This window comes from Drosophila ananassae (genome assembly GCF_017639315.1).
Source record: "Drosophila ananassae strain 14024-0371.13 chromosome 4 unlocalized genomic scaffold, ASM1763931v2 tig00000066, whole genome shotgun sequence".
NCBI lineage: Eukaryota > Metazoa > Arthropoda > Insecta > Diptera > Drosophilidae > Drosophila > Drosophila ananassae.
In genome coordinates, this window is record NW_025319039.1 from 195370 (window position 1) to 267458 (window position 72089).

Sequence of the window (72089 nt, forward strand, 5' to 3'; positions counted from 1 at the left end):
ACTGCCATAGCTATAAACCTCAATCAGGAAGTTACGTAAATTGCTGTATGAACTTTTACAAGAGTTCAAATAGTTCTCTACTAACTCATTCAACTCGTCATTTAGTGCATTCTTATTAGGTGTATTTAAAACAGAAGCCGTTATTTCATCATCATCAATATTTTCAATTTTTTTATTATCAAGGTATGCTACTGCAAATTGTGTAAAATTATCATCGTTAAGGGACCTAATTCCCTTGCAAAAAGCACTTTTGATCTTATTGATCTCATCGAGAATATTACTTACCTTTTCCCCTAATTTTCTACAAGCCCAACCTACATGCGTTTCCAGTATTTGCCCTACATTCATTCGTGAAGGAACACCAAGAGGGTTAAGAATAATATCAACAGGAGTACCATCTTCCAAATAAGGCATATCTTCCACTGGCACAACTCGAGAAATCACACCTTTATTTCCATGTCTACCAGCCATTTTATCCCCTGGTTGCAGACTATGTTTCACAGCAATGAAAACTTTTACTGACATCGACACACCTTGAGGCAGGTCATAACCTTCATGTAATTTTTCTACTTTTCGCTTAAACTGTGCTATTGCATGTGATACTTTTTCATCAAAATCTTTTTTTAAGCTCTTAACTTGCTCAGAAATGGATTGGTTTTTTAATCCTATACCCCACCATTGCTCACGTTCAATAGAGTCAAATTTTTCTCGATCTTGAGAACCAGAATTAATAAGAAGTTTCTTCAGTTCATCATAGAAATATTCACTAGTAACATTGATTATATAATCTCGCTCTTCCTCAAAGTCATTTATCTCTTTTTGTTTGATGAGTAATGCCCTTTCATTTTCTTCAACCCCCCTGCGTGTAAAGACTTGTACATCAATTACTGTCCCTTCAACATCTGGAGATGTATATAAAGAGGAATCCGCACAATCGAATGACTTTTCACCAAAAATTGTCATTAATAACTTCGTTTCAGGAGGCAATGAAAGAGAAGGTTTAGGTGTAACTTTACCTACCAGAATATAGCCTGGACCAACTCTTGTACCAATTTTCACTATACCACTATCATCCAAGTGATATAGATTTTCTTCATTAACACCAGGTATAGCACGAGTTATTTTTTCTGATCCTAAAGGGGTATCATGTACAACACAGTCAAATTCTTCTATATGAATAGAAGTAAAGAGATCTTTTTTAACAACTTCACTAGAAATAATAATAGAGTCTTCAAAATTATAACCTTGCCAAGACATAAAAGCAACTAGCAAATTTTTACCAAGCGCCAACTCACCACTGTTAATTGCAGGACCATCAGCTATTACATCACCCTTTTTAACATAATCACCTACGCACACTAGCGGTCTTTGATTAATACAAGTATTATGGTTAGAACGCTGAAATTTCCTTAGATGATAAATATCTACGTCCAAGTAGTTAACCCTTTCTTTATCAAAAGCACGTATAACTATAGAGTTACTATCAGAACTATCAACTATGCCATCGCGTTTTGCTAAAACTACAGCACCAGAGCCAGAAGCTACAAAAGACTCCATACCAGTAGCAACCAGAGGAGCGGTAGGCTTCAATAAAGGTACGGCCTGACGTTGCATATTTGAGCCCATTAATGCTCTATTAGCATCATCATTTTCTAAAAATGGAATCAAGGAAGCTGCAACTGATATTACCTGCTTAGGAGATACGTCAATGTAACTAACTTGGTCGCTACTTACCATGACGAAGCTACCAGCATATCTACAGTATAGCATGTCATCAACAAAGCAATTATTTTCATCAAGCTTTACGCTAGTGTCAGCTATATGATGTGAGCCTTCGTCTATAGCAGAAAGATACTCAATTTGATCAGTAACAACCCTATTGACTACTTTTCTATAAGGGCTTTCAATGAAACCATATTTATTAATACGCGCGTATATAGCTAAGCTGTTGATTAACCCTATATTTTGCCCTTCAGGAGTCTCAATAGGGCAAATTCTTCCATAATGAGTTGGATGAACATCACGCACCTCAAATCCTGCCCGTTCTCTTGTTAAACCGCCAGGACCTAACGCGGATAACCTTCTTTTATGTGTTATTTCAGATAACGGATTAGTCTGATCCATAAATTGAGATAATTGAGAAGAATTGAAGAAATCTCTTAAGACATTAGTTAACACTTTTGGATTAATAAAATCAGATGGAGAAACTTTATCTAAACTAGAAGTGGACATAGAATCAACTATTGCGCGTTCCAATTTCAACAACCCAGTTCTAAATTGATTTTCTATAAACTCTCCAACTGATCTTACTCTTCTGTTTCCTAAATGATCAATATCATCTACAGATCCTTGACCGTCACGTAACAATACTATTTTTTTCACAATTTCAATAATATCTTCATGCGTTAAAACAGTTAAATCCTCATCATAATTTAATCCAAGGTAAGAGTTAAGCTTCAACCTACCAATGTTAGACAAATCATAATATTCCGGACTGAAGAAAAGATTACGGAAAAACTCTTCTACTATCTCTAAAACAGGAACTTCACCAGGACGCAAAACTCTATATATTTCATATAGTGCATCCTGATAAGACATGTTTTCATCTAAGAAAAGCGTATTTAATATATAAGGTCCAACAAACAAATTATCTATGTTCAACACTGATATTTCATCTACAGATAATAACTCAAGCTTCTTTATGTCTTCCAGCTTTATAGATTCACCAGCAGATAAAATTTTCGTAGAGCTAGCACTATCCATTAAATCTTCTGCGAGGAATAAACCACATATAGAATTAAAAGGAACCAGATACTCTTTCAATTCATTATCATATAGCTTTTTAGCTAGTCTTGAGGTAATACGAACGTTAGCTTTAAGCAGCACATTACCTTCAATATCCATTAAGTCGAAAGGCAGCCTCACTCCTTTAAATTTATCAGGAACAAAAGGCACTTTCCAACCATCTTTATGTTTTACATACTTTATTTTCTCATAAAATCTATCGAGTATATCATTATTTGATAGACCCAACGCCTTTAATAAAACTGAAATTGGCAATTTTCTTTTTCTATCAACACGAAAATACAAATGGTCTTTAACATCAAATTCAATATCAAGCCAAGAACCCCTATAAGGAATAATTCTAGCAGAATAGATCAATTTACCAGAATTGTAAGTTTTTCCCTTATCGCTATCAAAAAATACACCAGGAGACCTATGCATTTGTGAGACGATAACTTTTTCCACACCATTAATGATGAAAGTGCCCTTATCAGTCATCATAGGCAACCCACAAAAGTGGACTTTCTGCTCTTCTATAGATTTTACAACGGTTGCAAGTTTAGAATGATCTCCACTCTCTTTAATCGATTTATATTCATCAAGAGAAATACCATCCTGCATAACAACAAGACGTATAGAAGCAATAACCTGAGCAGAAAAAGTTACACCACGCTTTATACACTCAGATTCATCATACTTAGGATCATCTACCCTACAACTTATAAACTCAATAGTAGCCCTACGCAAAGGATCATTTATTGGAAAGATTGTATGAAAGATAACTTCAAGTCTTTCATTACCCTTATTCTTAGGAGTAAAAGAATCATATGATTCTTTTTGAACCTTAACCAAATCCAATAAAGAATCTTTTAAATCAATCGACCTAGAATAAGAAACTCTAGGAACAAAAGCACCAGAAGCGTACATATAAGAAGAATCAACCATTAAAATACCCCAAACTAATTAAAAGAGCTATATCAATATAAAATTAATACATTAAATATTATTCAAGCTCCACTTTAGTTGCTCCTGCTTCAATAAGTTTTTGCTTGATTTTTTCTGCTTCGTCTTTAGGAACATTAGCAGTCAAATCTTTAGGTAAAGATTCAACCAACTCTTTTGCTTCTTTTAAACCCAATGTAGAATTAACCTCTCTCACAGCTTTAATAACTCCTATTTTTTTACTCGCATCAATTTCTTTAATCACAACTTTATACTCAGCTTTTTCTTGAGCAGCAGGAGCAGCAGCATTATCACCAATAGGCGCCCCAGCACCAACAGCTCCACCAAGAAAAGAACCAGCAGGCAACCCTATTTTCTCTTCTAAAACTTTTACAAGTTCAGAAGCCTCTAATAGGTTTAAAGATAATATTTTATCAACCAAATCACTTGTTACATTACTCATAATTACCACCTTACTTAACAACAAATTTATTTTTTAGAACTATAATAATCCAAAACTCTCATAAGCCTCATAGAAGATGAATTAATAGACAACGCTAACCGAGCAGGAATATCATAAGATATTAAACGCATAATTTTAACACGCAATTCATCCAGAGAAGGCAACTTAGCCAGTTTATTAACATCTTCCACTGTTAACAATTCATTTAAATGAGCTGCGCAAATCACAGACATTTTTTCTTTGTTAGCATTAGTAAAATCAACTATTAATTTTGCAGCTTCTACTATGCCACTAGAGTATATAATAGCAACAGGACCGGAAAATTTGCCTGATAAATAAGAGAATTTACCAGTCCTTCCCAAAGCCAAGCGCGCTAGAGTGTTTTTAACTACTAATACCCCACCTGCTATAGACTTCAGACTATTCCTCAGAGTTAATGAATCATTAGCATTTATAGATTTAAAATTTACTAATATCAAGAAATCATTATTTACAAATACGTTTATTGTGCTCTGTATAAATTCATCCTTATCTTTACGCTTCACGGTATCACTCCCTTAAATTATATCTTCCACTTTGCCTATCTTATAAGCTTTACCCATAGTTGAATTTAAAAAAACACCCTTAAAGTAAATTCCTTTCGCAGAAATAGGTTTATTATCTTTAATTACTTTAAGAAAGGCTTTTAAATTTTCTAGCAAGTCATCAATATCAAATTTAATATTTCCTAATTTACCATGAATAACACCATTTTTATCTGTTCTAAATTTTACCTGACCAGACTTAATGGTTTTAATAGCTTCTGCAATGTTAGAAGTCACAGTACCAAATTTAGGGTTAGGCATCAGCCCTTTAGCACCCAATACTTTTGCAATAGGAGTGATTTTTGCCATAAAATCAGGAGTAGTAATGCACCAATCAACATCTAACTTTCTACCTTTTTTTATTTCTTCAACTAAATCCTCTCCTCCTGCAATATCAGCACCAGCTTTTTCAGCTTCTAATAAATGTTTATCTTGAGCGAAAACAGCTACTTTAATATTCTTCCCGATACCTTTAGGCAAAACTACTGTACCACGCACCTGCTCTTCAGATTTACGTGAATCTACGCCTAAATTGACCACAATATCAACTGATTCATTAAATTTTGCTGAAGCAGACTCAACAATCTTCTTCAAACACTGCTTAGGATTATCATTATATGTATTCATTTACCTAACCTTCCACAACTTCTATACCCATAGATTTTGCAGTGCCTACAACCATTTTCACTGCTGAATCTTCATTATCCACTTTCATATCAACCATCTTGCACTTTGCTACTTTAATTATAGCAGACATAGGTAATTTAGCCACTAATTCTTTACCAGGATTACCAGAACTTTTACTTAATTTAGCCTCCTGCTTAAGTAAATAAGCCACAGGCGGACCGCTGACAGTAAAATCATGAGAGCGATCATCCTTTATGGAAATTCGCACTGTTACTAAATCGCCTACTTTATAATTAGCGTTAGCAGCACTAGTAACTTTATTAAAAGCTTCACAAAACTTAGGAACAGGTATACCACGTGGACCAAGTACTGAAGCAATTTTCGGTCCTGGAACTGCTTTCCCAGCTTCCATAAGTAAGTTAATCTTAGCAACTATAACACTCATAATTAATCCTCTATTTTCTCTACTTGAGCCAGATCAAGCTCTATTATTGTCGGCTTACCTAAAATCGATACTTCCACATTAATAATTTTTTTCTCATCGTTTACCATATTTACCTTACCAGTAAAATTTTGAAAAAGACCATCATTAATTTTCACTTTTTCACCTTTTTCATAACCATAACCTAACTTCTTTGTCTCTTGAGCATTATAAAGTGCATTACACATTGAGTGAATCTCATCATCCAAAATCACCTTTGGAATATTACCGTTTTTCAAAAATCCATAAACCTTAAGAGATTTTGGTATACTATTGATAAAATTCAATACTTCATCGCATAAATTCACGTATAAAAAGACATAACCAGGAAAGCATTTCCTTCGTGTAGCAATTTTCTTAGATTTCAACTCTACTTCACTTAGCTCTTCATATGGAATAAAAACTTCCTTAAAGTAATCATTAACACCCAATCTCATAGAATTTTCCAATATATGTTGGCGCACTTTCTCTTCACAATTAGAAGCAACTCTCAAGATATACCATTTATACCTATTAAATTCTTTACACTTTAAACTTATCTCATCATCTAAAATCATCTCAAAATTACCAGATTCGCCACTGCAGAATCCAGGCGTTTGATTCAAAATATTTTTGCTTTCATCACACAGATGCATATATACATACACTTCACATAATTCTTTTATATCAGACTTTGAATTACATACCGTTTGATAAGGAATAAACACTTCCTTAAAATAAACAGCATTACTTACCAATTCGCGTATACCTTGCTCATATCCATAATCAACTTTAATGATATACCATTTATATTCACATTCCATAAATAATTCCAAATAAAGCCTTAATTACGTAAAGAGACATAAAATCCACAAAACAGAAGAAAATCGAAAAGCATAATATAACAATCATTACAACAAATAGAGATGACAACACCTCCTGTTTCTTTACCCAAGCAATTCTTCGTATTTCTTGCTTTATATCACAGAAAAAACCACACAAACTTTTTAACATTTCCACCACAACATTAATGCAGGAGCGATAGGAATTGAACCTACAACCTCTGGTTTTGGAGACCAGCGCTCTACCAATTGAGCTACACTCCTATAACTCAAACTCTCACTCCAAAATTTCAGAAACAACACCAGAACCAACAGTTCTACCGCCTTCTCTTATCGCAAAACGCAATCCCTTATCCATTGCTATCGGTACTTGCAATTCTACTTCTACACTCACATTATCTCCTGGCATTACCATCTCCTTCCCATCTAGCAATTTTATGCTCCCAGTTACATCCGTTGTCCTTAAATAAAACTGTGGCTGGTAATTCGCAAAAAATGGTGTATGCCTTCCTCCTTCCTCTTTCTTTAATATATAAACCTCCGCCTTAAACTTTCTATGCGGCGTTATCGTCCCCGGTTTTGCCAATACTTGCCCTCTCTCTACTTCTTCTCTTTTTGTTCCTCTTAACAATATTCCTACATTGAGTCCTGCACTTCCCTTATCCAGCAACTTCTTAAACATTTCTACACCTGTGCATATCGTCTTTTGCGTTCCCTTCAGACCTATTATCTCTATCTCTTCTCCCGTCTTTATCTCTCCCTTCTCTATCCTTCCTGTTACCACCGTTCCTCGCCCCGATATCGAAAACACATCTTCGATTGGCAATAAAAATGGTAAATCCACAGGCCTTGGTGGAACCGCTACATATTCATCTAACTTTTCCATCAATTTGTCTATTGATTTCTTTCCATATTCGCTGCTGTCATCCTCCAGCGCCTTGAGCGCTGAACCAACCACCACAGGCACTTCATCCCCTGGAAATCCGTATTTACTCAGTAATTCCCTCACTTCCATTTCTACTAAATCTATCATATCAGCATCAGCAACATCAGCTTTATTTATATACACCACGATATATCCAACACCTACCTGCTTCGCCAGCAATATATGCTCTCTCGTTTGTGGCATTGGCCCATCAACCCCTGACACTACCAATATCGCCGCATCCATCTGTGCTGCACCTACTATCATGTTCTTTACATAGTCAGCGTGCCCAGGACAATCAACGTGTGCATAATGCCTTTTCTCTGTCTGATACTCAACATGCGCTGTTGCTATCGTTATCCCCCTCTTCCTTTCTTCTGGCGCTTTATCTATCTGATCGTACGCTACAAAATTTCCATAATGCTTTGTTATTGCCGCTGTTAACGTTGTCTTCCCATGATCCACATGTCCTATTGTTCCCACATTTACATGCGGCTTTCCAAATGCTTCCACTACTGCTGTCATAATTATTACCCTTAATTATACTCTAACTTTAACTCATCAACCACATATTGTGGCACTTGCTCATAACAAGAAAAATGCATACTATACTGCGCCCTTCCCTGAGACATAGAACGCAAAACGTTGATATAACCAAACATATTTGCAAGAGGTACCGAAGCAGTAATTATTTTACTATTATTACCTAAATCGAGCATATCAGCAACATTTCCTCTTCTACTATTTATATCACCCATAACATCACCCATATATTCTTCAGGAGTAATGATTTCAACTTTCATTATAGGCTCCAGCATTTTTGGACCAGCTTTATTTGCCATCTCTTTAAAAGCACCTTTAGCAGCAAGTTCAAAAGCTAAAGGACTAGAATCAACCTCATGAAAAGCACCATCAAGAAGGGTAGCCTTAAAATCAATCAACGGAAATCCCGAAATTATACCACCTTCTTTTATCAACTCCAAGCCATTTTCTACCCCAGGAATATACTCTTTTGGAATAGCACCACCTACAATTTTACTTTCAAATTGAAACCCAGAACCAGGCTCAAGAGGTTCAAATTTTATTTTAACCTTAGCAAACTGACCAGCTCCACCAGATTGTTTTTTATGAGTGTAATCAATTTCAACAGATTTAGTGATAGTTTCACGATATGCAACCTGAGGAGCACCGACGTTAGCCTCAACGTTAAATTCGCGCTTCATTCTATCAACAATAATCTCAAGATGGAGCTCACCCATGCCTTTCAATATAGTCTGGCCACTTTCCGCATTTACTGACATTCTTAAAGAAGGATCTTCTGCAACCAACCTATTTAGAGCAATACCTAATTTTTCCTGATCTGAAGTGGTTTTAGGTTCCACAGCAATTTCAATAACAGGCTCAGGAAATTCCATACGCTCCAATAATATAGGAAAATCAACAGAACATAAAGTATCTCCGGTGGTTGTTTTCTTTAGCCCAACTAAAGCAACTATATCTCCAGCCCTAGCCTCAGTTATATCTTCTCGGTTATTTGCATGCATAAGTAACATTCTGCCAATCCCTTCAGTTTCGTTTTTTAACGCATTTGAAACGGTAGATTTAGACTTTAATTTACCAGAATAAATACGGATAAACGTCAAGCTGCCTACAAATTTATCCGTCATCACTTTAAATGCAAGAGCAACAAATTTCTCTTTTTCTGAAGGTTTGACCTCAATTTTCTTTTCTGAATCTTTAGGATCAATTCCAACAATTACATCAACATCAATAGGAGAAGGTAAAAAGTCAACCACACCATCTAAAAGTGGTTGTACGCCTTTATTTTTAAAAGCTGATCCACATAACACAGGAACAAATTTTCCTTTAATGGTCCCATTTCTCACGCATTTTTTCAGTAAATCTACTGGCAGATCATTAGACTCAAAGTAAGTATTCATCGCTTCGTCATCCATCTCAGCTGCAGCATCTAATAAAAGATTTCGATATTCTTGAGCCTTATCAAGCAAATCAGAAGGAATATCTTCATAAGAAAATTTAGCGCCCAACGTTTCTTCTTGCCATATAATGGCTTTCATAGAAATAAGGTCAATTATACCTTTGAAATCTTTCTCACTCCCTATTGGTAAATGAATAACTAAAGGTGCTGCACCAAGCTTCGTCTTTATCATATCAACACATCGATAAAAATTTGCCCCTATTCTATCCATCTTATTAACAAAGCAGATACGAGGAACGCTATATTTATCAGCTTGACGCCACACTGTCTCAGATTGAGGTTCAACTCCAGCAACTCCATCAAATACAGCAACTGCACCATCCAAAACCCTTAAAGATCTCTCAACTTCAATAGTGAAATCAACGTGACCAGGAGTGTCTATTATATTGACCCTATGATCATTCCAAAAACATGTTGTTGCAGCAGATGTGATTGTAATACCACGCTCTTTTTCCTGCTCCATCCAATCCATAGAAGCTGCACCATCGTGCACTTCACCAATTCTATTTTGCTTACCAGTATAAAATAAAATACGCTCTGTTGTGGTAGTCTTACCAGCATCTATGTGAGCCATTATCCCTATATTTCTGTATTTAGATATTCCAATTTCCATATCACAATTAATTAGCTAACATTAAAAACGAAGATGAGAAAATGCCTTATTAGCTTCAGCCATTTTATATTTTTCTTCGCACATCTTAAACGCACCACCGCGTTTATTATAAGCATCCAGTATTTCAGATTGCAAACAATCAACAGTGGTTTTTCCACTCTTTTTTCGAGCAGCAGAAGTTGCTTTAGCAATCCACCTTAACGCTAAAGAAACCGCTCTATCTTGTCGAACTTCAACAGGTACTTGATAAGTTGCACCACCAATGCGTCGAGAACGCACTTCTATAGAAGGAGTAACATTTCCTACTGCTGTCTCAAAAATTGATAACCCACCTTCGCCTATTTTCTTTTCAGCTAAAGACAAAGCGTCATAGATAATCTTTTCTGCAGTAGATTTTTTACCACATTTCATGATTGTATTAATGAAACGCATCAGCAAAACACTGCCGTAACGCGAATCAGGACTTATTTCTCTTTTTTTTGCTTTATTCCGACGAGCCATAAACTTTAACCAGATTTCTTTACACCATATTTTGAACGAGCTTTCTTTCGATTTTGCACACCACGCAGATCAAGGGCACCTCTTATTATGTGATAACGCACACCTGGCAAATCTTTAACCCGCCCACCACGTATCAAAACAACAGAGTGTTCTTGTAAATTATGACCTTCACCAGGTATATAAGCCGTCACTTCACCATACCCACTAATTTTTACTCTGGCTACTTTACGGAGTGCTGAGTTAGGCTTTCTAGGAGTTGTAGTATACACCTTAGTGCAAACACCTCTCCTTTGAGGGTTGCTTTTTCCCAAAGCTGGTACCTTTTTCTTATGGGTCAATCCTAATCTACCCTTACGTATTAATTGATTTATCGTAGGCATATGTTATAAACTCAAGCTCATTAAAATAACTAAGTTTTTAGTTATAAAATAATAAACCTCAATAGTCAATATAAAAATAAACATTACTACTCTAATAATTAAGCTCAACTGCCTTGAAAGCCATCAGTAGACTTCTTGCACTACCTCCCAAGCTACAACTGTCATTCAGTAGAAACGAAAAAACTTACTTGACACCCTTCGCCAGCCCCATTATCATGGTACTGAAGGTATTCATTTATCTTCAATCTGTGCAGATTAAATGACAACAGTATTACGTAATTGGCGTCTTATTTTTAATTTTTTGCACTATGCACACTTTACGTCTTCACAACATTTCTGGGTTTTTACCTATATAAGCTGAAACGCGCTTATAAAGCGTTTAAGACAGTATAGTACGCCAATTTGCAGGATTAGAGAGTGACAACTAGCTAATACGGGATATCTTTTGCCTTTTTTTCTGCTTAGTAAATTTCTTAAACATTTAAACTAAGGTGAGTTGCATTTAAAAGCAGCTAAATTGCAGTGTTTAAGACTTAAAAAACGCCAATACTGAAAATAGACAATGACTAGGGCTTCTTTTGCCTTTTTTTTGCTTGGTAAATTTCTTAATATTTATGGCAACATGAACTGGGCAGGAAGGTGTCATTCCAGTGCTTGACACTGGAATCCAGTTTTCCATATAATCTCATCGAAAATGTTGTAACCACTTTCTGTGCTAGTTTGCTTGCTTACAAGCAAACTTTTCTGGATCCCAGTGTCTGGGCACTGGGATGACAGGGGAGGAAGGCTACTTGGATGACACCATTCTTTTTCCTGGATCCAAGTAGTCAGGGCACTGGGATGACAGGAGAAGGTACTAGGATGACACCCTGACCTCGTCGTCCCGCTACGTGTTAGCGGAATCTAGAGATACCGTGACGGTATGACGTAAAGCTCGCATTAGCTATACTTTTATGCTCACCAACTTAGCTGGATCCAAGTAGTCAAGCTACTTGGATCTGCAAATTGCAATGTTCGTACAGCTGCGTGCTTGACACTGGGATTTAGTGCAGCTACCCTAAACTGGAAGCTCATCTTGCTATTTTTGGCTGAAAGAAACATATTTTTAGAATAATGAAAACAATCAGCACTTTAATTCAAGAAGGATCGGAGTTATTATCGTCACATAAAGTTGAATCACCACATTTAGATTGTGAAATCATCATGCAGCACGTACTTGGAGTGGAAAGATCATTTATAATTGTGAACCATGCTGATCAAGTGCCGATGGAGAAAGAACTTTTATTTTGGAAATTAACAAAAAAAAGAGCGGAAAGATATCCAATATCGCAAATAATAGGTAATCGTGAATTCTGGAGTAAAAATTTTATAGTTAATCAGCATGTTTTGGATCCAAGACCAGATAGTGAAACATTAATCTCAACAGTGTTAAAATATTACCCAAATAAAAAGCAGAGACTAAAAATTGCAGATTTTGGCACAGGCACAGGTTGTTTATTGATATCCGTACTTAGTGAGTATAAATATGCTGTTGGCGTCGGTTTTGAAAAAAGCTTGGAAGCATACAAAGTTGCCTATCAGAACACAAAAAAACATGATCTTCTCAGCAGAGCCAAAATATTTCCAAGTTCGTGGATAGAGTGCAGCGATTTATTTGATCTGATAATTAGCAATCCTCCATATATTAAAAGAAGTAAATTGAAAGACTTGCAAGCCGAAGTACAAAAGGAACCAAAAACTGCCCTTGATGGTGGTATTGATGGTTTGAACTGTTACTTGAGCATTTTTCCAATATTAAGGAGGTGTCTTAAAAAAAATGGGTTTGCGATATTGGAGATAGGTGAAGATCAAAGCAATATTGATAAAATAATCCCCTCATACGAATTAGCTTTTCAGGAATATGTATATGATTTGGCAGGAATGAAGAGATGCATTGTTGTGAAGCAATGTATAGCTCCGCTTCTGTAATCCTATGATAGGATCCAGTCTTATAGCTAAGACGATTTGAAAAATCGTCATTCTGCTACGTGTTAGCGGAATCTATACCGCGAATGAATCGCGGTATGACGTAGGAAAACCTGGCCTGCGCTGGAATGATGCCAAGAGATCTATTGTTTTTCTAAAGGGCAGTTAAGCTTTACTAGCAAAGTGGAAAGTAAGACCAGCCTCTATGCCGTGTGTGTGAAAAAAGTCGTTCTGTATGGTAGTAGATACTTGATTATCACCTGTTTGTTCAGCCATTCCACCTTTTGGCTTATCTTTGCCATTATCATGGTTGGGATCCCATTTTAAGGTGTCTAGTTTATACTCACTGCTACCAATAGCACCAAAACCTCTATATCCGATATGCATATTTACATCTTCGTTTATGCGATAATCAAGGCCAGCTTTTAATTGACCTGCGGGTCTTATTGACGATTTTTCAAACATTGTCATTCTTGTTGCACCGACTCCAACCCCAACATAAGGAGAAAAAGAGAAACGGTCACTTTTCCAATGATGATAAACATTTGCCATTACAGATATGTTCTCAATTTGGTCATGATTGACTATTGCTCCATAGCTCTCTTCTGGTCTAGTTTTATCCTTTGTGTAGGATATTGTCATCTGGCCGCTTGTTAAACCAATATTATCCACTTTTACAGAAGAATACATTCCTTCCAATTCAGCTCTGTAGCTATTGCCATTCAATTCCCCTGTATAACCCAATGCTACATTTGCAGCAAAAGGCGGATTATAATCTCCTTTATACTTACTTAGTGACTGACCTTCTGTGTTCTGAGCACTCCTGTCATTTACAGATACATTATTGGTAGCTGTAGCAGCAGTATCTCCAATTTTTGCTTTCAACTCACCCGTGTAATTTAAATATTGACCGTAATACCCACTACCAAAGTAAAACCCTTCTGTTTCACTCGCAAAAGATTGTTGTGACAACAGCAAAGCAAGCGCTGTAACCGCTAATGTTTTTTTACTAATCATTACTACTCCCCTAGTTAAAATAGCTAATCTAATACTAATTAATTAAAAATGGCTTAATATGAAAAACCTAATTATTTGCATAACTTGCACTTTCCTAAGCTAAAAAATAGGCGAAGTTAACCTTACTTCTCGTCATTTTTGAATTTATCATCAATATCCTCATCTTCAAATTCATCCTCCTCTTCTTCGTCATCAAACCCATCATCGCTCTTTTCCTCATCATCAAACCCGTCATCATCATCTTCAAACTTATCGTCGATATCTTCATCATCAATATCTTCGTCTGCAAATTCATTTGATTCATCATATACTGCATCTTCTGTTTTAGTTTCAGCAGGATAATCAACTGAATTAGGTCCCTCAAGAGCATTATTCCCCTCATTATTAACCTTATCTTTGCTCGCAGCGGCAGAAAGAACTTTGTTTGGGTCATATGGTTCTTGTGTAGGCACACGAGTTTGCTTGAGCAGTCTTTTTGTGAAGGTGCTATCACTATAGTACAAAATTTTCTTTGATTTAATTGGGTAAGTCGACTCTATTAAAATTATCTGATCGTCGCGTGGCAACATAATAACTTCTTGAGGCAATAGCAATGCTCTCTGTATTTCAGAGATATGTAACGACCTTGAAGCAGGATTCAAGTCTAAAAACTTAGGTTTGTTTAACGATTCTTGTTGTACAGTTTTATTTCCTATAAGTTGCGATATTAAATTAGCTGTTTCAATATTATTGGCTGCAAAAGTTATTCTGTAAGTCGAGTTTGACAAAAAGGAGTTCATCCCTGCTTCTTCGTATATTCCTTTGAGCTGCTCAGTATCTTGAACAATTAAGAATAACCTAACTCGATAACCACGAAAATATGCAATACCTGTTTGAAATTGCTCCATTTTTCCAAGTGTAGGAAACTCATCCATTAAAAACAATACGCCATAAGGCTCGTCATCTGATGGCAATTTTCTACATAAAAACTCAGTTGCCTGTTGGTAAAAAACCTGCATTAAAGGCCTGAGCCTAGTCAAGTTGTCAGGAGTTAAACCAACATAAACTGTAGTTTTCTTCTTTTTAAAATCTAAAATATTAAAATCACTTGACGCAGTTGCAGTATCAATCAATGGGTTTGCCCACAATTCAAGTGATGAGTTCATGGTTGATACAACACCCGACCTTTCTTTATCAGCTTTTTGTAAAAAAGCTGCAATGTTCATATATGCTACAGGGTGTAGTATTTTACCCATTGTATCAAGAGCAACAGCAAGATTATAGACTACATCATCACTACGCATCGTACGCACAACTTCACCAAAAGATTTGACTTTCTCTGGTGCAGCAAGTAAGTATAATACCACTCCAACAAATAAACTTCTTGCTTCATTTTGCCAAAAGTCTTGTTCAGGCATAATTAGGTTGGCTATTTTCTGCACATCGTCAACCATCTGTCCAGGTTTTTCACTAATCCATTGTAATGGATTGTAACAGTGACTTATTCCATCTGGCTGCGCTGGATTCCATACGTATACTTTTTGTCCTTGTCGTTCTCGCCAACCACTTGTTATTTCATAGTTTTCTAATTTTATGTCGTGTACAATTACCGAGTCAGTCCAAAATAATAAATTAGGAATTACAAAGCCAACACCCTTACCAGAACCTGTAGGTGCAAATAACAATGCATGCTGAAACCCATCAGAAATGAAGTATCCTCTTTTATCTTTACCAAGCAATAATCCCTTTTTGCTTCTTAATCCTGCTTTTCGTATGTCTTTCTCTGATGCCCACTGCGAATCTCCATGAAGTGATTCCTTCTTTTTAAATGGTCGCCACTCAATTATCCTTTCTCTTAAATTCCATAAGATAATCATTAAAACAATGATAGGCAGTGCAGAAGATATAATTAATGTGATTTTGAGCTCAAGGCTATATAACTCTGGATGATGCCAACAATATTGTATATGATCAAAAATCGTTGGCCAAAGAGCTTGAGGGAAAGGCGTCAAACTAGGATTAATTGCCTTAAAATCCACAGCATCCGGACCATCAGCAAACAGAACAAACAATATACCAGATAGATAGAAGCAAAACTCAAGTACGCTAAAAGCTACTACACCTCCTATGAGAATATTACGTAGGTGATTTCCATTACTCATAAACTACTCTTCCTTAACTTATGTATAAATTTAAGCATTTTCGCTCGCAGATCTAGTAAATAATATCTCAGAAATGCTTCTTTTGCCCCCACCGGTTCTTTTTAGCTGAATAACAATATCAATCACATTTTTAATGTATGGTATAATTTGGTCTGGAGGAATGCCAAGATTTGCCTGCATAACCATCAATTTTATTTGCTCAAGGGCCATTGTTGGACTATCTGCATGAAGGGTTGATATTGATCCAGGGTGACCAGTATTTATCGCCCTGAGAAAACTAAAAGCTTCCGCTCCACGGAGCTCACCAACTATTATTCTGTCTGGCCTTAAACGTAAGCACGCTTCTATCAAATCTTGAGTGGTTACTTTTGCTCTGCCCTGCCCTCCTTTAGAGGCAATTAGATGGACTTTATTGGGATGATCGTTCAAAACGATTTCCCTTGCATCCTCAACAGTAATAATTCTTTCCTCAGCTGGAATAGCACGCAAAGTAGCATTAGTAAAAGTAGTCTTACCAGTGGAAGTTCCACCACTAATTATAATATTTTTCTTACTTATTACAGCGTATTCTAAAAACTCTTTTATTTTTTTTTGCCTTAACAATAAATCCAAATGACGGTCAACTGGATTATCAGTTGCTTCTGTAACAGTTTCAGAAAAAGCCCCCATTTTTTCGTAATCATCGAGTGCTAACTGCATGCTAGAAGGCTTACGAATCGACATGACTACTTTATCAGGCTCACATGCTGGCGGAAATACTATCTGTATACGATAACCATTTGGTAATGTTGCCGAAAGTAAAGGTGCTTCTTCGCTAAGTTTTTGTTCTGTAGCTTGAGCAATCAGTCTGCCAAGAGATTTCAAATGGTTAAGATCGAATATTTCTAATTTTTCACACCTTATTTCACCACGATTTTCAATCCATACTTCCTTTGGCTTATTTATTGATATTTCATTTACGCCTTCTTCTTGAAATATGCCTTGTAATGGCTCCAAATATGTATCAAGTGCAGCATAGTTCATTTCATTGATTTAATATTGCCTGTGGAGGAAATACTATATCTTGGTTAACAAATACTTTCAATGCAGTGCCTTGATCGACATAAATAGTTGGTTTTTTATCTGTATATCTGCCCACTATATCTCGCATGTCTTTAGAAAAATCATTGATTGATTTCCCGATTGCTTCATCATAAACAGATTTGCTTCTTTTCTGAGTTTGCCTCAACAGTTGACGTACATCGTCTAAAGTTATACCGATATTGTCACTAGTAATTGCATCAACTCCACTAGCTCCAGAACTTTTTATCACACTTACTATTTCTTCCTTTATTATTCTCAGTAAATCCTGATCACTTTTAGCATTTCGAATTTTTTCAATAGCCCTAAGACCCAATTTCCATTTTTCGTCTCCTACCTTCCCAACTTCAGTTTTTATAGCATCCTCCAATCTCTCAACAATAGCCCCTTTGAGAGAAGAAATATCTATTTCAGTTGCAGTAATAGACTTCACTACATCCATTGCAGTTAGCACATCGATAAGATTAGAAGCCTTTTGCCCTATAACAGCCGAACTAATTGAAACACCAGCAAGTGCCACTGAAGAGAATAACGCACTTACTATTTTATTATCAACTATTCCCGCTATCCCTGCTCTACCAAGCTCGTCAGTACTAAGTGATGAGATTGCAATATCTATTCCATGTGGCAGAATCACTCTGTTCCAGTTTATATTTACACGAGATTTAGCAACATTCGAATCAAATGAATAACTGCCTATCAATCTTGAGCCTTTAGGTATTAAAACTGTATCACCAGTTTCTGCATAAACATCTCTACTCACCATAGCACGCAGCATTCCTTGCAGATCAGAGTTTATTGCAGTTTCAAGAACAGCATCAATAATTTTACCTTGAGTAATCATTAAACCAAGCTTTCCTACTCTGGTAGCTTTGCTCGACTGTACTGAAGTGTCGGATAAAATAGCATCAGCAGCCTTGTTCTCTCCACTACCACCTGAAATTGTTAACATTTGTGCACTACGTCTTTCTCTAGGGTAACCACCATCCCCTATTGTAGGAAACGAGGTAGGTAGATTACTAATAACATTGTTAGAAGGAAAATTTTGCTTTGGCAAAATAGGTATATTTGACACAGGGGTTTCTTTTGGTTTCTCTTCTTCTTTTTTAATTTGTTTTATTTCTGGTACGATTTGTGGTGTAGGAAGAGGAGGTAAGGGTGGTAAGGGATCGGTTATTATTCTTTCTGGAACTATTACATTATCTGGAACTTGTTCCAACTTTCCTTTAAATTCTTGAACGTTTTGCTTTGTTTCCTCTTTTTTAATAACTTCTGAATCCTCTTTATGAGAAGGACTAAAATAGAAATAATACACTCCACCAACCAGAAGCACTAAAATCATGACCATCAATGCCCTATGACCTTGATTAGAGCCAACTGTTACTACCTTATTCTCTATTTCTGATTCATCTTCTGAATTGTTACGCCTTTCTTTATTCATATTGCATGTACCACAGCTAAAGTGACCTATTTATAATTTCAACTTCACCATCTTCATAACGCATAAATAGCTTTTTATGTACTCCCTTTATTATAACATAATCATCAAATAACAGCCTTTTACAAGGTTTATCCTCCTCTTCTACAAAAATCTGAGGTATTTTATTATTATTTCTAAATTTTAAATAGGTTAAATAACCATCATCAAATAGCTCAATCGGAACTATATCCGCATTACCACCTTCATCAATATATGTATAATTGTACTTCGTATCATTTTCTTGTATTATTTTTTCTAGCTTGTCTGTAGTATATTGCATTTGAGTAGGTAAAGAAACCTCATCTAAATCAACATCAAATTCACCTTCTTCTTGAGGATAATAAAAACGTACTACGTAAGATATATCCTTTTCAGCAGAATAATCGTGATCTACTTTCTTAGCATCAGTATCCGGGTATTTATCGTAGTTTGGCCTTGAGATTAAATCAAAAATGTAATTTCTTTTTTTAGTTGTCGTAATAATCATGTTAGTGCGGCTACTAACTTCAAATGGCATGATAAGCAATTTATTGTCATAAGGATTAATTTTCCAACTTGATGCATCACCAACAGCGATATTTTTAACTTTTTCTCCTTCCGCAAATTCAATATAAGAATAGTAACCCTGACTAAAAACCACCGTAAATACTTCATTAGGGCTATACACAAAAGTCTTTATTCTACTATCTACAGAAATAGGTTCATTATAATTAATGGATGCGTTTAAATTGCTACTTACAAGTAAAACTAAAACTAATAATATCCTATACATATTCATCATCTACTCTATATGAAATAACTTGAAACCCTAATGGGTTAATATATCTTTGCTGATCATTCATTTCAAGCGATGCATATCTATATGACATAATAACTATCTTATTTTTTCTTGTGGAACTTCCATCTTTCCGTATAAATTCCACAAAAAACCTCACCTGAAGAGCATCGTTACCCAATTTTTGAATCGAGCGAATTTTAAATTCATTTTTGGTATCTGAATATAAATTAAAAAGATCATCCATATTCTGCGATCCTATATAATTTCTAAATTCATTATACACATTAGGTGAGGAAAACAACCTCACCTTTGTATAATAGTTATAATTATAATGATATGGATCAAAAACCTCCCTTGCTTTTATATACTCTGAAATAAAATAATCGTTCAGCGCTTCATCTGCAGAATACTGCTTTACTGTGACAGGATCAACCAATTGCACTATTCCCGATTTCTTGTCAATTTCTATAACAAATGGCTCAATAGTGCTACTTGTGCTAATTTTAAATATGACTAATATGCTGATAGAGATCGTTGCTAATAATATTAACGCAAATAAAAGTAGAATATTCCTTTGAGCAATAACTGTGCTGTAGCGGTTTGAATTCCAATTTATATCCTTATCTAACGATTCAGTACTTTTCTCTCGCTTAAAAAATCTTAGCATTTTAATATTCTTAAAAATCTTAACTTGTGTTAATAAACATAGCAAATTAACAAAGTAGTTACAACAAAAAAGCTAAAAAACTCTTAACTTATGGCCTAGCTTACCAAACTTTGTCTCCATATATGAATCGTTATATTTATTACGTTCCACAATAAGTGGTAGACACTTTGTAACCTCTATACCACTACTTTCCAATTCTGACAATTTCCTATCATTGTTTGTAAGTAATTGGATTTTGTTAATGTTCAATTTCTTAAGCATTTTAGCTGCAACAACAAAACTCCTTTCATCATCTTCAAAACCCAATATTCTATTTGCATCAACAGTATCAAGGTTATGTTCTCTTTGCACACTGTATGCTCTTAACTTATTAGTTAAACCAATACCTCTTCCATCCTGCATCAAATACAATATAATACCACTTCCAAAGTCAGCTATCATTTGAATTGCTTGATGTAACTGACTTCTGCAATCGCATGATAAGCTATCTAACAAGTCACCCGTATAGCACGAAGAATGAATTCTTACTAATGGTTCGTCATCTTTATCTGGATTGCCAATGATAATTGCATGATGTTCTCTTCCGCCACTTTCGGTTCTATAAGATATGATATCTACTTCTTGAGTCTGTTTTAAAAATAATGATGTTTTGCACACTTCATACACACTCTGATTTTGTTGAAAATCATTTACGAGTAACGTATCTAGTGCAATAATGTCATTTTCTTCACACCAATTTCGCATTTCATACTTATTCTCAAAAGTCATATCAGCTACTAACGCGTATGGCAATAATTCTGAGAACTTAAGCAAGGCAATAGCACATTCATCTATTGTCTTTGAGCATTGCAACTCTTTTATGCAATCTTCCTTTGAACAGTTTATTAAATGGAGCAGTTCATCAAAATTATTCACCAACAGACGTTTGCTGTTATGTTCTTTATTCTGAGATATGTATTTTACCTTACTTGAAGTTAAAGTAACATATACATTACTTGATATAAGCTTGTATTGATTAAATAAATCTCTTTCTAAAGCCTCAGCAGCAGCGAACAATAGGTAATTACTTTCATCATATATTACAATTGGCCGACCGCGCCTGATTTCGCTGATAGCTCTTTCTACCTTATTGCTACTCTGATTTCCTATAAACATTTTTACCCATATTAAACAGCGATAAAAACTGGTGCGGCCGAGAAGACTTGAACTTCCAAGGCCTTATGAGCCACAGCGACCTCAACGCTGCGTGTCTACCAATTCCACCACGGCCGCACTATATTCTAGTTTTTATATAATTATTTTAAATTACTTAATCATTTTAGAATTTTTCATCTAGAGTGTCAATCTGATACTAGAATAATTTAGAAATTGTTTGTATAATTTGATTATGAATTTTGTGATTATAAATTTTAATCATTTAAGATAACCTTACTACTAATTTTTAACTTAGGTTTTTATACAAATGAATATAGCTAATATCTTTATTTTTTTAGCTCTCTCTCTTATAACTAGCTTTCATTTCGTCCATGCACAAATATTATACACATGGTCTCAAGTTATCCCAGAAAATAAACTAAGCATACGCGCAATTACGGACAATGACATGTGTCCCATTGTTTATGTTGATGGCGAGGAAACAGAAATGCTGAATCGCAGCTCAATTAACAATGGTGATCATAACGAAACAGTTTGTGAACTGACAGTACAAACAAGTGCCAAAAACATTAGTATTGAGGATCTACGGGTTCCTATATTACCAAAAAAGGTTAATAAAATTGCTTTCATTGGTGACACAGGCTGTAGAATAAATATGTTATTTCAGCAGGAATGTAATTCGGTAGATAGCTGGCCTTTAAAAAAAAATTTAGATTCAATCGCCCTTCATAAACCAGATTTAATTATCCATGTTGGTGATTATCATTATAGACAAACAAAATGTAGAAATACAAAAAAGTGTGGCGATATTTATGGATATAATAAAGAAGTTTGGTACGCTGATTGGTTTGAGCCTGCAAAGGATATTTTATCACAATCCCCTTTCCTTTTTGTTCGTGGAAACCATGAGAGTTGTGATAGAGCTTATGAAGGATGGTTCAGGTATCTAGATTCATACCCCTTTTCGTCTGAAAAATGTGGAAACTTCGTTTCTAGTTGGTCCTTAGATGCTGGACCGATGAAATTTTTTATCTTCGACTCTTCATCCGGTGAGGATATTTTTACAACCCAAAGCACAATTGATGCTTTTGAGAGGCAATTTGATAAATTGATACAAAATAGTTCTGACAAGCCCATGTGGTTTTTAACTCATAAACCGCTTTGGAGATCTCCAAAAAAAGAATTTTTGACATTAAAAAGCCATGGTAATCTTACACAAATCGAAGCTTTTGGAGATAAATTTCCAAGCAATGTTACTACCATAGTTTCTGGCCACATTCATATAGCCCAGATTTTATTAATGGATAATGTTCCAGACCAAATTATAGTTGGAAACGGTGGTGCATCATTACACGCTCAAGATCAAGAATCTGTTTATCAAAATGTAGAATTTGACTATTTAAATGGTAAAAACTACTTAGCACACGAGGTTAGAAACTTTTTTGGCTTTGGCTTTGCAATACTAAATTTAGATGATCACGAATTTACCTTCTATAATCAACACAATAAGGAAATGTATTCTGCGAAGCTAACAGAAGATTTTAAACTTAAACGGATTAAAACTATAGTCGATTCATTTTAGGATTTGTTATTAGCTATTTTAAAAACGCTACTTAAACATTTTTTTTAATCGATTGATTTCATCAGCAAATTTTGAGTCGGTCTTTATAAAATTTTCTACTTGTTTTACTGCATGTATAACAGTAGCATGGTCTCTGCCACCAAAGTTTCTCCCAATATCTGGTAGGCTTTTTTGCGTAAACTTTTTGGCAAAATACATAGCTATTTGTCTTGGCCTTGCAAGACTGCGAAGCCTTCTATTGGATTGCATATCTGCAACCTTTATATTGAAAAATTCAGCTACTTTCTTTTGTATTTCTTCTATTGTGACTGACCTATGATTTGACCTAAGAAGATCGATTAGGGTTTCACTAGCTGATTCTACCGTCATACTTCTTCCAATTAATGAGGTATGGGTAACCTTATTTAATGCTCCTTCTAATTCTCTTATATTAGATTTTATGTTCCTTGCTAAAAACTCTAGGACATCTTTCGGAACATACATATTCATCTGCTCCACTTTTGCCTGCAATATACCAAGCCTTAATTCAAAAGTTGTTTCATTAATATCTGCCACCAACCCCCAACCGAGTCGTGATTTTATTCTTTCTTCCACTCCATCAAGATCACTAGGAGACCTATCAGCTGATATAACCAATTGTTTATTTTGGTCTATCAATGCATTGAAAGTGTGAAAAAATTCTTCTTGTGTACTATCTTTACCACTGATAAATTGCACATCATCTACCATCAATACATCTACTGATCTAAATTGCTCTTTAAATAACATAATATCTTTGCTTCGCAGCGCTGTAATATATTGGTACATGAATTTCTCTGCTGATAAATACACCACTTTTCTTTTTGCTGATGGGGAATTGACTATGTGCCAAGCTATAGCATGCATTAGATGTGTTTTACCAAGTCCCACTCCACCATATAGAAACAAAGGATTGCTGCCTAATATTGGATCTATAGATTCTGCCACACGCTTTGCCGCCGTAAATGCTAATTCATTTGGCTTTCCCACTACAAAATTATCAAAGGTGAACCTTGGATCCAGCGGCGAACCAAGATTATGATTACTTTCCTCTCTGTTTTTTAGTATAACATTAAAATTTGAATTCCTCTCCTCAATTACTTGAATATCAATAGAACGTATACTTTTATCTTCGCTTTGCCATAATGATAATATTTTTTTCATGTAATGAACTGTAATCCACTCTTTTATAAACCTTGTTGACACGGATAAAAGAACTTCCCCATTTCTGCTACTGACAAATTTTAGTGAACTCAGCCAGCTATTATATGTTGCTTCTCCATAAAGATTATAAAGACAATTTTGGATTTTTTCCCAAGTAACATTGTGATCCGTTACTGTAATAATCTGATCAAAAAACATAGTAGAAACCTTAGGGCTAGTTAAGTTCATATACCACACCAAGAAAAAAGCAATAATTAGAAAAATATAAGATAATCAATAGCTTACTGCAAAATGAAAAGCTAATACTACTTAATACATACTAAAAATTATGGTGATTTTTTGATGGGTTGTAAAGGGTATAAAAACATTAAAATTGATCATTTTTATTTCAAAAAAATGAAAAATTTGTAAATGTCGCTTGTATCGAGGATTAGAAGCATGCTATTAAAAACAGTAATACATTATGTATAAATAAGATGTTAAATTTACTGGCAAATAAGTAAAGTATTCATATAAATATAGCTAACCTAATATAGATTTACTGAAGCAAATTTATGATTATATTAAGTAATTTGAGTTGTTATGCTGTATTCGGTATTGAACTAGAGTTTTACATTGAAGGAATAGAAAAAGAATACTTATTTCTGAATAGCATCAAAAATAAAATAGCATCTCTTGAATTTTCTTGCGAGAAGGAGAATTCTACACATCAGTATGAGATAAAAAGTGGTTGTTATACGAACTCCTACAATTTAATTAAGCATTTTGAGTTAGCAAAACAATCACTTACTGAAACAGCACAAAAACTAGGTGGGAATGTTTCTTTTAAAGCAAAGCCTTATTTGGATAGAGCAGGCAGTGCATTAAATGTGCATGTTAATCTCGTGAATTCAAATAACGGTAACTTATTTTATATCAATGAGCAAAAGTACAGTGACTATCTGATTCATAGTATTGGTGGATTATGTGCAATGATGAAAAAACATATGTTGTTTTTTGCTCCAAATGATGATTCATATTTAAGATTTCAGTATCCGGATATTCACACTCCAACTACGATTAGTTGGGGAGTAAATAACAGAACTGCTGCGATAAGAATTCCCTATTTTGGCAACGATTTCAAAAGATGCCGCCTAGAGCACCGCGTTCCCGGAGCAGATTGTGACCTTGAAAAAGTACTCACAGCAATAATTGAAGGTATGGTTTTTGGTATAGAGAACAAAATTGCTCCGCCAAATAGGGTCTACGGCATTGCATCTGATCCTCAATATGAGATGGAGAGGTTAATATAACAACTATCTATCAAATCCTAATCCGTTAAACCCCTTTTGGGTAATTGGCTGTTTTAGCATTTTTTTTACATCATTATCTACATTTTTGCACTGTAATAGCAAGTCTAAAGCAGATAGTTTCTGCGTGCTTTTAGATTCAAGCTCTAGATTGCTTAACACTTGCCCAGGAAGTGGATTACCAGGCACATCCATGTGCTCAGGAAGAGGTTTCATCTGATCCTTTATAGAGCTAGAGTTATTTTGTGTAAGAGTTTTATCATTTAGCATGCTAAGAATAATTTCCTCAGGCACTACCATAGTTTTTGTATAATCAACAGGATTACTATTTTCAGCATCTATAGTCACATGAATTGGTTCGCCAAACGCATTTATAGGACCACCAAGTGATCCTTTCTCCATGCGTTCTTGTGCTCTTTTCCTTATTATTTCTTCTTCTAACTCAGTTTCAGTTCTTTCTGGTTCTTTTGCGGTATCTTTTTCTTCACCTTCATCAACACTGCTATACCCTTCATCTTCTGAAACTTTCTCTCCTGAAACACCAGTAATTTCAGGCTGTTCTTTTTTAGTTCTTATTTTATGAATCAGCGAAAGTAATAAGTAAGTAACTGCAGCAGCAGAAACGATAATGGCTATCTTTGCGGCAATGTGGATTGCTGTTAAAAATATTAAAGCTGATAAAGCTCCAGCTAATCCAGACACAATAACTTTATTTTTGCCTTTTGTTATATTTAGAATTGCCACCATAATAACCTCTCAAATACTGTTCTAGAATTATTATACAGGAATTTTCTTATACTTGCAATTTTGCGAAAATTTTAATTATTTGCATAAAGTTTTAAAGCTACACAAGGATTAATTAATATGCAATGTATCTCGACTATAATATTGTACAAACACACATATTCAGCTAACATTCAACATGCAGAGCTTACTCATAGAGCGAAACAGGGCGGTGGTATTATTACTTATAGTAATTTTTATCTTCGGTTCATACGTTTATGTAAAAATGCCAAGGGAAAGCAATCCTGATATACAGATTCCTATAATCAGCGTGTTTGTTGGACTTCCTGGGATTTCTGCTCAAGATAGTGAAAAGCTATTAGTGCTTCCTATAGAAAATGAACTAAGATCCATCGAAGGTGTAAGAGAATTGAGAGCTTTTGCAACTAATGATGGTGCTCACATGATACTCGAATTTGGAACAGAGTATGATAATAAAGAAGTGCTCGATAATGTTCGTTCAAAGCTTTCAAACATAAAATCGAAGTTACCTGTTGAAGCGGAATCTCCGATAATCAATGAAATAAACTTGAGCTTATTTCCGATACTCAATGTCGGCTTAATTGGTAATTTGCCAGAAAGAGCCTTAACTGAAATAGCACGCAAGCTAAAGAAAGAAATAGAATCTCTGCCAAATGTTCTCAAAGTTGAAGTGGCAGGTATGCGTAAAGAAACAGTGGAAGTGATAGTTGAGCCCACAGTTCTAACAAAATATAACATTCAATCAAACGAAATATTCCAAGCTATATCAAGCAATAACAGACTAGTGGGAGCTGGGTCACTGGAAAATGATACCGGTAAATATTCGATTAAAATATCAGGGTTATTAAAAGATATAGAAGATATTATGAATATTCCTATTAGATCTCAAGGCGATGCAGTTTTGAGAATCAAAGATATAGCAAAAGTATACCCTAGGTTTGAGGATCACCAAGGATTTGCTCGCATTAATGGATTACCTAGTGTCATGCTAGAAATTTCAAAACGTAACGGAAAAAACATAATAGACACAGTAAATCAAGTAAAATACTTAATGGATAAGGCAAAAGATCAATTACCTGAAAATTTAAAAGTGGTGTACTTAAACGACCAGTCAAAAAACGTCCGCGATGTGCTTGATGACTTGGAAAACGGCATAATATTTGCTGTGTTGTTAATATTGATCATAATGATGCTTTCTATGGGAACAAGGATTGCTATTCTTGTGGCACTCTCGATACCCGGTTCCTTTCTCATTGGGATAATAGCTCTTTACTTTATGGGTATAACCTTAAATATCGTTGTGCTCTTCAGTTTAATTATGGCTGTTGGCATGCTGGTTGATGATGCAATTGTGATCAGCGAATATGCCGATAGAAAGATGATCTGCGGAATGAACAAAGTAGAAGCTTTTTACACTTCAGTTCGTGATATGTTTTATCCGGTTCTATCATCAACGTTAACTAAATTAGCAGTGTTTTTTTCTCTATTATTCTGGCCTGATACTGTTGGTAAATTCATGCAGTACATACCAATTACAATAATCCTAACTTTGACTGGATCGCTCATTATGGCTTTGGTTTTTATACCAACACTTGGTGCAATATTTGGTAAGCCTTCGATAACTTCAAAAAAAGAAATAAAAAAAATGAGTGCTATAGAAAGTGGTGAAATAAAAAATGCTGGGCCTATAATAAGAGCTTACGTACGCATGCTAGAGAAGGTTTTGGATCATCCTAAAAAATTCGTATGTGCTACTGTATTCGTTTTGTTTTCATTTAGTGTGCTGTACTTTACTTTTGGTCCTGGAGTAAAGTTTTTTCCGAAAGTGGATTCAGATAATATTTTAATCAGTGTTAAAGCAAAAGAAAGCTTATCAGCCAAAGAACGAGATCTGATACTCAAAGAAGTGGAAGAACGCATTTTGAGCATTGAAAAAGAAATTCATGTTTCTTATGCTAGATCAGGAGCATTTTCAGACAACGTTATCGCCAGAATACAACTAGAACTTATGGATTGGCGCTTCAGGCGCAAAGCTAAGCACATACTAAATGATATAAGGAGCAGTGTGCAAGACATGAAAGGAATAATAATTAATGTTCAAGAGGAAAAGCCAGGACCGTCGGCTGACAAGCCAATACAAATTAACCTCAGCGGGAGTGTATCCAGTTTGAATTTAGCAGCAGAGAAAATTCTAGAAATTATGAACCAACCTTCATCCGGGTTTATAAATATTCAAGATAGCAGATCAGCACCTGAAATAGAGTGGAATATGAGTGTTGATAAGAATAAGGCTACAAGCTCTGAAGTAAGTGTTGCAACCATTGGCGATTTTATAAAGATGGTTACAAATGGAGTGTTGATTGGAAAATATAGACCAAATAACACGGATGAAGAAATCGATATTGTACTCCGTTTCCCTGGAAAGGATCGCAACATGAAGACTATAGACAATCTTTTTATCAATACAGTTAATGGCCCGTATCCTATGAGCAATATAGTAAAATATGCTCCCGAAAAAAAGGTAAACAAACTAAACAGGATTGATGGATTACGCACAGTGACAATCTCTGCTGACGTTGATACTGGCTATCTTGTTGATGAAAGAGTAAAGTTCATTCAGAATTCTATTGCCCAGGATTGGGACAAGGGAGTAAAAATTGATTTTAAAGGCGACAAAGAAGATCAACAAAAATCAGGAGCATTTTTGTTAAAGGCTTTTATATTAGCGATTACACTAATGATATTGGTATTAGTGACACAGTTTAATAATGTATACCATACATTTATCGTAATGACAGCAGTGTTTTTATCCACAACATGTGTGTTTTTTGTTTTCTTTCTTATCCAACAAGTTTTCGTAGTTGTTATGTGTGGAGTGGGGATAATTGCTTTGGCGGGAATTATAGTAAATAATAACATACTATTGCTTGATGCCTTTCATCACCAAATTAAGGTACACAAAAATGACATCAAGCGATGTGTAATAAACGCTGCAATTTCTCGCGTTAGGCCAATATTGCTTACCGTTGCAACCACAGTTCTTGGTTTAATACCGATGATTACCAGGTTAAATATCAATTTTTTTACGCTACAAATCACATATGATGCTCCATCAAGCCAGTGGTGGGTTGACATTTCAACAACCATAGCAAGTGGAATATTGGCTGCAACGGTTTTAACTTTATTCTTTACTCCTGCGTTGCTTGTTATACAAAAACATGAAAAAACTTGACTTAAATTAGCAATCATTTAACATTTAAGATAGTGTTCTTTGCCCGTTGGAGCTATAATTATAACTAATTACATTGGATTTATTTATTATGATTGCTAATCGTAAAAGCAGTGTTAAGCAGAAAAGTAACAAGAATAACATAGTTGGAAGCCTTGATGTAATAAAAACAGCAGGAGAGCTTTCACTTCAAAAAGGTTTAGATTTTGATGTTGTAATAAAGGCACTAGAAAGTGCTATAGAAGCAGTGGCTCATCAAAAATATGGTAGCAAAAGTAAAATTGTAGTTGATATAGATAGAAACACAGGCAAAGTTACTTCATATAGAAAACTAAAAGTTATTGATGATGAATCAAATGAAAAAGAGAATACTGAGTGTGAATCAATTACGCTTACACAAGCTAAATTAATAAAAGGAGATGCAAAAGTTGGAGATACTGTTAGTGAATTGCTCTCTCTTAACACTGATCTTGCTTCAGCAAGAATTGCCCAGCAAACGATTGCTCAAATAATTAAAGATGAAGAGTCAAAAAAGCAATATGAGGAATTTAAAGATAAAGTGGGAGAAATAAGGTATGGTATTGTTAAACAAGTAGAATATTCAGATCTTATTATAGACATAAATGGCACTAGGGCATATCTTCCATTGCGAAATTTAACTGGTGGTGAATCATTTCGTGAAGGTGATAAGGTTAAAGCTTACATACAGACTGTTAAGCGTTCTGATGATGGACGTCAAATTATTCTTTCTAGGACTCATGAAGGCTTTTTGGAGGCATTATTAAATCAAGAAATACCAGAAATTGCTGACGGATTAGTGACAATTAAAGGTATAGCTAGAGATGCTGGTTCAAGGTCTAAGGTTGCCGTTTTCTCTCCCGACAAGAACATTGATCCAGTAGGTGCTTGTGTTGGAGTTAAGGGAGATAGAATAAAAACTATTATACACGAATTAAATGGTGAAAAAATTGACGTTATAAATTACTCCTCAGATTTGGGTCAATTTGTTATCAAAGCCATTACTCCTGCAGAAGTATCGAAGGTTATTATTGATGAAAATGAAAATTGCATAGAGTTAATAGTTGCTGAAGATCAATTGAGTTTAGCTATAGGAAAAAAGGGCCAGAATGTAAGATTAGCTTCAGAGCTTGTTGGATGGAAAATTGAGATATTAAGCACTCAGCAAGAATCAGAAAGGCGAAGTAAAGAACTTAGTCAATGTTCAGCTTTATTTGCTGAAGCTTTAAACTTAGAAGAGATTATGGGTCAGCTATTGGTAACAGAAGGTTTTTCAAGTGTAGAAGACATATCTAGCGCTTCAATTAAAGAGCTTGCTTCAATAGAGGGCTTTAATGAAGATATTGCAAACGAACTTCACAATAGAGCAAATAAGTACCTGAAAGCAGAAAATGATAGAAAAATAGAAGAGCTAAAAAGTTTAGGTATGGAGGATGATGTAATCAATTTAACTTTATCAATAGACAATAAAATTGCTCTTAGTAAGCATGATATTAAGACTTTAGAGGACATAGCAGATTTATCAAGTTATGAGTTTTGCAGCATACTCTCTTCCTCATCCGATAGCAAAGAAGATCTAAAAGATATAGTAGATTCAATAATCATAGAAGCACGTAAAAAGCTTGGATTAATATAATAAAATAATATGAATAATGAAGATATCAGTGATAAAAAATTAACGCTCCAAGGTTTAAGCAAGCTTAAATTAGACCTCAATTTAAACTCTTCAGCTAGCCCAAGTACTGGAGCTACAGTAGTAAAAAAAAGAAGAAAAAAATCTCATGATGCAGAAGAACATAATTTATTTGACGAGAGTAAATTAGGTTCTTTAACAGAGAAAGAACAAATTTTTCGCATTAATGCTGTGCAGAATGCTGCTTTGCTGAAAGAAAGAAATCAGAGAGAAGAAAAAGAGAAAACAGCAAAAGAAGACAGCAATAAAGAGACTGACGAGAAAAATGAAGCGGACGCTTTATCTAAGGAAATAAATAAGCAAGTTTTAAGTAATACCCACTTAGTTGAACCAAAAGAAGATAGTATTGACCATGAGGACAACGATAAAAAGTCTTTTAAAGTCAACAAAGATATATATTCTAAGCATTCTAAACTGGTAATTGCACAGGCAATAGATGAAAAAACTGAACAACCCCCTGTATTTAAGCAAAGGTTTGGTATAAGAGGTAGAAAGTCAAAGTTTACTAAGGGTAAAAATATATCAAGAGAAGTTATTATACCAGACAAAATAACTATCAGGGAGTTATCTATTCGCATGGCAGAAGATAGCAAGAGTGTGCTAAAAATGTTCAAAGAAGAAGTCGGTGAGAGTTATAGAGTAGATGATCTGGTGGATCCAGATATAGCATGTGAAATAGTGGAAAAATTTAATCATACGGCTAAACGAGTGAGCGATGCCAACAAAGAAAAGGATTTATTTTTTATAGAAGGCAGAGAAAGCCTGCCTAAAAAACCTAAACCACCAATCGTCACTTTTATGGGACACGTCGATCATGGTAAAACCTCATTGCTCGATGCATTTCGTGAATCTAATGTTGCAGAAAGAGAGTCAGGTGGCATAACTCAACACATAGGTGCTTATCAAATAATAACAAAAGATAAGCAAAAAATTACTTTCATTGATACACCAGGACATGAAGCGTTCACTGCGATGCGTGCATGTGGTGCCAATATTACTAATATAGTTGTAATAGTAGTTGCAGCTGACGATGGAATCATGAAACAAACAGTTGAAGCAATAAATCATGCAAAAGCAGCAAATGTTTCCATTATAGTTGCTATTAATAAAATTGATAAATCTGAGCCTGGTGATGTAGAAAAAATAATTAATAGTTTGCCTCAATATGATCTCATCCCTGAAGGGCTTGGTGGTGATGTTATGATTGTGCCAGTATCAGCAAAAAAGAAAACTAATTTAGATAAACTAGAAGAGACGATTTTGTTAATCGCTGAATTAATGAAGCTAGAAGCAATAGAAGATTGTCGAGCACTTGGATGGGTAATAGAATCCAAAATAGATAAAGCGAAAGGAATATCAGCCACATTGATAGTTGAGGAAGGAACGTTAAAGGTTGGTGATATATTGGTAGTTGGTACAACATACAGCAAAGTACGTAGTATGGTTAATCACCTCGGTCAAAGAGAAAAAGCAGCACTACCCTCCGCTCCAATTGAAATTACTGGTCTAAATGGTGTGCCAAATGCTGGAGATAAATTTGTTGTTATAAATTCTGAAAAGCAGGCGCGTGAAATTGTTGAATACAGGCTAGAGTTAATCAAGAAAAAGAAAGAAGATTTGGGCGACAATAATTTAGATATATTCAGTCGTAATAACAGCGAAACAGAAGAACTATCTGTAGTTTTAAAGTGCGATGTAACTGGTTCTATTGAAGCAATATCAAGTTCAATTGATAAACTCGGTAAAGACCAAGTGAAATTAAATATCCTACACAAAGCAGTAGGAGGGATAACAGATTCAGATGTGCTGCTTGCAGAAGCATCAAGTGCAGTAATTTTAGCTTTTAATGTAAAAGTGGACTCAAAAATAAGGGACTTGGCAAAACAAAAAGGTATAGAAATACATACTTATAACATAATATACGAGCTCATTGACGACATGAGAATGTATTTAACTAAAATGTTAAAGCCTGTTACACGAGAGGTTCGTGTTGGCTTTGCATCTGTGAGGCAAATATTTAACGTATCTAAAGCTGGTAATATCATTGGATGTTATGTAAGTGATGGAGTCATAAGAAAAGATTCTTTAATTAAGGTAATGCGTGGTGGCAAATTGGTGCATGAAGGAAAGTTAAAAGCACTACGTAGATTTAAAGATGATGTTAAAGAAGTAGGTGTAAACTTTGAATGCGGAGTATCACTAGAGGGTAATATCGATATTAAAGTTGGAGATATTTTAGAAGCTTATCAATTAGTGCAAGAAGAAAGGGTATTATAGTAGCTGGATATGAAAAAGGAAATTAGAAACCTAAAAATAGCATCGGTATTGCATAGAGCGATATCAAGAGTCCTAATGGAAGGTAAGGTGTTCAATAAAAATGTAGCGGTATCTGACGTAAAATTAAGTAAAGATTTGAAAAAAGCAGATGTATATATTGTGTTATCTTCATTGAATATTCAAGTAGCTGACTACTTAGATCCAGAAAAAAGACGCACTGGAGATCCTTCTGAGAATAATTGTGATATTAACACTGTTGTTAATGAAATGAACCAGTCTGCATGGTCAATACGTAAATCTATATTGTGTTATGTTGATTTGCGATTTATACCTGAACTAGTTTTCAAGCCTGACTTAGCGTTCGATAATTTTGTTAATGTAAGCAAAATATTACATAATCACACTTAATTAATGCATTTCAATCGTTACTTTTCATTAATGAGGTTGCACAGTTTAACGGGTTTGTGGCTTGTGCTATTTCCCAGTTTGAGCGGTATTCTTTTAGCCTCAACTTCTCTATCATATCAGGCTCTTTTTCTCCTTGTTTTGTTTACTATAGGTGCATTTTTAATGAGACCCGCAGGGTGCATAATCAATGATATCTTCGATAGAAAAATAGATGCGCACGTTGAACGAACAAAATATAGGCCACTTGCAAGTGGTGCATTAAACATAAAGCAGGCTTTGGCTTTACTTTCACTGCTACTGTCTATTGCCCTGGTAATCTTATTATTAACTAATAAAACTACACTCATACTTGGAATAATCTCAATGTGTATGATAGCTACTTACCCTTTATTAAAGCGGTATGTTTGGTGGCCACAATTGTTCTTAGGGTTTACCTTCAATATGGGATCGCTCATGGGCTCAGCAGCAATAACAAACCAGATCAGTATAGAATCCTTGCTGTTTTATATAGGATGCGTCTTTTGGACGCTTAGTTATGACACCATATACGCCCATCAAGATAAAAAAGATGATGAAAAACTCGGGATGAAATCTACCGCATTATATTTTGGTGATACAACAAAATCTTGGTTGAAAAGATTTTATTTAATATCTCTTATGACGTGGCTATATGCTGGTATTTTATCATCATTAAATAACATTTTTTATATTGCTCTACTTGCCGTAGGGTTCATATTTCACCGCCAATGCAAAAATTTCAATCCTGACGATCCCAGTCAATGCATGTCCATATTTAAAAATAACTCCTACGTAGGGTTGCTGCTCTTTTTCGGCATTCTTTTAGATAGAATTATCACCTAGGTCTCAAGAGTTTCGGCTCTAATGAAATCAATAGACTCAGGTAGCCCGCAGAAACAAAAAAACTTGCTTGACAAACTCCGCCAGCCCACTTATCATGATAGTGAAGCTATTGTATTTGCTTTCGCCAATCTGCAGATTAAAAGGTAAGGATTACTTAATGTATCGGCGTCTTATGTTCAATTTTTGTATCCGTTCAGGAGAGTGGTTTAAGAAACAATAGATAGGAGATTTCGGAAAGGATTGAGACCCCTTTGTTTCCAAGTTAAGTATAATGAAATTATCCGCTCAAGGAATGTATTTCCCCGCTTTGATTGTGTAAAATATGAGTTTTTGCGATAAACGACATAATGCCGAATTTGCCGTTCAGCGTGGTTATTTGTCAGCGGAATATTTTCTGGGTCATCTAAAAATTTCCACATCATTCTTTCAGATCTCAGAACATTTTTTGCAACTCGAGAGGCTCCAATTGCTTCAGGTAAACGAGATATCTCCTTCAAGTAATACTTTGTACGTTTTCTTAATTTTCTGGCACGTCTGACAAACCTCAAAACATCTATCTCACTTTTTAGTAAAGCTTTTTTTAGTGCAAATAATTCAGTGGCCACGTTTCTCAAGTAACAACCCAGAACTTTAACTTCAATATTCCAACTATGTGCTAATCTTTCAAAATCTCTTGATAAATGTGCCCAACAGATTTGCCTGTTTTTATCGGCAAAATAATTGTATGCTGCATACCTGTCAGTTATTACCAAGCTATTGCGATTGCAGAATTTACTATTTTGTAAAACTTTCATTCCTCTTGACTCTGTAAATTTTACAAAACTTGCCGTATTGCTTGCAAACATCCAACACCAAGCGAGTTTACCTTTGTTATAATGGCTCGTTTCATCAATATGTAGAACTTTACTCCTACTTATCTCTTGTTCGATCTGCTCATACATTTTTTTGCATTTTGAAGCAACTCTATGTTCACTATTTGATATGCTACCGACGCTTATGTTCAAATTGAAGATATCATTTACGACACTCGCTATTTCGCGTTTTGAATTTTTGTAGAATCCGCTGAACGCTGCAATTATTGACTTAACCCTTGGACCAAATGTATCTGGCGTAACACCTTCCGGTAACTTGCTACTTCTTCTCTTTCCGCATCTCCGACAACGGCCATGTTCTAACTGATATTCCACTACATAAGGCTTGATTTCTGGAAGATCAACTTTCTGATGAATATATGGTTTTTCACATATTGCAATTTCTCCTCCGCATTCGCAAGTATTAGGCAACTCTATCTTTACTACTTTATCTGCATCCATGTTGGCGCGAAAACTTCCTTTATGACCAACCTGACCGCCAATATTCCTTTCGCTTTTCGGCTTATTCTTTTTTATTTTATACAACTCTTTGGAACTTGGTATTGATGAATTTTTTGAGCTTAAACCGAGTCTTTCTCTTAACTCAGCATTTTCTATCTTTAAAGCCTTATTTTCTGCTTTTAAACTTTCATTCTCTTTTTCCAATCTTTCTATTTTTGCTTCTAACCTTTCTATTTTTTGCTGTAAATTTTTGCAAAGTTCTAAAAGGTTTACCATATTATTTCACTTTTGCTCTATGATTATCTTTTTAGATCACCTTGTCTACCTTATTCTGCCACTCCGCTGAACGGATACGTTTTTGCGATAAACGACATAATGCCGAATTTGCCGTTCAGCGTGGTTATTTGTCAGCGGAATATTTTCTGGGTCATCTAAAAATTTCCACATCATTCTTTCAGATCTCAGAACATTTTTTGCAACTCGAGAGGCTCCAATTGCTTCAGGTAAACGAGATATCTCCTTCAAGTAATACTTTGTACGTTTTCTTAATTTTCTGGCACGTCTGACAAACCTCAAAACATCTATCTCACTTTTTAGTAAAGCTTTTTTTAGTGCAAATAATTCAGTGGCCACGTTTCTCAAGTAACAACCCAGAACTTTAACTTCAATATTCCAACTATGTGCTAATCTTTCAAAATCTCTTGATAAATGTGCCCAACAGATTTGCCTGTTTTTATCGGCAAAATAATTGTATGCTGCATACCTGTCAGTTATTACCAAGCTATTGCGATTGCAGAATTTACTATTTTGTAAAACTTTCATTCCTCTTGACTCTGTAAATTTTACAAAACTTGCCGTATTGCTTGCAAACATCCAACACCAAGCGAGTTTACCTTTGTTATAATGGCTCGTTTCATCAATATGTAGAACTTTACTCCTACTTATCTCTTGTTCGATCTGCTCATACATTTTTTTGCATTTTGAAGCAACTCTATGTTCACTATTTGATATGCTACCGACGCTTATGTTCAAATTGAAGATATCATTTACGACACTCGCTATTTCGCGTTTTGAATTTTTGTAGAATCCGCTGAACGCTGCAATTATTGACTTAACCCTTGGACCAAATGTATCTGGCGTAACACCTTCCGGTAACTTGCTACTTCTTCTCTTTCCGCATCTCCGACAACGGCCATGTTCTAACTGATATTCCACTACATAAGGCTTGATTTCTGGAAGATCAACTTTCTGATGAATATATGGTTTTTCACATATTGCAATTTCTCCTCCGCATTCGCAAGTATTAGGCAACTCTATCTTTACTACTTTATCTGCATCCATGTTGGCGCGAAAACTTCCTTTATGACCAACCTGACCGCCAATATTCCTTTCGCTTTTCGGCTTATTCTTTTTTATTTTATACAACTCTTTGGAACTTGGTATTGATGAATTTTTTGAGCTTAAACCGAGTCTTTCTCTTAACTCAGCATTTTCTATCTTTAAAGCCTTATTTTCTGCTTTTAAACTTTCATTCTCTTTTTCCAATCTTTCTATTTTTGCTTCTAACCTTTCTATTTTTTGCTGTAAATTTTTGCAAAGTTCTAAAAGGTTTACCATATTATTTCACTTTTGCTCTATGATTATCTTTTTAGATCACCTTGTCTACCTTATTCTGCCACTCCGCTGAACGGATACCAATTTTTTGCAGTATATAGATACTGTATGTCTTTACAAAACTTCATCTACATCTAGATTTTTATCTAAATAAGCTGAACGCGCTTATAAAGCGTTACAAGACATCAAAAAATGCCAATACTCGACAGAGATAGTAAAAGACTAGCTAACTCGGGGATTCTTTGTCTTTTTTTCTGCTTAGTAAATTTCTTAAACATTTGCAGCGTAAGTTAGTTGCAATTAAAAGCGGCTGAATCTCGCTTGTCAAGCGTTTAAAACATAAAAAACGCCAATATTTTAAAGCGGATAATAACCCCAGGGCTTCTTTTGCCTTTTTTTTCATTTGGTAAATTTCTTAATATTTACAGCTAAACAACAACCGTCATCCCTAAGTATCCCGCTGCTTGTTAGCTGATGAGATACCGCGGCGGTATGACGGTTCGCGGCAGGATGACGATAAGCTCGTCATCCCACTACTTGTTAGCGGCTAAGAGATACCGCGGCGGTATAGCTATAGGATGACAAAAAAAGGGCACTGTGACGCACAATTATCAGTTAATGCGGCATTATAAAAAACGCCAAACTTTTTTCTGCTTTTATGCAAGAAGTCTAGTCCATATATTCCTCCCACTTCTCCGCGACTTTCCTTACTATTTCCTCACTCATCTCAATTTTCTTTCCCCACTCTCGTTTGGTTTCAGGCGGGATTTTATTTGTCGCATCAAATCCCATCTTACCTCCAAGTCCACTTTCAGGGGAAGCAAAGTCTAAATAATCAATAGGTGCATTTTCTATCATGATTGTATCACGCACAGGGTCCATCCTTGTTGACATTGCCCACATCACTTCCTTCCAATCACGTATATTTATATCATCATCAACAACGATAATAAACTTCGTGTATAAAAATTGCTTTAGAAAGGAAAGTATGCCCATAACAATTCTTTTTGCCTGCCCTGGATAGGATTTTTTTATCGACACTACCGCTATTCTATATGAGCAACCTTCCGGTGGCAGATAAAAGTCCACTATCTCTGGAAATTGATTGATAAGAATGGGCACAAAAATTTCATTGAGTGCTTCACCAAGAATCGATGGTTCATCAGGTGGCTTGCCAGTGAAAGTGCTAAGATATATCGGGTTTTTACGCATAGTAATTGCAGTAATATTAAATTCAGGAAATTGCTCAACAGAATTATAGTAGCCGGTGTGATCTCCGTATGGCCCTTCGTCTTGATATCTATCCAAACTCACATAGCCTTCCAGAACGATTTCCGCGTGAGCTGGTACTTGAAGTGGAATAGTCTTACAATTTACCAGCTCAAGCGGCTTCTTTCGCAGCAGTCCAGCAAATTGGTATTCTGACAATGTTTCTGGCACTGGAGTTACTGCAGCAATAATCGTTGCAGGATCACTACCGATCACAGCAGCAGCAGGAAATTTCATATTTTGTTCCTTCTCTTTCCATCGTTTATGGTGACCTGCTCCTCCACGATGCGCAAGCCAACGCATTAGAGTTGTTTTTTTATCTATGACCTTGGTCAGAAATGAGACTGCTTCTCAGTGGACTGTATATGAATTTTGTGGTGTTTATTGATTGACGGTTAAGAAATAACTGAATAAAGTAAATGCGACGCAGCGCAATGATGCCTTAGGTATACATACATAGATTTACATGTGTGAGAAAGGGAAATTATTAAGTATATAAGAAAATGGCGGCGCGTCGATCAGCGTTGCCATGGTTATATGTATATAGAACTTCTTACAATATGATTAAGGGGAATTAAGATTCATGTTGCCTAAATCTCAGCAACATGAATAGATACAAAGTTGCCCAAATGCATTCCGTTCCTCAACATCCCGGCCCGCCCTGAAACATCGTTTCTGAATTTGGTAAAACTGCGATCTTGGTTATAGGGCGAGTTGATTCTCCTGAAGCAGTTTTCAATGTGACAGCACGAACTCTACCATCTGTTCCTGTGTGAGTTGAGATGACCCTTGCAAGTGGCCAGGCTGCTGGAGGAGTATTCGAATCCTTGATGAGAACAACTGATCCCAATTCCACATTGGGTTGCGGGGTTCCCCACTTGGGGCGATGCTGTAGCGTAGTTAGGTATTCCTGGTGCCAGCGCTTCCAGAATCCTTGGTATAGTGCTTGAACTCCCTGCCAGTAGTCCAGTCGATTTTCCTGTATGTGGCTCATGTCGCCTTCGGGAATTGTTGTGAATGATCTGCCTATCAACAGGTGTGCTGGAGACAGATATGTGACGTCGGTGTCCGGTGTATAGTACAGTGGTCTTGAGTTTACCACTGCACTTATTTGTGCTAATAGGGTGTGCATCTGTTCAAACGTTAGGATAGTGTTGCCAATGACGCGGCGCAGGTGAAGCTTGACTGATCTTACGGAAGACTCCCACTTTCCTCCCCAGTGAGGTGCGTACGGTGGAATGAAGACCCATTTAATGCCTTCATCTGCCAATGTCTGCGAGACTCGATCCTTATGCTGTGAAGATGCCAGGAGTTGTTGCATCTCGTCCAATGCTCGCCTTGCTCCGACAAAATTCCTGCCATTATCACTGTAGATTTTTGCACATTTTCCTCGGAGCGACATGAATCTTCTCAGAGCTGCCAGAAATGTCTCCGTGCTGAGATCAGTGGCTAGTTCCAGGTGTAGTGCCGAGGTGACGAGGCACACGAAGAGGCATATGTATCCTTTTGACTTCTTAGCGTTGCGACCCTTTCGATCCTTGAGAGTAATTGGTCCAGCGTAATCACATCCAGAATTGACAAAGGGAAGTGATTGTGTGATTCTGATACTTGGCAAGTCGGACATGAGTTGATGCGTAGTATGGTGTCTTTGACGAAAGCATCTGATACAGTTGTGGGTGACCTTTCTTATCAGGTTGCGTGCTCCAATTATCCAATATCGTTGGCGAACTATTACAAACAGTGCAGATGTGCCTGGGTGTAAGTTTACCCAGTGCTCGTGTTCCAGGATTAGCTTCGTAATGTGGTGTGTCTTAGGAAGTAATATCGGGTGTTTGACTTCTTCTGGTAATTGAGATTGCCTCAAACGGCCTCCAACTCGTAGCAGACCATCCTGTCCAATGTACGGGGTTAGCTTGAATAACTGCGACCTGTTTCGCAGTGGTTGATCCTTTTCTAGAAGCCTTCTGTCATCTCCAAAGCACGCCTGTGCGTTCCGCAGGCATACTACTTGTGCTGCCTTGATTTCTTCAAAAGACAGTATCGTGGATTCGACTCGTTTTCGCGGCTCTTTCAGTCTTTGAATAAAACGTAAAACATAGCCCACGGTATGTACCAGCCTTTGCCAGGATGAGGTGCGGTGGACTAGTTCGTCAAATTCTGATAATGAATTGTCCATCTCCTTCAGAGTGAGCATGGCTGTTGTCTTCAATTCGTCCTGTGCATGGGTTTCTGAAATATTCAAAGAGAGTTCTGATTTTTGAATTTTGACTGTATACTCATCTTCATCGTGTAGCCAAGTGGGTCCGTTCCACCAGAGGTGAAATTCCATGAGCTGTGTAGCCATCATTCCCCTTGATGCACAATCTGCGGGGTTTTCCTTTGAGCTTACGTGATGCCAGGCGTGTCGTGGCAACGTTTCAAGAATTTCCGATGTGCGATTTGCGACAAATGTTTTCATCTTCGATGGTGGGTATGATAACCAGGCTAATACAATTGTTGAATCACACCATGCGTAAACTTGTATATCCTTGTGTCGTAAACCATCCTTGAGTGATCGTACCAGGCGACTTAGCAGCAATGCTCCACAAAGCTCCAGCCGTGGTAGTGATTGTTGTTTCAGTGGTGCTACCCTAGTTTTGGCAGCCATCAATGAAACCGAATATGTTCCGTCTTCATGTCGAAACCTACAGTAAACAGCAGCAGCATATGCCTTGGTTGATGCGTCGGAAAAGGCGTGTAATTCAATCGAGTCCTCCCTGTTGGGAACAAATCGTGGTACTCTCAGCCTTTTTAGCGTGTCGAGATCTGCTCTGCACTTGAGCCATGGTTCGGCAATGTTTGGTGGAAGCTTCGTATCCCAGCCCAGGTCCAATAGCCATAACTGTTGAAACATGATTTTAAATTGAACCACAATCGGCGATAATAAGCCAAGAGGGTCAAAGATACGCGCAACATCTGATAGGATTTGCCTTTTTGTACAATTCGGATTTGATGTCAAGCATGTCTTGTACATCAGCTGATCGTCGATTGAATTCCAGTAAATTCCAAGTACTTTTACTGCTTCTTCTTCTCGTTCGGTGCTGGATTCGCGTCTGCAGATACGTGATGAATTGGACACCCACTTGTCGAGTTCCAATTTGGCGTGTGACATGAGTTCTAATAACTCATTCCTAATAGCTATTAGCTCATTCTCGTTGTTCGATCCAGTAAGTACATCGTCTACGTAGAAATCCTCCAAAAGGATTTTCGATGCAGTAGGATATTGCTCCTTGTGGTCATATGCCAGTTGTTCTAACACTCGTACAGCCAGGTATGGTGCACAAGCGGTTCCATAAGTTACAGTGTCTAATTGATAGTGCTTAAGAGGCGCTGATGGATGCTCTCGCCAAACAATGCGTTGATAGTTTTGATGATCGGGGCTTACCCAAATTTGGCGAAACATTTTAACGATATCTGCGGAGAATACGTATCTATACATTCTGAAGCGTAGGCATACGGAAAAGAGATTGCGTTGAATACTAGGCCCAATGTGTAATACGTCATTTAGTGCAACTCCGTTAGCGTCCTTAAATGACCCGTCGAATACGATCCTAAGTTTTCGCCCAACTATAGGATGATGCGGCAAATAGAAGAAATTGCCTGAATCGAAGCTTGGTGTTCTGATTTCGTGCATATGGCCAAGACTGATGTATTCCTGCATAAACTTGATGTACTTTTCTCGTAAATCCTGATTGCGCTGTAGTCGTCTTTCTACAGCCATGAAGCGGGATCGCGCTCCCTGGAACGTGTCTGCAAATTTCGGGTTTGCTATTTTGAAAGGTAGCTCAACTATATACCTTCCAGCGTCATCCCTTTTGTGAGTTTCTAGGAAATGTTTTTCCACCTTGTCTTCGTCGGGATCCTTGTGTGCGTAGCAGCTTACTTCTTCTATCTCCCAAAATCGTTGTAGGGTAGTGTCAATGTTGCATGTGGAGAATAGAGTTGTAGTTGTTGGAGACTGATTAACTCCAACCGATGTGATGACCCATCCAAATATTGAAGAAATGGCAATAAGATTGCCCATGTTGTCGTGCATCTTTTGGCCGGTTAGGGTGGCCCAAATGTAGTCGCTCCCCAATAAAATGTCTATCGGGGCCACTGATGCGAAGTTGGTATCCGCCATCAGGAATCCATTGAACACATTGAGTGATGATGGATCAACATTGTGTCTCTGCAGCGAAGATGTGATCTTACTTAGAACGTGTGCGGTAATCTTTAGAGTTTTGTCCGAAACTCTAGATTTGAGATGCAGCTGAGTGACCCCTCTGGTTGCCTCAGCCTTGATGGCAGAAATTCCTGACACTAGGATTCGTGATGATGAACGTGCTAGCCCAAGTGCGTTGATGCAACGTTCCGAAATGTATGACAATTCAGATCCACTGTCGAATAGTAGCCGGCAGCTTGTATATATCCCATTTGCGTTTTGGACATATACCAATGCAGTCGGCAGCGTGCTTTGGCGACGCCCATAATTGTTTGGAATTGCTACAGAGCCTTGCGCGTCTGCAGCCGATTGTGAGCCGTATGCTCGGGCGATGTGACTCACTGTCACCGATGTAGTGTGAGGAGCATCCTGATTATGCTGGTCCTCCCTTCCTGTTGACACGGTCTGTGCCGTATCCTGCGAACTGATCGTGGTTGCTGCAAAGCCTTGCGCATTTGCAGCCGGTTGTACATGCAATAAGGTATGATGCCGAGCGTGGCATATCCTACAGTTGAATTTGGATTCACACTGCCTGGTAAAGTGTCCAGGCTTCAAACAGTTGAAACATACCGATTTCTCTTTTGCCGTTGCTCTTCGTTGTTCACAACTTAGCGCCAGAAAATCCGCAGATCCAATCAGATCGGGTCCGTTCATGTTGCCCTTGACGCCATTGCTTCTCTCGACAGCCATCATAATATGCATAGGTTTTCTCGCCTTTTCAACTTGCTTGATCTTGCCATCCCCGATGCTTTGTCGTTGACTGAGTTCAAACTCCTCACAGCGTGTATCCAGGAACTTGAACAAATCCTTGGTTGTTGGTGAGTTTAAATCGCGGCTGTCCTCGATCCATTTGCGACGTGTTTCTGCATCCATTTTTTGCAAAATTAGAAAAATGATCCAGCAATCACGTGTGTTTTCTCCAATTGCGTCCAATGCACGAACTATTTCGTTTGCTCCATCAGTCACTTTCCTTAGCACTGATACATCAATTTTTGTTGTTTCTGGTAGCTTTGTGAACTGTTCCAATAATGAAAACACAATATGGCGTGGTCTGTCGTACCTCTCGTTTAAACGCGACACTGCTGTTTCATATGCGCTGTCAGTAATTGGCAAATGTGCAATTAGATTCGCTGCTTCATCGGCCAATAGTGATTTCAAATAGTGAAACTTCTGTGTATCTGATAGTTGTCGCTTCTTATGGATAGTGCTTTTATAGATATCCCAAAATGCCGGCCATTCCTTGTAGTCTCCCGAAAAACGTTTGATTTGAATTTTCGGTAGTTCATTATGCGTTGCTACCGCGTTCATTGCGTCATCTTGTGAAATAGGTGTACTTGCTGCTTCAGAAACAGCCATTCGTTCTAGCATCTGTTGTTGTTGTTGTAGTAACCGGAAAAGTGCATCTCCATTACCCGGCATTGACTCATTGCTTTGAGTGCTTGTTTGTGGCTCCAGTGAGCGCTTTCCTGAGACAAGTAACTCCCTTGCCCTCAGGTACCTTCCTTCGTACTCCTCGTAGTCGTCGGCTGGATCTACGTACCCATCGACCGCATCGTGAAGCGATATCTTGTCGCCAATCTTCTCGAATTCGCTCCATGCCAAATCCAGTCGATCCAACAAGACATCGATTCCATCCTTCGTTTGTGTTGCAGGTAAACGCTCAGCTAAGGACACGATCCTCGTGATCGTACCCTTCAGTCTGCGGCGGCCTACAACCAGCAACTTGTATTCCTCCATTTAAGGCAATACTCCGTGTAGTGGTGAATTATTTCTCCAGTCAATCCGGCTCGAAGGACCAAAAGCTTTACTATGGTCAGAAATGAGACTGCTTCTCAGTGGACTGTATATGAATTTTGTGGTGTTTATTGATTGACGGTTAAGAAATAACTGAATAAAGTAAATGCGACGCAGCGCAATGATGCCTTAGGTATACATACATAGATTTACATGTGTGAGAAAGGGAAATTATTAAGTATATAAGAAAATGGCGGCGCGTCGATCAGCGTTGCCATGGTTATATGTATATAGAACTTCTTACAATATGATTAAGGGGAATTAAGATTCATGTTGCCTAAATCTCAGCAACATGAATAGATACAAAGTTGCCCAAATGCATTCCGTTCCTCAACAGACCTGCATACGATATATTCCAAGATTGAAATTATCTTGTTTGTCTTTCGTAGGTCCTTTTGTCACCACAATCGGCCAGGTGATAAGTGGTGCAGGTTCATTTGGCCAGCATATTTGAATGGGCAGTAGACTTAGGTCCACTTCATCTCCGGTTAGCACTACCTCTTGACATGGAGCTTTGCTCACGACTTTACTTCGCATCGATAACACGACTTTTAGCAGAGGAAACATCTTCATAGCATCTTTAAAGTTTTTTGGCGGCTCAGGTGATTGCAAAAATGCTAAAAGTTTACCAAGATCTCTTAGCTCACCAGGATTTATGTTCAGTCCCAAGGCAATTCTTTCAATAGTACCGAATAAATTCACTAAAACTGGAATCGAATTTTTGCCGTTTTCTGTGACAACATTTTCAAAGATGATAGCTGGCCCTTTGTTTGACAAAACCCTACGGTGAATTTCTGTCATTTCAAGAACTATTGAAACTTCCTCCTTAATCCTAATCAGATCTTTTTTTTCTTCTAAGGCTTTGATGAAGTCACGTAAGTTGTTGTACATATTCCAGTTTTTAAAATTTTAAGTTTACATTTAGTTTTCAAGCACTTTATTGAAATTTGACCTATGCACTACTTTCCTGCCTAGCGAGCTTTCAGTTAATTTGAGATCAAATCTTCATATTGCTTACTAAGTTTGTATTTCCTTCCTCTATTGGAAAAATCTACAATCTTGATAAACCCCATTTCCACCCACTTTTTACAAAGTTGCGCACTGGTACGAGGCTTAAAATTAAATAGTTCGCCAACCTGACTAGCTGTAATAGCGGAAAACTCCTGGAAGAGCTCAAGAGCCCTACGCTGTTTAGGATCAAGCTTACGTATAAGATCAGTCTGATCAGCGTGGTATTCTTCTTTATTTATACGTTGTAAAACGTTCTCAAATGAATTTGCCATACCTTCTACGAAATACTCCACCCACTTAGTAATATCTGCTTCAGCTCGTCCCATGTAATAGTTGTGCGATGGACCTATACTGATTGCTTCATAATACGCTCCTAGATTCTTAGCATAATATTCTTCCAATGAATAAAGTCCTTTTAGGTCATACCCACCAAGGTGTAAAATTAATGTAGTCAACAATCTTGCAGTACGACCATTACCGTCATAGTAATGGTGAATTGTTACAAATTGATAATGCGCAATACCTGCAATAATTGGGCAAGGCACTTGCTCACTGTTACGAATCCAATCAATCATACTGCTCATGAGCTTTGGTACATCCTTTGCTTCAGGTGGCATATAAATTATTGCACGTGTAAGACTATCGCGGATAACATTTTGACCATCACGATAAGGTGTTGATTTTATTTTAGATTTTCCACTTGCCATTACTAGAGCATGCAGTGTTTGAATAGCTTTCTCAGTAATAGGCACTTCCCTTGCTGCCCATTGTTCAACTTGAGTTAAAGCTGCATAATATCCTTTAACCTCATTTTCATCTCTCCTATATTTTGGAAAGTGGCTTTTACCACTTAAAACCTCTTCAATCTGTTTAGGTTCAAGTCGATTTCCTTCAATCATAGTAGAATAGTGTGTGGTATAAAGCCGTGCAGTTTCACGAAGGGACGAGAGCATCGATACAGTGAGTGGCAAATGTAACACTTTTTCTTTTGCTGCTTCAATCCTCATAAGGCAATTAGCAATTTTAGAAGTAATCGTATAATTTGGCATCGGCATAATATCTGCATTACATTACTTCTATATTATGCTGATAAAATGCAGATAATACAACATTTACACGACGCCGACCATAAACAGCAATAAATTCGGCTGATTGAGAAAGAAGTTTGTCTTGTAGAATAGCTATTTCTTTTTCTCTGCCAATTATTGGTTCACTCATATGTTTATTCCGCGGAGTTTGTTGAAATTATACACAGCGGAATAAAATTATCAACTTTGTTTTACCGCCGTATTTACAGCGTGGCGGTAAAAGATAGAGCATCTCACAATTGGCTATTCTGGAGGTAGTTTGGTCACCTACATTATCAAGTCTTCTGATGAACTTTGTGACAATATACCTAATCATTGTACGTAAAGTTTGTATTCGAGGCAAAACTGACTATAAAATACACTTGATATAAATGTTTTTATATATTAACATTAGATGCTTCTTTTAATATATAGATAAATGTGTACTAAAAGTTTTATATTGTAGGTTCTTTAATAAGTATATGTCTAGAATATCGTTTTTATTGATTCTTATACTGGCAGTAGCAAGTTTACCAGTAATAAACAATTGGCTTTCACACCGCGGTCAAACCCTAACCGATGACCAAATAAGTACGAGATTAGATGATTATATCAGTAGAAATTTTGATAAGATCGTAAAAACTCTCAAAGAGGAGTCGATTAAAAGTAGTTACGCTGCTCGAGATAATGTAACCAAAAGTAAAATTTCACAATACAAGGATGAAATATTTGACCTTACTTATCCTTACTCCGGAAATGAAAATAGTAGTGTTATAGTTGCAGGCTTCCTTGACTATTCTTGTGGATATTGCAAAGCTATGAAGAATGATATAAAGCAGTTAATTAACGACGGTAAAATTAAGTATATCTTTAGAGATGCTCCAATACTTAGTAACGCTTCTTTAAAGGCAGCAAAAAGTGCTTTAGCTGTCTATTTTCTCGATAAAGAAAAATATTTCGATTTTCACCATGCTGCTTTAAGTCACAAAGGAGAATTTTCAGACGAAAGCATATTGGATATAGTGAAAAACATAGGGATTGATGAGGACGATTTTAATGATTCCATAAAAGATAACGCGGACAAAATTGAGCAAATGATAAACAACAGTAGGCTTCTAGTAAGAGATTTGGGAGTAGGTGGTACACCTTTTTTAATAATTGGAGATAGCCTGTTTGTAGGAGCAACTGATTTGAATGTATTACGCAAAAAAGTAGATGAATTAAGTCACAAGCAAGGCTAGTTACAGTTTGCCATAAAATTTTATTTTTTTTGCTTGACAACTCAAATGAACCTGAGTATAGTAACTGTGGGTGTGACAGCAGTTTAACTCAGTAGTCTCATCCACTTTCCATAGCGTCATTTACTATGTGAAACGCTTTCAAATTACAACATTTTCTTCAACCAAACTATTTTACTTTCACAGGAGGGTATATGTCATTCACAGAAATTAGATTTCCAGAAAATATATCTTATGGTTCCGCTGGAGGACCGGAATTTTCCACTGACGTTGTAACAACTCATAACGGTTGTGAACAGCGCAACATCAATTGGTCTCATGCACGCACTAGATACAACATAGCTTACGGGGTCAGATCAAACGAGCAGCTACTAGAACTAATAACATTTTTTCATGCACGAAAAGGTAAAGCAATAGGGTTTCGTTTTAAGGATTGGTCGGATTTTATAGCCATTAATCAAGAGATTGGTATAGGAGATAACAAAAAAACGACTTTTCAGCTAATCAAAACTTATGTAAGTGGGGAAGATAAGCATATACGTATGATCAAAAAGCCAGTACATGGGACAGTAAAGATTTATTTAAATGGTAAAGAAGAGAGTGAATATTCAGTAAATTATTCAACGGGAGAAATAACATTCATGAAACCGCCAGTAAAAGATGTGATAATCACTGCGAGCTTTGAATTTGATGTGCCCGTACGCTTTGATACAGATTACTTAAACGCTTCGATTGATGACTATGGAAGCAATAGCTGGAATAACATTCCACTAATAGAGGTAAAATTTTAGTTATAAGCGAGCATAGATCTACATCATAGTAGGGCTACCATAAATTGAAAAAATTAAGCACCACTGAGGCTCTATACCTAAATGAGCCTCAGTATATGCAATTATTTTAAACTTTATCACCAGCTATATACTACAATGTTGCTGAGCTTTGCTAACATTTACACTTGAAGCTTGGGGAGATTCTAGCTTAGTGCTTTCTCCTTCCTGCAAAATAGAAAGCTTCAACAATTCCTTTAGAGTTGATTTTGCAAGTGTTGTATCATCTTTGTTTAAGATGTAGTCTAGCATGTTGTTTTTCTGTAAACGATTAACAAAGTATCTATCTTCCTCATTAAGAACCTCTATCTTGTTAATACAAGATAATACTAAATCCGAATTCTTTGTTGCTAAAATTCCATTCAAAAAGATATCTAATTTTGTTTTGTCTTCAGTCAAGTCTCTAGCTAACCTATTTCTGATGTTATCATTATCAAGCACAGTGTACTCGAGGTACGAGCAAGGCTCAATAAGTATAAAGTCCTCTAAAGGCACTAGTTCTGGATAGGTGCCAGCGTAATCAAGTATGCCACACTCAGTAATACACCCTCCTTTTCTTATAACACAGCAATTGAGACGACCATGATACATTGATAACAAAGAAAAAAGACGTATTATACTTGTACCTCTATCTTTCATTTCCTCGAAAAGCTTCCTATCATTTATTAATTTGTGCAAAATGTAATCCATAGCAGGACCTGGTTTGCGGAAATGAAACATATTATTCTCTTCAAAAATGGCCTCAGCTAATTCGATAGATTCTTTATCCTCATCTACAAAAGCTTTTTCATTTCTATTTAACTGTATGATCTCAGCTTTGCTATCTCTGCGTAGACCAGTTCTCCTTATTAACATCTCAAATATTTTTGTATTCATATATATCCTATATTAATTAAAGTAAATATTAATAATGTTTACTTTTTAAATAAAAATAAATGAAAATTTTAATAAAAATTAAATTTTTTTTAATAGAATAAAAATCTTTTATATTTGCTTGAGTACCAAAAGGGCTTTATTGGTGTAATGCGTTTTCTATTGCGCCTGGCCGCAGCGCGTAATGCAACCGGATTCAAGTGTCAGCTACTTTTATAGCACCACTTCTGCTTCAATAACTGTAAATACTAAGCGATCTGTCTTAAAATCTCCTCTTGTTGCTGAGCATGGACACTAGCATAACCACATGCAGGAGATGCAGCAGCAGGTCTTGCGATACACTTAGGTCTTTTTGCTTGAATATTGAGATTGGATAACACTTCCTCTATCAATGGATTGACAAAAAACCATCCTCCCATATTTTTTGGTTCTTCTTGACACCATATAATTTCAGCGTTTTTGTACTTTTCAAGTTCATTACTTAGTTTATCTGCAGGAAACGGATAGAATTGTTCTAAACGTATCACTGCTATATCGTTTATTTTTTGTGTTTCAAGCATTTCAATTATATCGTAATAAACTTTACCGCTGCATATTACAACTTTTCGTACTTTATCACTTGAAACTAAACCTTTTCTACATTCTGGAATCACCGTGAGGAATTTTCCTTCAAAATCGGATAGGTTAGAAACTGCTCTTTTATGACGCAGTAGCGATTTAGGTGTAAACACTACCAAAGGCTTACGAAAGTCTCTATGCATTTGTCTGCGTAAGACATGGAAGTAATTCGCCGGAGTGGAACAATTAACTACCTGCATATTATCCTCTGCGCAGAGTTGCAAAAATCTCTCTATACGTGCGGAGCTATGCTCAGGTCCCTGTCCTTCATAACCATGAGGCAGCAATAAAACTAGACCGCTTGATCGCAACCACTTTGTTTCTGCAGATGCGATAAACTGGTCGATCATAATTTGTGCACCATTTGCAAAATCACCAAATTGTCCTTCCCAGAGCACCAGTGAATACGGGGAATCAAGGCTATATCCATATTCAAAGCCCATTACAGCATACTCAGATAGTGCGCTATCTATGACCTCAAAGTGAGCTTGCTTTTCATTTATATTGTTTAGCGGAATAAACGCTTCTTCTGTTACCTGATCAACAAGCCTTGAATGACGGTGCGAGAAAGTCCCACGACCAGAGTCTTGTCCTGATAAACGCACTCCTATTCCTTCTGTAAGCAGTGATGCAAACGCAAGACTTTCGGCAGTTGCCCAGTCTATATTACTACCGGAATTTATACTGTCTATTCTGCCATCGAGTATTTTTCTAACCTTATTGTTAATGTTAAAGTTACTTGGGATATTGCTATTTATATGCACACCTAATTTTTTCAGCTCATCTGGCGGAACACCAGAATCCGTGTAGTATTCGCTCAAATCGTTCAACTTTGCTCTTCTTAATTTTGACCACACTCCACCGAACCAGTCAGCTTTTTTTGGAGTGTAAGCCGCTGATTCAGCAAGACTTTTATCTAATTTTGCCCTGAATTCACTGCGCAATTTATTTACTTCATCGTCATCTAATACTTTCTCTGCAGTCAATTTTTCTTCATACAATGTTCCAGGAGTTTTATGCTTTGATATCGCCTTATACATAAGTGGCTGAGTGAAATTCGGTTCATCACCTTCATTATGGCCATATTTGCGGTAGCACATTATGTCAATTACTACGTCCTTTTTAAATTTCTGCCTATATTCCATCGCCAAATTCGCAACAAAACTCACAGCTTCAGGGTTATCTCCATTAACGTGAAACACTGGAGCTTCTATTGATTTTGCTATGTCAGTGCAATAAAAAGAGGATCGTGCGCAGCTTGGGCTTGCAGTAAAACCAACTTGGTTATTAATGACAATGTGCACGATGCCATCCACCCTATAGCCTTCAATATTGCTCAAGGTTAAAGTTTCAGCAACCACTCCTTGACCGATGAAAGCCGCATCACCATGAATTGATATGCCAAGCACAGATCTTATATTCTGTTTTGCTCTTATTCTTCCAGCCAAAACCGGATTTACCGCTTCAAGGTGAGATGGATTAGGGCATAAACTTAAATGTATTTTTTTGCCACCTGAAAGTGCTCGATCAGAAGAGTAACCAAGGTGATATTTAACATCACCAGACACCTCAAGACCACTTGGGTATGCAAGATTGCCTTGAAATTCAGACAGCATTGCTGCATATTCTTTGCCCATAACTTTGGTTAGAACATTGAGTCGTCCGCGATGAGCCATGCCAAGGACTATTTCTTCAATACCAAAAACCGTAGAATCACTAATGATTTTTTCAATTGCAACGATAGCTGATTCTCCACCTTCTATAGAAAAACGCTTATATCCAGGAAATTTCATATGGAGAAATTGCTCGAACATCTCAGATTCGATCAAGTGCCTCAGTATTTCCTTTTTATCTTGTGAACTCAGCGTATAGGTTTGATTTTCGATCTTTTCCTGCAGCCACATCCTCTCCTCATAAGAGGAGATATGCATAAATTCAAAACCGATGTTCTTGCAGTAAATATCTCTATAGATTCCAGCGTCACTTGCCGGATATAGATTCGAATATTTCTGATAATCTACTTCCTTATTCACATTGGGTGATAACGGATTAAGATCCGCAAAAAAATGACCGTAAGATCTGAAAAAATTTGCTACTGAATCATCCACCTTAGTTACATGTTGTGCACCGCAGGTCTCCGCTTTATTAACTTCTAAATTACTTGAAAAAATTCTGTTCCAATCTTCCCCGATTGATTTATCGCCCTGCAGATAACGGCTATACATCTCTTCTACAAATTCTGCATTATCACCATAAAGGCAGCTTAAACTCGACATAATCACTATAAAAAGTATCAAATACTTATAAGTATAACTTAAGTTTTTTAAAAAAGAACTTTTTTAGTTTCTATACGTCATACCGCCGCGGTATCTCTTAACATAGATCCCGCTAACACGTAGCGGGATGACGATTGTCAGGGTGTCATTCCAGCGCGTGACGCTGGAATCCAGTTTTTATTTGCAGCCTACTTGACTCGAAGCTAAGTTTTCTGGATCCAAATAGTCAAGGCACTGGGATGACAAAAAAAGGAGCACTGGAATGACAAAGCTATAGGTTGCAAGCGAGACGTCATACCGCCGCGGCGCTAACAAGAGATCCCGCTAACACGTAGCGGGATGACGGTTGTCGTTTAGCTATAAACATTAAGAAATTTACTAAGCGAAAAAAAAGGCAAAAGAAGCCCCGTGGTTGGCTAATTACTTACATTATACTTTCAAGTATGGCGTTTTTTTATTCTAAACGCTTAATAACCGCGATTTAGCTGCTTTTTAATGCAACTAACCTTTAGTCATAAATGTTTAAGAAATTTACTAAACAGAAAAAAAGGCAAAAGAAACCCTAGGGTAGCTAGTTATTCACTATCCATTTTTAAGTTGGCGTTTTTTTATGTTTTAAACGCTTTATAAGCGCGTTTCAGCTTATGTAGGTAGAAGTTTTATAAAGACATAAGGTGCACATAGTGCAAAAAATTAAACATGAGACGCCAGATACGTGAGTTTTTTTGTCATTTAATCTGTACAGAGAAGATAAATAAATAGCTTCACTTTCATGATAAGGGGGCTGACGGAGTTTGTCAAGGAAGTTTTTTCGTTTAATCCGTTTCTATGAGCTACTTGGATGACGAGGTTACATATTTATGGCAACCTCATTACCTACGCTCAAAAAGTTTTTCAATATCACTGAGTTTCATTTCTATATAAGTTGGTCTTCCGTGGTTGCATTGCCCGGAATATGGTGTTTTTTCCATTTGTCTCAGCAGCTCATTCATTTCATCTAACCTCATTTTTCTACCCGCTCTAATTGATCCATGACAAGCGATAGTGGCCAATATTTTGTTCACTTTATCTTCTACTGGCAATGTATCTTCTATTTCCGTTAATCTATCAATTATGTTAATTAGCATCTCTTTCACATCTATTGCTCCCAAAATTGCAGGGATTTCTTTTACTATCACTTTATTCTCTGATTTGATTTCAATATCAAAACCCATTTCAAATAACTTATCTTTATAGATTTCAATCATCTCCATTCCGGCTTGATTTTTGATTTCAACCGTTTCAGGAAGAAGTAGTTTTTGTCTTTTTATACTTGATTTTTGTTTTAGGCATTCATATACTAATCTCTCGTGGGCTGCATGCTGATCGACTATAATCAATTTGTCTCTTACCTCTGCAATAATATAAGTATTATAGACCTGACAGCGTGCAAACCCGAGCGGGTGGCTCTCTATCAAATCAACTTGCTCTAACACCTTTTTTTCTAGAACCATAGCCTCCGCTTGTGCTGGGAATTTCTGTATGCCGGTATAATCAAACGATTTTGACTGTTCTGATAAGCCTTTTGCTTTTTCATTTGGAGAAGCAAATTCTTTTATTAGTTGATTTTCAAAAGGACTTGGCCTTCTTTCATTTTGAACATCAGGTTTATCAAAAGGATCTGGCAATGTTGAATCCATTTTCTGGTCATGCGCTGGAAAGGTGCCTATCCTTCTTGACAATGCTTTAATTAATCCTCTTGTCATTATCTCATATATGAGCTTCTTATTCTGAAACCTTACTTCTGACTTATTTGGATGCACATTTACATCTACTTGATCATAAGGTATCTCTAAATGTAACGCTGCGAAAGGATACCTATCGCTTGGAATAAAATCATGATATGCATACCTAACTGCGCCAATAAGTAGATTATCTTTGATTGGCCTTCCATTAACAAACGTATAGATCTGAGTGGACTTACCACGATTGACGGTCGGCTTACAGATGTGTCCCGTAAGTTTAATGCCGTCTTCTTCTTCATTAATCTCCAGAGAACTGCCCTGAAATTCTTCTTCTACTTCACACAATCTATGAAATAACGAAGTCTGCTTAGCGTATTTTAAGAGCTTTTTATTACCTGAAGTGAGAGTAAACCCTATATGATAGTTAATCATTGCTAGGTTGTTTACAATATCAACAATGCTTTGAGTTTCTGCTCTTTCGGTTTTTAGAAATTTTAGTCTATTTGGAGTGGCAAAAAATAAATCTCGTACTTCAATATGTGTCCCTTGCGATAAAGAGTAAGGAGTTTGCTCCCCTATTTTCTCTCCACCCTCATAACTTATAGACCATGCTTCACTTGCTTCTCTTGCCTTAGACGATAATTTTATCCTACTTACTGCTGCAATTGAAGGCAGAGCTTCTCCTCTAAAGCCAAGATGCTTGATTTCTATCAACTCACTATCGCTCAATTTTGAAGTAGCATGGCGCATAAACGCAAGTTCTAAATCGTTTTTTTCTACTCCGTTACCATCATCTGTCACAATAATAAGGTTACGCCCACCACTTTCTATTTTAATCTCTATTTCTAAACTTCCAGCATCTATTGCATTTTCCACTAATTCCTTTACTACACTTGCTGGCCTTTCTATCACCTCCCCCGCTGCTATACGGTTTATGGTTTTTGTGTCTAAAAGAATTATTGCCATAGATTTATTATGAAACTGGTTTTTCTTTTACTTCTTTGGTCTGTTTCTCTCTCCACTTTTTTAACCTACCTGCAATTTCACTGTTGGAAATTGACAATATAGATACGGCAGTAATGGCAGCATTATATGCTCCATTTTCTCCTATAGACATGGTTGCAACTGGAACACCCTTTGGCATTTGAACTATAGAGAGTAGGCTGTCCAGCCCATTTAATTGTTTACTATGCACAGGAACGCCGATAACTGGTAAACAAGTTAGTGACGCAACCATACCAGGTAAATGAGCTGCACCTCCTGCACCAGCTATAATAACCTTAAAACCTTCTTCTTGTGCAGATTTAGCAAAATTGAAGAGCCTTTCTGGTGTTCTATGTGCAGATATTATGAATATATCATGTGAAACTTCTAATGCTTTTAACATATCAACAGTATGGACCATAGTGGTGTAATCTGACTCACTTCCCATAATAACAGCAACATCTTTTTTTATTTTTGTCATATTCAACACAATTTTACTTACTAACTAAATAATGTTCCAGCTAAAAAGCAACAAATATTTAAATTATATTATAAATATAATATATAGAATTCTCGTTAAAATAGAAATTTTAAAAATTTAAATAAATATTTATATTAAGATATAGAGATATAAACTTCTTATGTAAGATAAATTTATAAAATAATTATTTTTGTATTTCAAGCTTTGTAATCTTAGCTTGTTCTTTCTATAAATGGTTTTTTCAGATAGACTGATGGTAAAATGGTAATTTAAAATTACTAGAAATTTGATAAAAATATTAATATATAATCAACTTAAAGTTTTAAATATTGATATCATATAATTATTGACAAGTTACATGATATTAATATCTTGGTATATTAAATATTATGTTATAATATTTAATAAAGTTAATTGATATGTGAGTGTAAGAATTATGGAAATAATATCGTTAAATAACTTAGACAGTGCAGGAATAAAAACAAAGTTGCTTTATATAATAAATAAAATTGTAGAAAAAAATGCTTGGACTCAGGCTTTTGCAGCTGAGAAACTTGGTATTGATCAGCCAAAGGTATCGCAAATTAAAAATGGTAAAATAGATGGTTTTTCTTTAGAGCGATTGTTAGGATTTCTAAAAAAACTTGATCATGAGATAACAATCACGATGACAGAAAGCCAAGAAATAAAATCTGAGGCAGAAAAAGTAAAACATGAAGTTGAATCGCAATAGATACAAAGTTGACAACTTGTTTTTTGTGATATAGTATAAAACTTATTAAGGTAGTATCTTAGGGCTGAGTCTATTGTAGAAAAGTGTATAGAACGGGTAAGTAACCGTTTCAAATTGGTTCTGTTGGCAAGTCAAAGAACACATGATTTAAATACAGGGGCAAGTAATCCAATTCAAGCAGCTAAGTTTAAAGGTCATAAAAATACCATAGTTTCCTTACATGAAATAGCAGGAAAACAGGTGGATACTCATGAGCTGTTTAGCCTTTTGGTAGGTAGATGCAAGGAATACATGAAAGGAAATATGAATAATGTTTACAGCAGTAATACAAGTAAGCTAGCGAATTTATTAAATTTTTCTGATAACACAGATCTTGATGCAAGTCAAGAAAGCCAAGATTATGAAGTGGATGGTGAAATAGATGATGAAATAAATGATCAAGATGGCGATGAAGAAGTATCCGTTTAGAAATCTACTGAAGTCACATAGTCTTTAAATGATTTGCATTGCTATCTATACACTGTTGTTCTGTATGAGTGTAATGTTGTGTTGCATAGTGTCTAAGTCAAATGATGTGTACAATAAGGTTTTAGCGTTCAATAATTTCTCAACGCAAGTAGTTGTACTTATAACAGCAATATCAATCATTCTGAATAATTTTTTTTTAATTGATATAGCATTGTTGTATGCTAGCGTTAGCTTTATATCAACTATAGCACTAATGAGATTAATGTTGTTTTGATAATTTATGATAGGATCCATTTTCATATTTTTAGGTATTTGTTTGATAATTATTTCAAATATAGGGGTGATCAGATTTCCTGATTTCTATACTAGGTTACATGCAGCAGGTATTACAGATTCTAGCGGTGCAACGTTATTGTTAATTGGTTTTGCTTTGCAGAATGGATTTTCAATCAATACTGTTAAAATAGTATTATTAATTTTTATAATATGGGTAGCTAACTCAACTAATAGCTATATTTTAGCACGCACTCATTATAAAGTTAAGAAAAAAACTGTTAAAGAAGGCTAAGGTGTTAGAAATATTAAATGTAGTGTTACTTTTGTTGTTACTAACAGTGACGGTTTTTATAGTCTTCTCGCAACATTTAGTCGTAAGTGCTGTTCTAATGTGTGTATTTAGTTCACTTATTGCGCTTATATACTTAATTATGAATGCACCTGATGTTGCAATTACTGAAGCTTCTGTTGGTGCGGGGCTCAGTACAGTTTTTACGTTTGCAGCACTCTCCTTGATAAAGAATCATAAAGTAAATCTATCTCATAACCCTATAACGCTTTTTTTTATGTTATTTCTGGCTGTATGTTTGTCATATTTTATGATTCAATTGCCAGATTTTGGCAGCCACAATGCTCCGATCCACTTGCATGTTGCTCCTTATTATGTGGAAAATACCGAAAAAGCTACCGGTATTCCTAATATAGTGACAGCTATTTTGGCAAGCTTTCGTGGTTATGACACGTTTGGAGAAACTATAGTAGTTTTTACTGCTGCGCTTTGTATAACGTTGATATTAAAAGAAGAAAAAGAAAATGATTAAAGATCCGATATTAAATGCAGTAACATTTTTGATGATACCTTTTATCATTTTATTTGGTTTATACATACAATTTCACGGTGATTACACTCCGGGTGGAGGTTTTCAAGCAGGAATAATTATTGCCTCCGGGATAATATTATACTCAATGCTATTTGGTGTATCTACAACTCTAAAAGCAATACCTTATTCTGTGATTAGATTGACTAACGTGTTAGGTATTTTAATTTATGGAGGAACGGGCGTTGCAACAACTTTACTTGGCCAAAATTTTTTATCTTATGATATCTTGTTAACCAATAATAGAACCGGTCAAAAATTAGGTATTTTTTTGGTGGAATTAGGTGTAGCATTTACTGTCTGCTCCTCTATGTTAATTATATATATAAATTTTGCTCGTAGGAAAAAACAATGACTTTATATAATTATACGATTATTATTGTATTAATGGTGCTAGGTTTATATATTATTATAAACGATAAAAATTTAATCAAGAAAATGATAGGGGTAAGCGTTTTCCAAGCATCTGTTTTGTTATTTTACATATCTCTAGGATATATAAAAAGTTCCTTGCCTCCTATATTGGTTTCAAATTTTTATTCATATAGCAATCCTATACCCCATGTTTTAATGCTTACTGCTATAGTGGTTGGAATTGCAACATTTTCAGTTGGATTATCCATAGCAGTAAAAATGGAAGAAAAGTATGGAACAATCGATTAAGACAAGTGTACATAAATTAACAGTATCTTAAACTATATGAAGTAACAAATAGCCACAAGTTAAAAGTAAAATTATAGACTTGCTCGTTGTAAGTTTGTTTGTTAATAAGAAATAAAATTATAAACTATAAAGGTAATGATGTCAACTATTAATGATGCAGAAGATAAGAAAAAAATTATCAAAGATCTGGTAACTAAGAGTATAAAAAAGGGTGGTTTTATCACCTTTGATGATATAAATGATAAATTATCAGATGAAAATTTTTCGTCTGACTTTATAGATGATGCTATATCTTTATTGCAGGATTCCGGAATTAATGTGCTTGAAAGTAGCGAAGATGAAGAAGATATTCCTTCCAACAGTGATGATAGTAAACTTGATGATGATGACACATCGCCAAATGTTACTGCAACTTTAGTACAAAATGATGATCCAGTGAGGATTTATTTACAAGACATGAGCTCCGTAAAGCTTTTATCAAGGGCAGATGAAATCGAGATAGCAAAAAAAATTGAATCTGAAAAGCATAACATGTTACGTGCAATAATTGAAACATCAGTAACATTAAAGGTGATAAAAGTATGGCGTGATGATTTAAGTAATGGAGCTCTCTTACTGAGAGAAATTATAGATCTGGATGCAATTTATAACTCTGATTTTAATGTGGTACCCAAAGAAGAAAGTGAAGAGAGTGAAGAAAGTGCTGAAGATGTTGAGGATTCTGAGGATGTTTCTGAAGATGCTGAGTACTGTAGTGATGATGAGAAAGATAGTAAAAAAAGTGATGATGAGAAAGACGGTAATAATGAAGATATAAGTTCAGTCAATTTAAATGTTTCTATTCTTGAAATGGAAAGTGACTTATTGCCAAAGGTCATAGTTGCATTGGATGAGATAATTACTTTAACAAATGAAGCGTTGATATTAAGAAAAAATTCTAAAAATTTCTCTAATGAGCTAGAAAATTTGTATAATCAAATATGGTCTATAGCATTACAAATTAAGTTAAGTGATGCTGCTGTTGCCAGAATTACACAAGAACTTTATAAGATAAATAGATCCATTACGCTTGAAGAGGCTAATCTTATTGCTGAGGCTAGAAAATACGATATCGATAGAGAAAGTTTCTATAAAGTTTATGATGACGTGCTTTTAAAGCACGAATTGAAAAAGATAAGTCTTTTAAAGATCAATGAAAATCAGTCCTCTTTTACAGGTGAATTAAAAAACAAATTTTTAAGGTTTATAGACGAACGGTACCTTGAACGGTATTAAGCAGCATATACAGGAAGATAACGTACAAGAATTTAAGGAGCTAATCAAGAGAATACAAAAACACGAACGAGAAGTCTCTGAAGCAAAGCAAGAAATGATTAAGGCTAACTTAAGGCTAGTAGTTTCCATTGCTAAGAAGTATTCAAAAAGAGGCCTTGATCTGCTTGATTTGATACAAGAAGGCAATATTGGTCTTATGAAGGCCGTGGATAAGTTTGATTACAAACGTGGATATAAATTTTCAACTTATGGCACTTGGTGGGTAAGACAATCAATCACTAGAGCAATACCTGAGCAGTCTAAAGTAGTTAGAATACCAGTTCATATGGTGGAAATTATCAGTAAAATCAACAGAGCATTAAGAAAGATGACTCATGAGATGGGAAGAGAGCCGACGTTAGAGGAATTGAGTGTAGAACTGACAATGCCACTAGAAAGAATACGCAAAGTTATGAAAATAGCAAGGGATCCAGTAAGTCTTGAAGCTCCAACAGGAAAAGATGATAGTAGTACCTTTGGTGATTGTATAGAAGACAAGCGAGTCTCCAGGCCAGAGGATGCTGCAATACTTGCTGACTTGCGTGGCATTACAACCAATGTTCTTGCAACTTTAACACCAAAGGAAGAAAGAATTTTAAGAATGCGTTTTGGCCTTGGTAAAGATGGGAAGGAACATACCTTAGAAGAAGTAGGAAAAATTTTTAATGTAACACGTGAGAGAATTAGGCAAATAGAGGCAAAAGCACTGCGCAAGTTGAAACATCCAAGCCGTGCTAGAAAACTTAGAGGGTTCTTTTAAGTATACGTGTCAAGTTAAGAAGAAGCTGATTTTGCCCGGAAAAAGTGGAGAGCAAGTTAGGCCAAAGTTGTATAATTTCACCGCTATTTTTCTTTTTCTATGAATCTAATGAAACAACATGCTAATCTACAGTAAATATTATGACAAACAAAAATGACAATTCTAATTCAAAGTATAGAAATTTTTATGTTCTGGGTGATAGCTTATCCGATAATGGCGCAATCATTGGAATTTTAAATAATTTATCCTTTGCAAAAAGCGTAAAATTTGATGATCCTTTTTATCAAGGAAGATCTTTTAGCAATAGCCCTACTGCTGTTGAATATATAGCAAAATATTTAGATTTAGATGAATTTAAACCTGGGTGGAGTTATTCATTTTTTGGGAGATGCCACGAACAGCAAGGTCAGAATTACGCAGTTTCATATGCAACAGCATCTGAAATTTTTGACCCTATTTTTTCTTATTTCTTCAATAAATTTCGTTTAGCTAACCAGCTAGATGCGGTAATTAAACATCATCCAGATATAGGTAAAGAAGATTTATTTTGCATCATAATCGGCGGAAATGATGTTATGGTTGCCACTGCTTATGACGATACTAAAGCGGAAGAAGTGTTGGAACAAGCAGTGAGTGAAATATGTAATGCACTTAAGGTTCTAAATGAACATGGTGTTAAGCATGTAGTTGTTGCAAATGCACCTGAAGTTGGCTCAATACCAGCTTTTAATAGAGATGAAGAAGCAAGGGAACTAGCTACAAAGCTCACGGAGAGTTTCAATGCAAAACTGGCTAAAGGCTTAGATTATATGAAGAAAAGTACAAATCTTGAAATAAAAGCATTTGATCTTAACTCTAAAATGAGAAGTATGTTTAGCGAATACAAGAGCAAAGGTTTAAATTGTCAAGATGCATGCACATCGAACATTGCAGACCAAGTTGGGAGATTTAAAGAAAATATAAAAATACTCTTAAAGTTGATATTTAAAGGGGAACTTGACGTTCACTATAACCCTGGGTGTAGCAAAGAAACACTAAAGGATTATTTCTTTTTTGATTATTTCCATCCAACTGCGGAACTTCATCATGAAGTTGGTAATGAAGTGTATGAGTTGATTTGACACAGTTTTTTGAACATATCCTTTTAAATAGTAACCAGACTGCATTCTGTGATTTTTAGCAAAACACGATCTTTCATTTGAGCTTTCTTCAATTTAAAATAAATACAGAAAATTGCTGCCTATAGCTAAACTGACTTAGATTTACCGATAATTTGAAAAACCGTCATCCCGCTACTATATAGTTATTGATATATATTTTCTTTTAAGCTCTTGGTTTTGATCGATAAATGTAATCATTTCATCTTCTAAAGTTTTAATTTGATTACGTAAAATTGCAAGAAGTTCCTCTATTTGTTTGATTATAGATGTATCAGTTACCTGTTGGATTTGGGTTTTTTGTATTTTTGCTATTTCTACAAGTTGGTTTCTACGAGATAATTTTTGTTTCAAGCAATCAATATTGCCATTACTAACTGTTAAAGGAGTAACACGCATATCTGTATTATTAATATAACGTGAGATGATACTGCAGTCTATTTTATCAGTTTTTGTAGTAATACCAAGGCTTTTAGCATAGTCTCTCCCACCTTGGTTGAATGACGTACACTTTAAAACCATTGCTTAGTAAAGTATAGGCACATAATTTTTCGTATCCACCAGTTGCCTCAAGACCAATTTTGGTTACATTATGCAAACGTAAAAAGTCCAGCATTTCATCAATGGATTGTACATTGTTTTCAAATATTTTATAATGCTCAAGTGGGTGAATGTGGAGATCTAATTTACTTTTGCTAACATCAATGCCAGCAATAATGTTTGATGAATTCATAATTCCTCCGTAATAATAACATATACTGCATTTTCCAGCCTTATATACGAGCCTAAAAGCTCAATCAGTTGTTCGGAACTTTCAGTATAATAAACCAGAGAAGAGAACCTTGCTGAACAACGATTCTTATAATCAAGGGGCGTGACGGTTCCTCTTCTCTGTGTGTCTTTAATATCACTACTTTGATATTTATAAAGACTTGTTCTTAACATATAAGGGAAGTGTCCTCTAGGTGAGATTGTGGAGCATTCGTTGCAGCATTTGGCTGTTCAATTACGCTAGTTGATTCTTTAGGTATACTATTTCCTTCAAAATTCCCATCTTTTTATTATGTTCTCTTTAGCATTTTGAGAGTGAATTATTCTAGTTTTGATATTTAAACGTTTTGTATCTGCTGTAATGATTTCACTTCCAGTTTGCTATTCTTTACATATTGAATTGCAAGCACTAACGCTTTACTTCCGGAAGCTGTGGTGCTGTAAGCTATATTTTGCAAAATAGCAGTTCTCCTGATATCTTTGCTGTCTGAGACTGACTTTACACCTTTTGAAGTATTAATCACTAGATTTATTTTTCCATCTTTGAGCATATCAACTATGTGGGGTCTGCCTTCTCTCACTTTATTTACAGCTTTTGCAGCAATGCCGTTATTGTTCAGATACAAAGCCGTACCTTTGGTTGCATATATTTCAAAACTCAGTTCTTTCAACATTCGTACAACAGGCAATATATACTCTTTATCATCATCTTTTACTGAAACCAGAGCTGCTCCTTCTGTTGGTAACTTGTATCCTGCAGCCATGTGCACTTTTGCAAGTGCAGCTTCGAAAGATGAGTCGATTCCCATCACTTCTCCTGTTGATTTCATTTCAGGACCAAGTAAAGTATCCACTCCTGCAAAGCGGGTAAATGGAAAAACAGCAGCTTTAACTGCAAAATGATTGAAAGGCTTGTTTTCCTGATTCAATTTTTTACCCAAAATAACCTGAGTGGCAAGCTTTGCAATAGGAATATTGATTACCTTGGAAATAAAAGGAACTGTGCGACTAGCCCTTAAATTCACTTCAAGTATGTATACATCACTAGACCTCTTGCATAACTCGATTTCTGAAGGCAATTTTGTCGTCAAAGCTTGTCTGCGCTCCTCAAATACATTCGAGTATTCTGTGGTGCTCATCTGCACTTTTCCTAAAAATTTCTCATCACAAACAGGTTCTGCAAGAGGTCTATTCTCTTGAACAGCAAACTGAATGTTTATCAGACCTTTCACTTTTAATGCTAATGCTATTCTTTCAGTTTGTAGCTTAATCTCTTTTATTACTTCGTCGCTCAATGTATTTGTCGGTATTGAGCATGTTGAATCGCCAGAGTGGATACCAGCTTCTTCAATGTGCTCCATGACCGCTGCAATGAAAACTTTTTCCCCATCACATACAGCATCAACGTCAACCTCAACTGCATTGACTAAAAATTTATCAAGAAGCAGCGATCCGTGTTCAAAAATTTTGGTTTGATTCAAGACATACTCTTTAAAGCTCTGAGTATCGTGTCTAATCGACATGGATTGACCACCGAGGACATATGATGGCCTGACTACTAGTGGAAACCCCACCTTTTCTGCATTGGTTAACGCTTCTTCTACTGAATAGCAGATAGAACTTCCAGGTTGTTTTAAATTAAGTTGCAAAGCAAGATTCTTAAACCTCATGCGATCTTCTGCAAGGTCAATAGAATCAAACGAAGTTCCCAGAATTTTGAAACCTCTCTCGTTAAGCACTTTGGCTAACTTTAAAGGTGTTTGACCACCTATTTGAACTATTACACCAACCAGTGTGCCATTTTCTTGCTCTTTACTAAGTATTTCAAGCACATCCTCTGCAATCAGTGGGGCAAAATATAAACGATCAGCGGTATCGTAGTCAGTTGAGACAGTTTCTGGATTACAGTTGATCATTATTGTTTCATACCCCATTTCTTTGGCGGCAGAAGCTGCATGTACGCATGCATAATCAAACTCAATACCTTGACCAATGCGATTTGGACCACTTCCTAAAATGACAACCTTTTCTCGGTCAGAAATATTCGCCTCACATTCCGTTTTATTTTCAACATCACCCTCATAGCAGCCATACATATAAGCAGTGCTCGATTCAAATTCAGCTGCACAGGTGTCTACGCGTTTATAAACTTGTTTAATGCCAAATTTTTTTCTTATTTCTTCGATTTGTTTTACTCGATCTCCAGCGTGTAACGCTGGCTGGATCCCAGTGTCACGCACTGGGATGACATTAGAGGGTACTGGAATGACAGAGGTAGGTCTATTACTTAACTTTGCTAATCTTGCATCTGAAAATCCCATTTTTTTCAGCTCTAACATTTCGTACGCAGTTCCAGGAAATCCATTTTCCTTGATTTTTTGTTCAGTTAATATAATTTGCTGTATATTTTGCAGAAACCATAAGTCATATCCTGTAATCGAATTTATTTCTTCTATGCTAATTCCGTGGCGCATTGCGTCAGCAGCAATCAGTAATCTGTTTGGTAGCAATTTTGCTAATTGAGATTTTACGTGATCAATATCAATGTTCTCAGGAAACACTTCATCAAGTCCTGTAAGATCAGTTTCAAGTGAACGAAAAGCTTTCTGCAGTGACTCATTAAAAGTGCGGCCTATAGACATTACTTCTCCCACTGATTTCATGGAGGTTGATAGTTCACAATTCGTTCCTTTAAATTTCTCAAACTCAAATCGAGGAATTTTAGTGACGATATAATCAATCACTGGTTCGAATGCTGCTGGTATTATTGGAGCACAGTCGTTACGTATTTCGTCGAGGGAATAGCCAATAGCAAGTTTAGTTACAACTTTTGCAATAGGATAGCCTGTTGCTTTCGAAGCAAGTGCAGAAGAACGAGAAACCCTTGGATTCATTTCAATTACAACGAGGCTTCCATCTTCTTTAGGATTCACTGCAAACTGAACATTTGCACCACCGGCACTAACATCAATTTCTCTCAGCACTGCTATAGATGCATTTCTCATCTGTTGGTATTCTACGTCACGCAGAGTCAAAGCAGGAGCAACAGTTATGCTATCCCCAGTGTGCACTCCCATCGGATCAACATTTTCTATCGAACAGACTATTATGCAGTTATCTTTACAATCGCGGATAACTTCCATTTCATATTCTTTCCAGCCGATAATTGATTCATCTATCTGAACTTCATTTATTGGCGAAATTTTGAGAGCACTTTCTGCGATATTGAAAAACTCCTCTTTATTATATGCTATGCCACTACCTGCGCCACCAAGAGTGAATGACGAGCGGATAATTGCTGGTAATCCAATGTAATCCAAAGCCTCTTTTATTCGTTCTTGATTTTTTATAATGATACTTTTGGGGTATTTCAGTCCTATTTTATCCATGGACTGGCGGAATAACTCTCTATCCTCTGCTTTTTTTATTGCTTCTCTATTTACCCCTATTAATTCTACGTTGTATTTGTCTAACACTCCATCATCTGCAAGTTTTATTGCACAATTGAGCGCTGTTTGCCCGCCCATTGTTGGCAATATTGCGTCTGGCCTCTCCTTAATTATAATTTTCTCTATGATTTCAGGCAGTACCGGCTCAATATACGTCGCATCAGAAAACTCAGGATCTGTCATTATAGTTGCGGGGTTGGAGTTAACCAAAATGACTTTATAACCTTCACTTTTTAATACTTTACAGCTTTGCGTTCCGGAATAATCAAACTCGCATGCCTGACCTATAACTATTGGGCCTGCTCCTATTACTAATATAGATTCTATATCTGTGCGTTTCGGCATAATTACAATAACGGTCTCTATTCAAGTAATGTTACCAATCTTTCCTGTATATGTGAATTTTTATTAAACCTATTAGCTAATTACTTTTAGGCTTGACGCATAACTGTACGAACATTGCAATTTGCGTGGCAGATTCCAGTGCTTGACACACAGCTGTACAAACATTCATTTTTGAAGGTAAATTGCACAGCAAATGATGTCATTCAAGTAGCTGACACTGGTTCCTTTATGACGGCAGTGCCCAGAGGTGTCATCCCAGTCTGGGATGGCTTTGTTGCATCGCTACTTATGAAAGGCTAACTATAATTAGGATTATAAGCAACTTATTGAAAATCTTGTTTTTTTTGCAATCAATCTGATCAAATTTAAGAATAGTAACTTGTTATTTATATTAATAAATTTAATTCTATTGAAAATAGCTAAAGCATTGAAATTCTTGAATTTTAGCCGGATTAGTGAGTGGTAGTGAAATTTCTTTTACTCAAATTTAGGTATTCACTGACCGTTCTTGTTATAAATACCAGAATAATAAGCTACTGATATTCTCCACCTTTTTTATCTTTAATCCATCATAGCTAGCGATGCAACAAAGCCATCTGGGATCCAGAAAACTTAACTTTAAATAAGTGGCTGCATAATAAAGACTAGATTCCAGTGTCAAGCACTGGAATGACACCATAGAGGCACTGGGATGACATCCTTCCTAGTGGAGATTACTCTCAAATCACAATGTTCATACAGTTGTGGGCTTAACGGTATCTTTGCAGATACTATGGTAATTTATTCGGGAGATTTGCTGAGCGGTAAGATTTTTCCTGATATGCTGCAGTCTTCAGAAGCTAATTCCACAAATTTATCTGTTAGTTTATCAGGTGACACCAATTCAGATCCAGGAAATGCCTGCTCACTACCCACAGGTCCTTCCGTGTATACAGCATTTACACATAATTTTGTATGTTTTGTCTCAGATGCATATATCTGCACCATTATTTCTAGTGCAACTTTACTTGCAGCATACGGCATCCAATATGGATAAGAGGAAGGAGAAAGTGTCACTTCTGAGGTCATGAATATCGCTCTTCCAGCATTAGACTTTTTTAGCATTGGATCTAAGTTTTTTAGTAAGTACCAATTGGCAGTAAAATTTGTATTCATTACGTTCTGTAGCTCTTCAATCTCACAGTCATGAATGGGGTTCAGTTTGCCTAAAATTCCAGCACACGCAACTAATATATCAAGTGCTCCAGATTCTGATAATTTCAGGCTTTCTATCATGTTTGTCAGTATCTTTACATTCTCAAAGTCTAAAAGATCAAGCTGAATTAGTTTCACAGAGCCTTCTTTAAATTCTTCAAGCTCTTCAATTTCATTATATAGTGGCTTGAGATTATCAAGAGATCTTGAAATCAGAATCACACATGCACCTTCTCTTATAAACCTTTTTGCAACAGCAGAGCCTACTCCACCTGAAGCTCCGGTGATTAAAGCTACTTTACCTTCTAACTTACCCATTTCTTTCTCCTTAGCGAGATCCATTGAAATATTTTAGCTGAAAATTGAATTTTGCTCCATATATAAAAATCAAACTTAGCATATAAAAAAATAGTAATGACACTACCACACCACCTAAACTTCCATATATCAAATCCAGTTGGTCAAAGGAAGCTTTTAAGTATTGCTTAAAAGCTGAAGCAGAAATCGTCCAAAGAATAACAGCTACACAAGATCCAGGAAATACGTCTGATAAATTTTGTTTTATGTTTGGTAACATAAAATATAGCCAAGAGACTACTGTGAAAAGTACAAATTCAATAAGTAAATACCTAGTATAACTTAGCCCCTGATAGGAAAAATCAATTAGCATTGGTACTAGTGTAGAAAACACTATAGTTAGAGTTATAATAAGCGTGATTACTAAAAATTGTAATATACTTAGTACTCTTCTTAATATATAAGGCGGCGAAACCGGAACTTTATAGGCCTTATTGAGTATTGTTCTAAGCCCTTCAATTGTCGATGAAGCGGTCCAAACAGCACCTACAATTGCTAAAGTTAGTAAGCTTTGCGGCGGGCCTGATATTATCTCCCTAATACGCGGCATCAAAGATGATAAAATATCCTGTGGCATGTTATCAATGATAAATACCCAGCCAATGTTGTACTGGTCTAAAAAATTTGCGAATGTTGACGCCACAGCCATTAAAACGATGAGAAAAGATACCGTCTTGTTAGTCAACAAAAAAGTCATAAAAATTCTCCAAATTGCATAATAAAATCAAAAAATACTTCCAACTGTGTAGCAGTATACAGATTATAGTTAGTGGATATGTTGATAAGTAAATTAGTTACATATAAAACAGCAGAAATTTACTTATCAACATATCCACTAACCAACAACATTCAATAAATTTGTGTAAGATGCCATTTTACATAAGATGAATTAGAAGCATTTTTTGATTTTAAAGTACTAAACCTTCAGTTAACCTTTTAGCCCTATAGTTCTTGATATGATCTGGATCAAAGGCCTTTTTTGAACTTAAAACACCAAAAACTATATGAAGTAACTTACGCATTGCAGCACCAACTATGGCCATAGCATGCTTGCCTTTCTCTTTTAATCTTTCGCAAGAAGCCATAATGATAGGATTATGCTTTTTAGCTGCTATAGCAGGAAAGTACATTGCTTTATGTAATGTTCGTGAACCGGTTTTACTTAATCTGGGCTTGGCATGTACGGATGAGCCTGATGTTATATTTTGTGGTATAGTTCCAGCATATGCTGCCAATTGCCTAGCATTTATAAAGGCTTTTATACCAGGAATTTCAGCTAAAATAGCTATTGCTGTTTCCTCTCCTATTCCTGGAATAGTTAATAGGAGTTGAAAATCTTCCAACAATTCTTTGTGTTGTTTTAATAGTTCGCGTATGGAGTTTTTTATTGTTTCTATTTTTTGCTCTATGTTCATTGCAAGGTCTTCCCAAGCATTTGCAACTTCTTTAGGCAGTCTCTCTTTCTTTTCTAAATGATTATTTGCTAATGTTAACTCATCCTTTAACGCATTTGAGCAACGATAAAGATGTTTTAATTTTTTCTTTTCAGGAGAAGGTGGTGTCCAACGAGAAGGTTCCTGTCTTTGACAATAATCTGCAATAATCTCTGCATCAGTCTGGTCATTCTTTTGTCGTGTAAGCTTACTTTTTGCATAAAATCTTATGCAAGCTGGGTTTACAACACTAACGAAATATCCAGCGTTGTGGAGGAACTCAGCCAAAGCTTCGCTATAACAACCAGTGGATTCCATGCAAGCTTTTACTTCTTCTACGTTATGTTTTTGTAGAAAGTTCAGTAGACCTTGAAACCCAGTATCATCATTTTTAAATTTCCTTTTCCTAGTTTCACGCTTTCCTTTTTTACTTATGAATGAGAGAGAAACATCAAAGCGTTCTTTTGAAACATCTATACCTAAAAAGTTGTTGATCATATATAACTCCATATACTACTATTAAAAATGAAAAGTAAGGCTTACCTTGTGAATACAGAATTAGAACCATTTAGGCCTTTCTACGATACCGTCCAGCCTCTACTTTTGAGAAGGGAACTCTTTTCTTTTCTACAGATTTTATATCTAAGGAATCTTCCAGAGTTCTTCCCTTCTCCACCTAATGCTTAAGCTTAAAAACACTAGATGCTTTTTTCAAGATACAAGGAAATATTGATAACAGAATTAAAAATGATAAATACCCTGCATGCTCCACTCCATCATTATGAATTGTGTCAATCAAAGCACGATAAAGGCAATAAACGATGCTGTAAAATTTCTGTAGCACTGTAATATAAACGAACCAAGAAAAGTATTCTAAATGAAATAAAGGATACTTTTAAGCAAAAAAATCCTCACCATTTACTTAAATTTAATCAAAATGGTAGATAATCCAGCATTAAATAGAAATTATCGGAGGCATAATGAAAAATTTTCTTCTAGTTGTAGCTCTAATTCTCTCCTTTGCGTTTGATGCAGGTGCTCCTCCTGTTCCCAACCAAAGTACTACTTTTGTTGATACAGATGATACAACATCATCAGTGATATGCAAGATAATAGGCTATACTCACGGCATAGGTGGACCAATGATCACAATAGTGATAATAGGTGCAGCGTTGCTTGCAATATTCGGCAGAATGCCGTGGCCAGCGCTTTTTGCACTCGGTGCATTTACTGCTGTGTTTTTTGGCGCTCCTGTAGTCGTTTCAAAAATAACACCAGGAGGTGTGATTTGTCAAAACGGTGCAGTAGCGAATAAGCCATAGAAATTATTGGAGGCATAATGAAAAATTTTCTTCTACTAGTGGCGTTAATTCTCTTCTTTGCATTTGATAATGCTTTTGCTAGCAGTGTTACTGATGACGCAACGTCAAATACAATATGCAAAATAGTAGGCTATACTCACGGCATAGGTGGACCGATGATCACAATAGTAATAATTGGTGCAGCATTGCTTGCAATATTTGGCAGAATGCCGTGGCCAGCGCTTTTTGCACTCGGTGCATTTACTGCTGTGTTTTTTGGTGCACCTGTAGTTGTTTCAAAAATAGTACCAGGCGGTGTGATTTGTAAAAATGGTGCAACTGCTTGCCCTGATGGTACCAACTGGGATACAAGTACAGGAGCGTGTAAAAAATAGGCGCTGCAGATTTAGAAAAGCATTAGCTAAACGGTGCTTCTTAAAGGAGCACCATTATTCCACAATTGTATAAATGTTGTCCAAGTGAATAACACTGAGATCCGGGAATTTTTATAAACTGATAGGATGACAAATTTACTAGAACCCTTACCATTTACTCAAATTGCAGAATAATCTAACTTAGGACAGAAATGATTGGAGGGTATAATGAAAAATTTTCTTCTACTTGCGGTTTTAATTTTCTCCTTTGCGTTTGATGCAAATGCTGCAGATGCTTTTGTTGAAACAAGTGATACAACATCATCAGTGATATGCAAGATAATAGGCTATACTCATGGCATAGGTGGACCAATGATCACAATAGTGATCATTGGTGCAGCGTTGCTTGCAATATTCGGTAGAATGCCGTGGCCAGCGCTTTTTGCACTCGGTGCATTCACTGCTGTGTTTTTTGGCGCTCCTGTAGTCGTTTCAAAAATAACACCAGGAGGTGTGATTTGTAAAGACGGTGCAGTAGCGGATAAGTAATAGAAATTATTGGAGGCACAAACGTAGT

The 72089-nt window shown here is 36.1% G+C and overlaps 4 protein-coding genes, 1 long non-coding RNA gene and 1 other non-coding gene across 9 annotated transcripts; 2 read left to right on the top strand and 4 right to left on the bottom strand.

Annotated features, from left to right (window-relative positions):
- Positions 1 to 5038: 5038 nt before the first annotated feature.
- LOC123257789 (elongation factor Tu 1) lies at positions 5039 to 8265 on the bottom strand. Its single transcript, XM_044717774.1, has one exon. It carries the CDS (start codon positions 8150 to 8152, stop codon positions 6980 to 6982), a length of 1173 nt encoding a protein of 390 aa, XP_044573709.1. The 5' UTR covers positions 8153 to 8265; the 3' UTR covers positions 5039 to 6979.
- On the bottom strand, positions 6894 to 6966 carry Trnaw-cca. Its single transcript has one exon. It is a non-coding gene; the product is annotated as a tRNA-Trp (tRNA).
- A 7949-nt stretch (positions 8266 to 16214) lies between the features above and the next one.
- LOC123257790 (type IV secretion system protein VirB11-like) lies at positions 16215 to 21507 on the bottom strand. Of its 2 annotated transcripts, XM_044717775.1 has the most exons (3): positions 19543 to 21507; positions 18087 to 19490; positions 16215 to 17285 (listed from the first exon to the last, which is right to left on the bottom strand). In XM_044717775.1, exon 3 carries the CDS (start codon positions 17264 to 17266, stop codon positions 16274 to 16276), a length of 993 nt encoding a protein of 330 aa, XP_044573710.1. In that variant the 5' UTR covers positions 17267 to 17285; positions 18087 to 19490; positions 19543 to 21507; the 3' UTR covers positions 16215 to 16273. The 2 variants fall into 2 exon arrangements, 1 of the variants encoding a protein (XP_044573710.1); XR_006507892.1 differs by lacking the exon at positions 16215 to 17285 and having other exon boundaries at positions 18981 to 19490.
- Positions 21508 to 21666: 159 nt separating this feature from the next.
- LOC123257788 lies at positions 21667 to 23016 on the top strand. Its single transcript, XM_044717773.1, has one exon. It carries the CDS (start codon positions 21711 to 21713, stop codon positions 22983 to 22985), a length of 1275 nt encoding a protein of 424 aa, XP_044573708.1. The 5' UTR covers positions 21667 to 21710; the 3' UTR covers positions 22986 to 23016.
- Positions 23017 to 34208: 11192 nt separating this feature from the next.
- On the bottom strand, positions 34209 to 45728 carry LOC123257791 (uncharacterized protein RP821-like). The gene is made up of 3 exons (XM_044717776.1): positions 45280 to 45728; positions 38432 to 39230; positions 34209 to 34836 (listed from the first exon to the last, which is right to left on the bottom strand). The coding sequence occupies exons 1-3, from the start codon at positions 45511 to 45513 to the stop codon at positions 34814 to 34816; spliced, it is 1056 nt and encodes a 351-aa protein (XP_044573711.1). The 5' UTR covers positions 45514 to 45728; the 3' UTR covers positions 34209 to 34813.
- Positions 45729 to 55005: 9277 nt separating this feature from the next.
- On the top strand, positions 55006 to 56133 carry LOC123257794. Of its 3 annotated transcripts, none has more exons than XR_006507895.1 (3): positions 55006 to 55132; positions 55643 to 55816; positions 55877 to 56133. It is a non-coding gene; the product is annotated as an uncharacterized LOC123257794 (long non-coding RNA). The 3 variants fall into 3 exon arrangements; XR_006507894.1 differs by having other exon boundaries at positions 55008 to 55132; positions 55688 to 55816; positions 55877 to 56130; XR_006507896.1 differs by lacking the exon at positions 55006 to 55132 and adding an exon at positions 55297 to 55384 and having other exon boundaries at positions 55688 to 55816; positions 55877 to 56132.
- Positions 56134 to 72089: the final 15956 nt, after the last annotated feature.

Coding starts and splice junctions, on each gene's coding strand:
- LOC123257788 (XM_044717773.1), top strand. CDS start 21,711: ATGAATATAGCTAATATCTTTATTTTTTTAGCTCTCTCTCTTATAACT.
- LOC123257791 (XM_044717776.1), bottom strand. CDS start 45,513: ATGAAGATGTTTCCTCTGCTAAAAGTCGTGTTATCGATGCGAAGTAAA. Junction 39,231..45,279: donor TTGGAATATATCGTATGCAG/GTCTGTTGAGGA, acceptor TTTCTGACCAAG/GTCATAGATAAAAAAACAAC. Junction 34,837..38,431: donor CCCTGAAAGTGGACTTGGAG/GTAAGATGGGAT, acceptor TTTAATCTGCAG/ATTGGCGAAAGCAAATACAA.
- LOC123257789 (XM_044717774.1), bottom strand. CDS start 8,152: ATGACAGCAGTAGTGGAAGCATTTGGAAAGCCGCATGTAAATGTGGGA.
- LOC123257790 (XM_044717775.1), bottom strand. CDS start 17,266: ATGAACTATGCTGCACTTGATACATATTTGGAGCCATTACAAGGCATA.